The 72089-nt window shown below is 39.5% G+C and overlaps 2 protein-coding genes across 3 annotated transcripts; both read left to right on the plus strand.

Moving 5' to 3' along the window:
* Positions 1-31154: 31154 nt before the first annotated feature.
* Positions 31155-43517, plus strand: LOC107798286 (ubiquitin carboxyl-terminal hydrolase 14). 2 transcript variants are annotated; one of them, XM_016621257.2, is made up of 20 exons: positions 31155-31564; positions 32264-32438; positions 32663-32775; positions 32872-33208; positions 34106-34200; positions 36710-36843; positions 36949-37005; positions 37138-37215; positions 37948-38002; positions 38079-38111; positions 38629-38709; positions 39119-39317; positions 39448-39505; positions 39576-39698; positions 39998-40086; positions 40181-40270; positions 41645-41815; positions 41905-42023; positions 42105-42231; positions 43062-43517. In XM_016621257.2, exons 1-20 carry the CDS (start codon positions 31469-31471, stop codon positions 43238-43240), a joined length of 2409 nt encoding a protein of 802 aa, XP_016476743.1. In that variant the 5' UTR covers positions 31155-31468; the 3' UTR covers positions 43241-43517. The 2 variants fall into 2 exon arrangements, with proteins under 2 accessions (XP_016476743.1, XP_016476744.1); XM_016621258.2 differs by lacking the exon at positions 38079-38111 and having other exon boundaries at positions 31183-31564.
* Positions 43518-70560: 27043 nt separating this feature from the next.
* Positions 70561-71319, plus strand: LOC142167019 (secreted RxLR effector protein 161-like). Its single transcript, XM_075227170.1, has one exon. It carries the CDS (start codon positions 70561-70563, stop codon positions 71317-71319), a length of 759 nt encoding a protein of 252 aa, XP_075083271.1.
* The last annotated feature ends 770 nt before the right edge of the window (positions 71320-72089 follow it).

Consider the following 72089-nt stretch of genomic DNA (forward strand, 5'->3'; position numbering starts at 1 on the left):
GATTTTTGTAAATTTGGGATTTAGACTGCAAATTGAGGTCGAATTTCAAAACTAATTACATAACCGGGCTCGGTGGTGAATGGGTGATTGGGTTTTGGTCCAAATCTCGGATTTTGACCAAACGGTGCCAGGGTTGACTTTTGTTGACTTTTTTCGAAAATATTAAAGATTGAATCTTTTTCACTCATGGGTAGTTTCTAAAGCTTATTTTGAATTGTTTGAATGATATTTGGTTAGATTCGATTGGTTTGGAGGCGAATTTTAGAAGAAAGGCCCCGGTTGAGCTTTGATTTGATTGCGGAGCGAGGTAAGAGTTGGTTAATCTAGACTTGAGGGATTAGGACTTGTTTGCCTATTTTCTACGTGATTAACGTGTGGGTACAACGTATATGTGAGGTGGCGAGTATTTATGTGTTGTCATTGGGATAAAACATGCGGGTGGAACTTGTTGATTGTGATTTGTTGCCTTTTTAATTATGATATCCATGCTTATATTAGATTATTACCTATTTGATTATTTCTTCCATAATTATTGCTTAATTGATAATGATTGAGTATTTTGGAAGTCGAGGTTTGGTATCTTGGCATTATATTTGACGTAAAGCACAATCTCAATGCTATTTATCTCCCGGATTTATATTATCTTTACTACATGGTAAGGGAGAGTGGTAAAATACGAAGGGTAATGTTGTGCCATTGCATTATCTCATTTATTGATTAATAAAGCACGAAGGGTGATGCCGTGCCATCTATATCATTTATTCATTGTTACATGGTGAGATTGAGAGTAATATCACGAAGGGTGATGTCGTGCCATCTATATCAATTATTCATTATTACACGGGCAAATCAAGAGTAAAAGAAAAAAGGGTGATGTCGTGCCATTTCACTTTACTTATGTCATTATTTCATGGAAAGGATGCGAGTAAAAGAACGAAGCGTGATGCCATGCCATCTTTGTACCGTATGATTATCTGTTTTCATTGGTTGGTGAGTTATTTGGCTATCTTGTGATTTCATACATGTCATAGTTATCGTATCCCCCCCCTCCTTCGCATGTCCCCTCACAATTGTTCATTGTTAAATCTCTTTTTTGTTGATGTTGTACATATATACATGTTTGTACATGTTTAATTACATGGGTGTCCTATCATAGCCTCGTCACTACCTCGTCGAGGTTAGGCTCGACACTTACGGAGTGAATTGGGTCGGTCGTACTCATACTACACTTCTGCACTTCTTGTACAGATTTTGGTATTGGTCCCAGCAGTGCATGAGGTGTGTCAGCTCGGATTATTGCATACGGAGACTTGAGGTAGATCTGCTGGTGTCCGCAGACCTTGGAGTCCCTTTTCTCTTCCCTCTTTTACTGTTCAATTCATTCGAGACAGTTGTATTAATTTCATGCTCTGTTTGTAGAATTTCTAGTAGCTCGTGTACTCGTGACTCCGGATCTTTAGGAGTAGATACTATTACATGACTTATGCTAGTATTGTATTAGATTGAGTTCTTATCTCTCATTATTTATCATCACCTTATTTAAACTGTTAAAATTTGGCTATTTAACTATCTCACGTCAGTTTGCCTAGCAAGTGGATGTTAGGCGCCATCACGACCTCGAGGTTGGGGTTCTGGGTTGTGACAAGTTAGTATCAGAGCACTAGGTTGCCTATGTCTCACGACTCACGAGCAAGCTTAGTAGAGTCTGGAGGATCGATACAGAGACGTTTGTACTTATCTTCCAGAGGCTATGGAGTTTAGGAAAAGTATCACTTCTTTCTTACTCTATCGTGCAATTTTTATTCTATCATTGATGATTGAACCATTCTATTCTTGTCCTCTCGCAGATGGCGAGAACACGCATTGTATCTATAGCCGGACAGGAGCTGGAGCCCCCTGTGGCAGCTACTACCATAGGCAGAGGTCAAGGCCGGGGTCGTAACAGAGGCCGAGGCAGAGCTTAGCCAAGAGCTCGAGCAGCAGCACCTACATTGGAGCCTCAGGTAGATTTTGAGGAGGAGGTTCCAGCTCAGACTGTACTCGTCGGACCAGCTCAGGTTCCGGAGGGGTTCATAGCCACTCCACTGCTTCAGGACGTTGTAGTCCGTTTGGTGGACCTTATGGAGAGTGTGGCCCAAACTGGTACATTCCCTGTGGAACCAACCGTCTCTCGGGCTGGGGGAGGAGTACAAACTCCCGCTACTCACACCCCGGGGTAGGTGGCTCCCAGTATCAGACTCAAGCAACCTCGCCAGTTGGGTAAGTACAGTCAGTTTTTTGCAGCACAGGCTGGTGATAGGCCCGCTTTGTCCTTTGAGGCAATGTTGCGGTTGGATAATTTTACCAAGCTCTTCCCTGTTCATTTCAGTGGTGCATCTTCTGAGGACCCACAATATTTTCTAGATCGTTGCCACGAGGTGTTGCGTAACATGGGTATAGTTGAGACCAATCGGGTCGATTTTGCAGCATTTCAGATGACTAGTTCTGCCCGGAGATGGTGGAGAGATTATATGTTGACTAGACCAGCTGGGTCGACTGCACTTACCTAGGATCAGTTCTCGTAGCTATTTCTAGAGAAGTTCATTCCTGTCACTTTGAGAGAGGAGTACCGCAGGTAGTTCGAGCGTTTTCAGCAGGGTGGTATGACTGTCACCCAGTACGAGACTCGATTTGTGGACCTAGCTCGCCATGCCACTATCTTGCTTCCTACTGAAAGGGAGACAGTGAGGAGATTTATTGATGGGCTCACTTTCACTCTCAGGCTGTAGATGGCCAAGGAGACCGGGAGTGATATTTCTTTCTAGACGGCCGTAGATATTGCTAGACGGATCGAGTTGGTTCGTGCTCAGGAGAGGGAGCCGGTGTCAGATAAGAGGCCTCGTCATTTCGGTAGTTTCAGTGGTGCCTCATCTGGAGGCAGGGGTACCTTGAGTAGAGGCCATCCTCCCAGGCCATTTCTGTCACGACCCAATTTCACCTATAGGTCGTTATGGCCCCCAACATCACCGCTAGGCAATCCAACTAGTGAATTAAACATATATTTCCTATTTTAATAAATTTATGAGTAATTAAACTTTTCTTACTTAGAAAAATTTAAGAAAAGTAGAAGGTCTAAATAAATAAGAACTAAAATAATAACTTCAAGACCCCAGTTCTACTAGTGTAAGTGTCAAGACATAGTGTCACAAGTGTATGAGCATCTAGTAGATTATACCAAATTCCAAGTAATGTCTGAACATAATAGACAGAATACAAATACAAAGAGAGTCACTAGGTGTTGCGGAACGGCTCAGGAAAAAAAAAGTAGCTCACCACTAGACCTCGGATAAAGAGGATGCGCAGCGGTAGGACCGCCTGATGCGACTGTCTTAGATCCTGCACAAAAAGTGCAGAAAGCATAGCATGAGTATGTAAACAACATGTACCCAGTAAATATCAAGTCTAATCTTGAAGAAGTAGTGACGAGAGGCCGACTTCGACACTCACTATGGGTCAATAATATTAAGATAAAGATTTTTAAATAATCATAGTTTATGTGAATAACAATAATTTCTTTAACGAGCATAAATAAATAATTTTCTCATAATTTAATACTTTCCAATAAATCATTTATCTTCACAAACTGCAATAAAATGTCAAAGCATCATGTAATTGTTATTATTAAGCACGATTTATGCTGAGGTCATACGGCCCGATCCAGAGTGTCATGTACACTGTCGAAGGACGTGAGGCATGATCCATAGATGCATCTATCTACTGTCGAGGCGTTCGGCCAGCTCCACATGAAGAGAAGCATAGTTTTTAAGCATTTGACTTAAACATTATTAATGATTTATATCCAAGGTAATACAAATTTCATTAACTACCTTTCAAAATTTCTCTAACAAGAGCTAATATAATTTAGGCATTTTAATTTAACAAGTATAGTGCAAAATTCCAAGTATTTCATGAATTGGGTCCTAAAACTACCCGAACAATAGCATAATAGTAGCTACGCACGGACAATAGTCACCTCGTACGTATGTAGCCCCCACAATTAGGAACAAATATTTATTTACAACACATATGGGGTAAATTATCTCTTACAAGGTTAGACAATAGACTTACCTCGTCTCAAAGCTCACTTCCCGATCACAATTTCGTGTTAAAGCCTCAATTTGGTCCCGAAAAATCCAAAACTAGCCAAATATTATATAATTTAATCAATACAAGCTCAATAATTCGAAATTAAATCATTAGATTAATTAACCAACCCAAATATTCAGAGGAAATCGTCACCCATAACCTTAAGAACTCAAATACACAATTTGCATCCCATTCCATAACCATTTTCGTGGTTAAAATCTCATTTTTATCAAAACCTAGATTTATCATCTAAACCCTTGATTTCCACAATTTACATGTTATAATCTACCCATAATCTATGTATTAAACTCACAATAGGTAGAATTAACTTACCTCCAAGTTGCTTGGTGAATACCCCTCTCAAGAAGCTCCACAATCGCCTAAGAATGAAGAAAATGGGCTCAAAAATGGCTGAGCCCCGACTTAAATGAAGGTTCTGCCTTCTGCGATTTTTTGCATTTGCGGGTAGAGGGCCGCATCTGCGGTTTCACTTCTGTGGGTGGAGGGCCGCATCTGCAATGATACACAGAGCCAGCACTGGCCGCATCTGCGGACGTTTTTTCGCTTTTGCGGCTCTTCATCGTAGAAGCGCGGTCGTTTATGCGCACCCATGCCGCTTCTGCGGTCCACTGGACAAGGCTCCAAGCCGCTTCTGTGGCCAAAAATGGTGCATCTGCGGGCTCGCACTTGCGGCTGTCCAACCGCATGTGCGATTATTCCAGAAGCTGGAAGTTTCAGATATTCCTCCCAAGTCCAAACTTGGTCTGACCCTCGTCCGGTTAACACCGAGGCCCCGGGGGGCCCGCCCGAACAAACCAACAAGTTTGAAATCATACGACGGATTTGCTTGAACCCTTGGAATGCATTAAGCAACATTAAAACTAAGAATTATACCCCAAACCAAATCGATTGGACTTAGAAATTTCAAATTCTTCAAATTTACTCCGAACGCGCTGAAACATGCTTAAACTACTCGGAATGACACCAAATTTTATGTGCAAATCTTAAATCAACATACGGAACTATTCCAAGGCCCAGAATTCTGAACGGACCTCAATTACTCCAAAATATACTCCAAACCAAATTTAAATAACTTTAAAACCTTCAAATAGTCAGCTTTCATTGTTAAGCGCCAAAATGCTCTCGGGTTGTCCAAAATCTGATTCGAATATATGCACAAGTCCAAAGTAATCATATGAACCTATTAGAACCGTCAAATCCTAATTCTGGGGTCGTTTTCTCAAAATATTGACCAAAGTCAAACTTAGCATTTTAAAGCTAAACTAAGGAACCAATTGTTACGACTTCAACCCGAACCCTTCAAATTTCTGAACTAGCCATCCCCGCAAGTCGTAAAATAGTAAAAGCATATACGGGGAGTCTTATTTAGGGGAACGGGGTTCTACAAGGTAAAAAGACCGGTTGGGTCGTTACAATTTCATTCAGCGCTTCAGGCAGCTCATAGTGCTTCAAGGAGTCGTGGTCCTTATGTGTCTCATCCTGAGCAGCTAGCCTACAGTGCACCACCAACTCCTATTAGTGCATATCCAATCCAGAGTTATCAAAGTGGTTACCTAGGTCGACAGTGCCAGTTCCAGGGTCAGCAATCACAGCAGCCGAGGGCCTGTTATACTTGTGGTGATCCGAGACACATTGCTAGATTTTGCCCCCGGTCACAGGGTAGCGTGTAGCAGCAGGGTTCTCATGCCATGATTCTGGAATCAGTTACTCCACTGCATGCTCAGCTAGCTAGAGACAGGGGTCAGGCAGTCAGAGGTGAGGGTCAGGCCGTTAGAGGTGGAGGCCAGTCCATTAGAGGTGGAGGTCAGCCAGCTAGAGGCTATCCCAAAGACGTGGTTCAGAGTGGTGGGGACGAACCCCGATGTTATGCTTTACCATCTAGACCTGAGGCCGAGTAATCTGAAGCGCCCATGCTAAGGTTGTGTGGCCGCACAATTATGTGTGCGATCCGCACTTTGAGATTGACTGGTCAGGTTGGCTTTCTGCAGTCACATAAAAGTGAGATGCGAGCGCACTTCCTCTAATTGTGTAGACCGCACATTTCTGAGTGTGGCCGCACTCTTGCTCTTGGACTGGATCTGGGATTCATTCTGCGGACCGCACATTTATGAGTGCGGCCCCATTTTGGCATCCTGCGGCCGCACAATAATAGTGCGGCCCGCAGATCTTTAAGCTCCCAAACTACAAGTATCTGAATCTAGTCTTCGGCATCCGCACAATAATTCTGCGGTCTGCACTCTGCGGAAAAATTTTATCAGTGCATTTTCAGAGTTTGTGGTCTGCACTGTAGCCTTTTGCCTTGTTTTGGTTCTTGTCTAATTTTACTCCTTTTTGAGTTTATTTTCACTTCTTTGGCTCGTTTCCCAATATTCGTGCAAAGAAAGCACAATTCATTAGTTCTCGAGAATACCTTTAAGCATTTTTTAGCTAAAACGTAAGTAAAAGAGAGCAAATAAGCGGTCAAAATTCCTACTTATCACGTCGTTATCACAGGTATTGTTCCAATTTGCCATAGAGATGCTTTAGTTCTATTTGATTCGGGATCTACTTATTCCTACGTGTCATCCTATTTTGCTTCATATCTGGTTGTGCCTCATGATTCTTTGAGTGCTTTTGTGTATGTGTCCACGTCTGTGGGGGATTATATTGTTGTAGATCATGTCTATCACTCATGTGTGATTGTTATTGGGAGTCTTGAGACTAGCATAGATCTTCTACTTCTTGATATGGTAGATTTCGATGTTATCTTGGGTATGATTTGGTTGTTACCTTATCATGGTATATTGGACTATCACGCCAAGACGGTGACCTTAGCCATGTCGGGGTTGCCTCAATTAGAGTGGAAAGGGACTCCTGGCCACTCTACCAATAGAGTTATTTCTTATTTGAAGGCTCGTCGTATGGTCGAGAAGGGATGTCTAGCTTATTTAGCCTATGTCTGCGATTTTAGTGCGGAGGTTCCTTCCATGGATTCAGTACCAATTGTTTGTGAGTTTCCAGAGGTGTTTTGTGCAGTTTGTCGGGGATGCCACCCGATATGGCTCTGGGCACTCAGCCTATTTCTATTCTACCATACCGTATGGCCCCGCCGGAGTTGAAGGAGCAGTTGTAAGATTTGCTTGATAAGGGCTTTATTAGACCTAGTGTCTCTCCCTGGGGTGCGCCCGTATTGTTCGTGAAGAAGAAAGATGGGTCAATGAGGATGTGTATAGACTATCGACAGTTAAACAAGGTCACTATCAAGAACAAGTATCCGTTGTCGAGGATTGATGACTTATTTAATCAGATTTAAGGTCTGGCTACCATCAGTTGAAGATTAGGGTATCTGACGTCCCTAAGATGGCTTTTCGGATTCAGTATGGGCATTATGACTTCCTAGTGATGTCATTCGGGTTGACAAATGCCCCATCAGCATTTATGGATTTGATGAATTGGGTGTTCAATCCTTCAGTATGGGCATTATGAGTTCCTAGTGATGTCATTCGGGTTGACAAATGCCCCATCAGCATTTATGGATTTGATGAATTGGGTGTTCAATCCTTACTTATATTCTTTTGTGATTGTATTCATTAATGATATCTTGATCTACTCCCGCAGTCGAAAGGATCATGAGCAGTATCTTCGGATTGTACTTCAGACTCTGAGAGAATAGCCAGTTATATGCCAAGTTCTCAAAGTGTGAGTTTTGGTTAGACTCGATCACCTTTTTGGGGCATTTGTATCGGCAGGGGGCATAAAGGTGGACCCTAAGAAGATTGAGGCAGTTCAGAAATGGCCTAGACCTACTTCAGCTATAGAGATTCGGAGTTTCCTGGGTTTGGCAAGTTATTATCGCCGGTTCGTAGATGGGTTTTCATCCATAAGAGCCTCATTGACTAGATTGACCCATAAGGGTGCCTCGTTCAGATGGTCGGATGAGTGTGAGTTGAGATTTTAGAAGCTCAAGATTGCTTTAACTATGGCGCCAGTGTTGGTGTTGTCCACAGATTCAGGATACTACACGGTGTATTGTGATGCATCTCGTATTGGGCTCGGTACAGTATTGATGCAGGATGGTAGGGTGATTGCATACGCGTCGCGGTAGTTGAAGGTTTACGAGAAGAATTACCATGTTCATGACTTAGAGTTGGCAGCCATTGTTCATGCGCTGAAGACTTGGAGGCACTATCTTTACGGCGTATCGTGTGAGGTATTCACGGATCACCGGAGTCTACAGTATTTGTTCAAGAAAAAGGATCTCAACTTGAGGCAGAGAAGGTGGTTGGAGTTGTTGAAAGACTATGATATCACCATTTTGTATCATCCCGGGAAGGCCAACATAGTGGCCGATGCCTTGAGTAGAAAAGAAGTGAGTATGGGTAGCCTTGCGTATATCCCATTGGTGAGAGACTACTTACAGCTGATATTCAGGCTTTGGCCAATCAATTTGTGAGGTTAGATGTTTCAGAGCCCAGTCGGGTTCTAGCTTGCACAGTTGCTCGGTCTTCCTTGTATGAGCGCATCAGAGAGCGTCAGTATGATGACCCCCATTTGCTTGTCCTTAAGGACACAGTGCGACACAGTGGTGCCAAGCAGGTTACTGTTGGAGATGATGGGGTTTGCAGATGTAGGGCAGTATTTGTGTGCCCAATGTGGATGGGCTTCGTGAGTTGATTGTTGAGGAGGCCACAGTTCCCGATATTTTATTCATCCGGGTGCCGCCAAGATGTATCAGGATTTGTGGCAGCATTATTGGTGGAGGAGGATGAAGAAGGATATAGTTGCATATGTAGTTCGGTGTCTAAATTGTCAGCAAGTAAAGTACGATCATCAGAGGCCTGGTGGTTTGCTACAGAAGTTAGAGATTCCCGAGTGGAAGTGGGAGCCTATCACTATGGATTTTGTTGTTGGACTCCCCCAGACTCAGAAGAAATTCGACACGGTATGGGTCATTGTGTATAGGTTGACCAAGTCGGCACATTTCATTTTAGTAGCAGTTACCTATTCTTTAGAGCAGTTAGCTGAGATATACATCCGCGAGATCGTCCATCTTCACGGAGTGCCCATGTCTATCATTTATGATCGAGGTACGCAGTTCACCTCCTACTTCTGGAGGGCCGTGCAACATGAGTTAGGCACGTAGGTTGAGTTGAGCACATCATTTCATCCCCAGACGGACGGACAGTTCGAGCGCACTATTTAGATATTGGAGGATATGCTTCGCGCTTGTGTTATAGATTTCGGGGGTTCTTGGGATCAGTTCTAGCCGCTTGCGGAGTTTGCCTAAAACAACATCTACTAGTCGAGCATTCAGATGGCTCCCTATAAGGCATTACACGGGAGGCGGTGTCGCTCGCCAGTTGGATGGTTCGAGTCGGGGAAGGCTCGGTTGTTGGGTACAAATTTGGTACAGGATACCTTGGATAAGGTCAAGATTATTCAGGATCAACTTCGCACCGCTCAGTCTAGGCAGAAGAGTTATGCCGGCCGTAGAGTTCATGATGTTGCATTCATGGTTGGAGAGAGGGTATTGCTCCGGGTTTCACCCATAAAGGGTGTGATGAGGTTCGGAAAGAAGGGCAAGTTGAGCCTTAGATATATCAAACCCTTTGAGATTCTTGAGAGAGTAGGTGAGGTGGCCTACAAGCTTATATTGCCACCTAGTTTATCAGCAGTCCATCCGGTGTTCCATGTGTCCATGTTTTGGAAGTATCACGGTGATCCTCCCCATGTGTTAGATTTCAGCTCAGTCCAATTGGACAAGGATTTGACTTATGAGGAGGAGGTGGTGGCCATTCTAGCCCGTCAGGTCCGGCAGTTGAGGTCTAAGAGTTATCCTTCAGTTCGAGTGCAGTGAAGAGGTCAGCCGATCAAGGCAGCCACGTGGGAGTCTGAGTTGGGCATGCAGAGTAGATATCCACATATTTTCACCAGTTCATGTACTTTTCTATATCCGTTCGAGGACGAATGTTTGTTTTAGAGCTGGAGAATGTGATGGCCCGATAGGTCATCTATAGTTCTACATTTTATTTCTGTGCTCCGAGATCTCCAATAGCTCTGATGAGCCTTTCTCGATTTGTGAGCGCAGTCCGTGTCTTTTTCCGGAAGGTTTTTATGTAAACAATTAATGAAAATATGAAATCGTGCTTTAAAACTCATTTGAGTTGACTTCGGTCAACATTTGAGCAAACGGACCCGAATTAGTATTTTGACAGTCCTGGTGGGTCCGTATCGTGATTTGAGAGTTAGGCGTGTGCCCGAAATCGAATTCGGAAGTCCTTAGCTTGATTTAACGTAATTAGTTGAAAACTAGAAGTGTAAAGGTTTATAGAATTCCTAAGTTTGACCGTAGGTTGACTTTATTGCTACCGGGTTCGTATTTCTATTACGGAACTTGGTATATGTTCATTTCAGTATTTATGACTTGTCTGCAAAATTTGGTACAAAACGGAGTTGATTTGACGTGATTCGGACGTCCGGTTGGAAAATAAAAAGTTCTTAAGTTTTTTGAAAATCTCATTCGTTTTGGTGTCCGATTTGTAGTTCTAGGTGTTATTTTGGTATTTTGATCATGCGAGCGAGTTCGTATGATATTTACACTTGTGTGCATGTTTGGTTTGGAGCCCCGAGGGCTCGGGAGAGTTTCAGACGCGTGTTGGAGTGTTGAAAGAGTTAGAACTTTGTTGGTTCTGCTGCACAGGCCTATTGCGAGGTCTGGTTCGCATTTGGGATAATACAAGGCCTCTGTGAGGTTTGCATTTGCGAACAACTTCTTCACAATTGCGAAGAGGGGATGGGATAACAGAGATCGCAAATGCGATCAATTGGTCACTTTTGCAATGCTCCAGTGTTCGCATTTGCGAATAAACCATCGCAATTGCGATGGTAGCAGAGATGTGGGCTTCTTCACAATTACGAAGCATTTCTCGCATTTGCGGGGTTCGCGTTTGTGAACTCCAGATCGCAATTGCGACATCTGCGCCTGGACAAAAGAGGGAGAAAATGGGATTTAGCTCATTTCTTTCAAACTCTCAACCCTAAACACCCTAGAGGCGATTTTTTCAAGAGATTTTCTTACTAAATTCATTGATAAGTAGGGGTGCGCGTCGGTCGGTTCGATTTCGATTTCATGAAGTTTGGTTTGGTTTGTTCGGTTTTCGAATTTCTATTTGATGCACCAATAACCGAACCAAAATTAATTTGGTTTCTTCGGTTTTTGCTAATTCGGTTCAGACGATTTTCGGTTCAATTCGGTTGATTTGGTCTTGTCATATTGAGCTTTTAAATCGGACTTTTTCTACTAAAAAATATGACTAATTTCATGTTTTAGTGCAACTAAAACTCGAAAACGCGATACTTATAAAGATGTTTACATTGTTGGTCATTAATAAAAAGTTATTTTAATAAAGAGCGGCACCTTTTATTTATTTCAAGAATGATAGATTTATTAACATTTATAGCATCTTCAAGATTGTTTATGTGCAAACATGTTTTAAAGTTAAATAATGATCTCAAATTAAGTCATCGGTTATTCTTATCAATATATTCCCAATTCTCTCTCATAATTTAATTATCACTCATTCTATTTCATCATAACAGTATCCTTACCATTGTTCGTTTTATTACTCAAAAATTCGGTAGGATTGAAAGAAGTGTATTTATAGGATTATAACATTCAAATTTATTTATTTTTTAAAACAAGATATATACTCACAAATAAACGTGTAAGGTATCAAATTATACATTTAATATTATATACCAGCAATTTTTGTAAATAAACTGTATAAATAAACATAGATGTGTATACATTATACCACTATTATTATATTTATATAACCAAATATGCTAATTAATTATGCAATATTCTAGAATTATTCCAAAATATACCAGCAATATTTATTTGTGGGACTTTATTTGTGTTTGGGTTTCAAATTTTATAATGTAAATATGTGAAAAAGTTGGGTTAGACAACTTAAGAGGAGCCCAGAGGCTAGGACCCATATTAGAAAACTTCGGTTTTTCGGTTTAACCGAAAACTAAATTTTCAAAATCGAGCACCGAACCGAACATCAAAATTGTAGAAAACATAAACTGCAAACCGACCGAATAAGCTGAAAAACCGAAACCGAATGAGCCGAAGTTTACGGTTTGGTCGGTTTGGTCGGTTCGATCGGTATTATGCCCACCCTTATTGATAAGTGACTTTAATTTATTTCTTTTCAATTACCCATTACATTTCATAAGTTTTCAACATCAAATCTAGGATTTTCATGGTAGAAATTATGGATTTGGGTAGAATTAAGGATTTTTGTAAATTTGGGATTTAGACTTTGAATTGAGGTTGGATTTCAAAACTAATTACATAACCAGGCTCGGGGGTGAATTGGTGATTGGGTTTTGGTCTGAATCTCAGGTTTTGACTAAGCGCGCCCTGGGTTGACTTTTGTTGACTTTTTTTCGAAAACATTAAAGATTAAATTTTTTTCACTCATGGGTAGTTTCTAAAGCTTATTTTGAATTGTTTGAACGATATTTAGTTAGATTCGATTGGTTTGGAGGCGAATTTTAGATGAAAGGCCCCAGTTGAGCTTTGATTTGATTGCGGAGCGAGGTAAGTATCGTGATTAATCTAGACTTGACGGATTAGGCTTGTTTGCCTATTTGCTACGTGATTAACATGTGGGTACAACATATATGTGAGGTGACGAGCATTTATGCATTGTTGTTGAGATAAAGCATGCGGGTGAAACTTGTTGTCTTTTTAATTTTGATATCAATGCTTAGAATATATTATTACCTATTTGATCATTTTTTCCGTAATTATTGCTTAATTGGTAATGATTGTGTATTTTGGAAGTTGAGGTTTGGTATCTTGTCACTATATTTTACGTAAAGCACAATCTCCGCGCTATTTATCTCCCAAATTTATATTATCTTTATTACATGGTAAGGGAGAATGTTAAAGCACAAAGGGTGATGTCATGCCATTGCATTATCTCATTTATTGATTAGTACATAGTGAGGAAGAGAATTAAAGCATAAAGGGTGATGTCGTGCCATCTATATCATTTATTCATTGTTACATGGTGAGATCGAGAGTAAAAGCACGAAGGGTGATGCCGTGCCATCTATATCGATTATTCATTGTTACACTGAAAAATCGAGAGTAAAAGCACGAAGGGTGATGTCGTGCCATTTCATTTTACTTATGTCATCATTTCATGGTAAGGATAAGAGTAAAAGCACAAAGTGTGATGCCATGCCATCTTTGTACCGTATGTTTATCTGTCTTCATTGGTTGATGAGTTATTTGGCTATCTTATGAAGTAATACCTGTCGTAGTTACCGTATCTTTTCCCCACTTTGCATGTCCCCTCCCAATTGTTCATTGTTAAATATATATTTTGTTGATGTTGTACATATATACATGTTTGTACATGTTTAATTACATGGGTGTCCTGTCATAGCCTCGTCACTACCTCGTCGAGATTAGGCTCGACACTAACGGAGTACATTGGGTCAGTTGTACTCATACTATATTTCAGATTTTGGTATTGGTCCCATCGGTGTGTGAGGTGCATCAGCTCGGATTATTGTATACGGAGACTTGAGGTAGATCTACTGCCGTCCGCAGACCTTGGAGTCCCCTTCCTCTTCCCTCTTTTACTGTTCATTTCATTCGAAACAGTTGAATTTATTTCAGACTCTGTATGTGGAATTTCTAGTAGCTCTTGTACTCGTGACTCCAGATCTTTGGGAGTAGATACTATTACATGACTGTCACGACCCGAAATTCCCACCTTCGGGACCGTGATGGCGCCTAATATTTCACTTGCTAGGCAAGCCAACATTAGAATAATCTTAACCATTTTTTTAAAATCAAATCAAATTAAACGGAAGTCAATTACTGAAATAGAGTGCCGAAGACCATAACAACCGAATCATCCAAATACGTCCCCGAATCTGGTGTCACAAGTGTACGAGCTACTAGAATAATACAAATAAAGATCTGAATAAAATTCAAGTTGCTTGAAAGATAATACACAACCAAGATAAAGTAGAAGGGGAATTCAGAACTACGGACGATGTGCAGTTATACCTCAAGTCTACTCTGGGTAGCTGAATTCGAGCAAGTCTATGGTATGCTGCTGGGACCAACTCCAAAATCTACACAAGAAGTGCAGAGTGTAGTATGAGTATAACCGACCCCATGTACTCCGTAAGTGTCGAGCCTAACCTCGACGAATTAGTGACGAGGCTATGAAAGGACACATACGTAAATAACTTGTGCAAGTATGTACATATACAAAGCATTATTGAACATCGTAGTTAACAAATTTTACAAATTTGGGAGGGAACATGTGAAGGGAAATGGTATAAAAATTTCAGCCAGGGGAGTGTCACGTAGCAGCCAGATAATTCACCAACAACAAAATAGGTAGCTGAAATATAAAAATGGCACGGTACCACTCTTCGTGCTTTTACTCTCATTCTTCCCATTAAAATGATAAATAAATAATATGAATGGCACGACATCACCCTTCATGCTTTAACTCTCTTTTTGCCACAGTTTGATGAATAGATAATTTAAATAGCGCGGCATCACCCTTCGTGCTTTGACTCTCTTCCTCACTTTATAAATCAATAAATAATAATGTGAAAATGGCACAACATCACCCTTCGTGCTTTTACACTCTTTCTCACCATGACAATAATAATATAAATAGTATAAATGGCACGGCATCACCCTTTGTGCTTTACACTCTTCCTTATCGTGAATATGATAATATAAATTCGGAAGAGTATTTAAATGCATGGATCTATACTTATCAATCAATTCAATACCAAAATGCTGACCTCGCCTTCCAAAATATTCAACAATAATTAAATTAGCAATAATTTCATGAAAAATGATCAAATAAACAATAAAAAACTTAAGCAGGAATATCTTAATTAAATAGGCAATTATTCACAATGAACAAATTTCACCCGCATGCTTTGACTCAACCACAACGCATAAGTACTCGCCACACTACATATACGTTGTACCCGCACATTAAATCACGTAGCAAATAGACAAACAAGTCCTACTCCCTCAAGTCAAGGTTAACCACGACACTTACCTTGCTTCGCAATTCAAGTGATCACTCGATCACGGCTTTTCCTTTCGAATTAGTCTCCAAACCAATCAAACCTAGCAATTTATTTACCAACAATTCAATTTGAGCTTTAAAAATTATTCACAATTCGAAAGAGACTTAATTTAAGTCACTTTTGGAAAAGCCAACCAAAAATTTATGGAATCCGAACACCCATTTCATTACGAGTTCAACCATACAAAAATTATCGAATTCCAACATCTGATAGCCTTTCAAATCTTCATTTTACGGTTTTTGGAAGATTTTACAAAATCTGATTTTTATTCAATTAAATTCACGGATTCATGATGTAAATGAGTATGTAATCACAAAATATAATCAACATAGGATAAGGAACACTTACCTAGTTCGAACTTGTGAAAACCCCATTTGAAATCACCGAAATTCGTGACTTAAAACTCAAAAATGAGTAAAAACGGCAACTTTCGAATTTATGGATTCTGTCCAGTCTTTTCGCATTTGCGGACACAAGTTCTGCATCTGTGGATTCGCATATGTGAGACAAGGCTAGCATTTGCAATGCCAGGCTACCAGGCAAAATGCCGCATCTGCAGACATTCCAGTTGCATTTGCGACTGCGTAGAAGCGTCGATGGAGCCGCAGAAGCGTGAAGTTCCGCATTTGTGGTCCTCCATTCGCAGAAGCGGTCGTGCATCTGCGCGAAACATCTCCATAGAAGCGAAGCAAAAGCCCAAGGCCTAAGTCGCAAAAGTGACACTGCCTCTGCAGGAGCGACCACGCACATGCGGCCAAAATTGCGTAGGTGCGATGCACCAGAACCAGACTTGTGTTCTTGAACAAAAATGGTCTGAACCTCGTCCGAAACTCACCCGAGCCCCTCGGGACCTCTTCTGAATATTCCAACAAGACCCGTAACATAATACAGACCTACTCGGGGTCTCAAATCATGCTGAACAACATCAAAACTATAATTCGCTCCTCGATTCAAACTTAATGAATTTATGAAAATTTCAATTTTAAAACTCGCGCCGAAACGCGTCAAAATAGTCCAGAATGACCTAAATATTTTTCATGTATGTCCCAAACAACATAACGGATCTATTCCAACTTTCAGAATCGCAATCCAAGCCCGATATCAATAAAAGTTAATTTGTGGTCAAACTTTGAAATCTTTAAGTTTTCAAACTTCTAATTTTCAATAAATGGCGATAACTCAAGTTAGGGACCTCCAAATTAAATTTCAGGCATATGCCCAAGTCCCAAATTACTATACGGATCCACCAGGACCGTCAAAATACTGCTCCTGGTCTGTTTACACAAAATGTTGACCGAAGTCAACTTAAGTGAGTTTTAAAGTACTATTTTCTCATTTTTATAAATTTTTCGCATAAAAGCTTTCCGGAAAAATATACGGATTGCGCACGCAAGTTGAGGAATGCTAAATGGTGCTATTCGAGGTCTCAGAATACAGAATTGAATGTTAAATTTAAAGATGACAAATGTTAAATTTAAAGATGACCTATCGGCTCATCACTTTCTCCACCTCTAAAATAAACGTTCGTCCTCGAATGGAATTAGAAAAAGTACCTGAGCTGGTGAAAAGGTATGGATATCTACTCTGCATGTCCGACTTGGACTCCCAGGTAGATGCTTCAACAAGCTGACCTGTCCATTGTACTCGAACTGATGGATAACTCTTAGACCACAATTATCGAACCTGCCGGGCTAGAATAGCTATCGGCTCCTCCTCATAAGTCAAATCCTTGTCCAATTGGACTGAGCTGAAATCTGACACATGGGACGGATCACCATGATATTTCCGGAGCATAGACACATGGAACACCAGATGAACTGCTGATAAACTAAATGGTAGTGCAACTATGTATGCTACTTCACCCCACCCTTTCAAGAATTTCAAAGGGTACGATATACCTAGGGCTCAACTTGCCCTTCTTTCCGAACCTCATTACACCCTTCATAGGTGAAACCCGGAGCAATACTCTTTCTCCAACCATGAATGCAACATCATGAACTTTACGGTTGGCATAACATTTTTGCCTAGATTGAGTTGTGCGAAGTCGATCCTGAATAATCTTGACCTTATCCAAGGCATCCTGTACCAAATCGGTACCCAACAAGGCAACAACTGAGCCTCTCCCGGTTCAAACCAGCCAACTGGCGAACGACATTGCCTCACGTATAATGCTTCATATGGAGCCATCTGAATGCTTGGCTGGTAGCTGTTATTATAGGCAAACTCTACAAGTGGCAAGAATCGATCCCAAGAACATCTGAAATCCATAATACAAGCGCGAAGCATATCTTCCAATATTTGAATAGTGCGCTCGGATTGTCCGTCCGTCTGAGGATGAAATGTTGTACTCAACTCAACCCACATTCCTAACTCACATTGTACAACCCTCCAGAAGTGCGAGGTGAACTGCGTACCTCGATCAGAAATGATAGACACGAGCACACCGTGAAGGCGGACAATCTCACGGATGTAAATCTCCGCTAACTGCTCTGAAGAATAGGTAACTGCCACTGGAATGAAATGTGCTGACTTAGTCAACCTGTCCACAATGACCTATACTGCATCGAACTTTCTTTGAGCCCGTAGGAGCCCAACAACAAAATTCATAGTGATATGCTCCCACTTCCACTCAGGAATTTCTAATTTCTGAAGCAAACCACCAGGTCTATGATACTCGTACTTGACTTGCTGACAATTTAGACACCGAGCTACATATGCAACTATATCCTTCTTCATTCTCCTCCACCAATAATGTTGCCGTAAATCTTAATACATTTTGGCGGCACCCGGATGAATAGAATACCGAGAACTGTGGGCCTCCTCAAGAATTAATTCACGAAGCCCATTCATATTAGGCACACAAATACGACCCTACATCCGCAGAATTCCATCTTCCCCCACAGCAACCTGTTTGGCACCATTGTGCCGCACCGTGTCCTTAAGGATAAGAAAATTAGGATCATCATATTGTCGCTCTCTGATGCGCTCATACAAGGAAGACCGAGTGACTGTGCAAGCTAGAACCAGACTGGACTCCAAAACATCTAACCTCACGAACTGATTAGCCAAGGTCTGAATATCTACGACCAATGGCCTTTCACCAACCGGAATAAATGCAAGGCTGCCCATACTCACTCCCTTTCTATTCAAAGCATCGGCCGCCACTTTGGCCTTTTCGGGGTGATACAAAATGGTGATATCATAGTCTTTCAACAACTCCAACCATCTTCTCTACCTCAAATTGAGATATTTTTGTTTGAACAGATATTGTAGGCTACGATGATCAGTGAATACCTCACACAAGACATCGTAAAGGTAATGCTTACAAATCTTCAGCGCATGAACAATGGTTGCCAATTCTAAGTCATGAACAGGGAAATTCTTCTCATGAACTTTCAACTGTCGCGACACATATGCAATCACTCTACCATCTTGCATTAAAACTGTACCAAGCCCAATGCGAGATGCATCACAATACACTGTATAAGATCTTGAACCAGTGGGCAATACCAACATTGGTGCCGTAGTCAAAACAGTCTTGAGCTTCTGAAAGCTTAACTCACACTCGCCTGACCATCTGAAATGGGGCACCCTTCTGGGTCAATTTGGTCAATGGGGATGCTATGGATGAAAACCCCTCCACAACCGGCGATAATAACCTGCCAAACCCAGGAAACTCCGGATCTCTACAGCTGAAGTAGGTCTAGGCCAATTATGAACTGCCTCAATCTTCTTAGGATCCACTTTTATGCCTTCTGCCGATACAACATGCCCCAAAAAGGCAATTGAGTCTAACCAAAATTTGCATTTTAAAAATTTGGCAGATAACTGATTATTCGTCAAAGTCTAAAGCACAATCCGAAGATGTTGCTCATGCTCCTCTCGACTGCTGGATTAAATCAAGATATTATCAATGAATACAACTACAAAAGAATCTAAATAGGGCTTGAATACACGCTTCATCAAATCCATAAATGTTGTTGGGGCATCTGTCAGCTCAAATAACATCACTAGGAATTCGTAATGCCAATACCGAGTCTGAAAAGTTGTCTTAGGAACATTGGATGCCCTAATATTCAACTTCTGGTAACCAGACCTCAAATCAATCTTTGAAAATACCTTGGCACCCTGAAGCTGATCGAATAGGTCATCAATTCTTGGCAACAGATACTTGTTCTTGATAGTATCCTTGTTCAACTGCCGATAATCTATACACATCCGCATTGAACCATCTTTCTTCTTTACAAATAACACTGGCGCACCCTAGGACGAGACGCTAGGTCTAATAAATCTATGATCAAGCAAGTCTTATAACTGCTCCTTCAATTCCTTTAGCTTCGGCGGGGGCCATACGGTATGGTAAAATAGAAATGGGCTGTGTGCCCGGATCCAAATCAATATAGAAGTCAATATCTCTGTCGGGTGGCATCCCCGGCAAATCTGTAGGAAATACATCTGTAAACTCACGGACATCTAGGACTGAATCCATAGAAGGAACATCCGCACTAGAATTGCGAATATGAGCCAAATAAGCTAGACAGCCCTTCTCGACCATACGTCGAGCCTTCACATAAGAGATAACCATGTTGGTAGATTGGCTAGTAATCCATTTTCACTCTAATTGAGGCAACCCCAGCATGGATAAGGTCACCATTTTGGCGTGACAATCCAATATAGCATGATAAGTTGACAACCAATCCATACCCAAGATGACATCAAAATCTACCATATCAAGAAGTAGAAGATCCATGCTAGTCTCAAGACTCCCAATAGTAACCACACACGAACGATAGACATGATCTACCACAACAGAATCTCCCATCGGTGTGGACACACATACAGAAGCACTCAGAGAATCACGAGGCACAACCAGATATGAAGCAAAATAGGAGGACACATAGGAATAGGTAGATCCCGGATCAAATAGAACTGAAGCATCTCTATGGCAAACTGGAACAATACTTGTGATCACGACATCAGATGACTCGGCCTCAGGCCTAGCTGGAAAAGCATAAAATCGGGGTTGGGCATCACTACTCGGAGATACATCTCTGGGACGGCCTCTAACTGGATGCCTCCACCTCTAACGACCTGACCTCCACCTCTAGTTGTCTAACCCCTGTCCCTAGCTGGCTGGACGGGTGGCGGAACAGCTGGTGCTGGAATCATAGCATGAGAACCCTAATATTGCATGCTGCCCTGAGACCTGGGGCAAAATCTAGCAATATGCCTAAGTGACACGAACCAATTCTCCCTCTGTAAGATGTAGTGACGGCACCTAGTCTCTATGACTAGGTAAGCCTAACAAAGATGCGGAAATAACAAAAATGGAAACAAAACTTAACAACTAGCTGTAACAGATAACTAAATAACTAATAACAATGCCGCTCGGCATTTACAATAACCAACACTTTAGTAATACACAGTATTCCCAAAACTCGAAACATCATAAGTCACAAGCTACAGAAGGAAACTAGTATCTTTATACACCAAAGTCTAATAAAAGAAGTAAGGAAGGTAAACGACATAGGAGGGAATAGAGGGGGACTCAGAGGTCTACGAACGCAGCAGATATACCTTGAAGTCTCTGTAAAACAGCAAGCACTTTCAGCTAGTAGCGGGGCTGATAAGAAGTACTTAGATCTGCACACCGAACATGTGCAGAAGAGTAGCATGAGTACACCACAACGGTACCCAGTAAGTACCAAGCTTAACCTCGGTAGAGTAGTGACGAGGTCAGGTCCGGGCCCTACTGGTATATAATAATAAGACAGATGCTATAATAAACATGAAGTAAAACGGAGAAGACAACAACAAGTATTCACAAAGCAATAACAACACCGCACAATGATATAACAACAAGGGCACTCCCGAGATATTGTCTCGTAGTCCCAAAAGCAAATATACAGGGAGAACTCCCGATGTACCGCCTCGTAGTATTAAAAGTAAATGTGCAGGGAGAACTCCCGAAGAGCCGCCTCGTAGTCTCAAAAGTAAATGTGCAGGGAGAACTCCCGAGGAACCGCCTCATAGTCTCAAAAGTAAATATGCGTGAAGAACTCCCGAGAAACCGCCTCGTAGTCTTAAAGTAAATGTGCAGGGAGAACTCCCGAGGAACCGCCTCGTAGTCTCAAAAGTAAATGTGCATGGAGAACTCCCGAGGAACCACCTCGTAGTCTCAAAAGTAAATATGCAGGGAGAACTCCTGAGGAACCGCCTCATAGTCTCAAAAGTAAATATGCAGGGAGAACTCCCGAGGAACCGCCTCGTAGTCTCAAAAGTAAATATGCAGCTCAAACTGATAAATACCATAGTTAACAGCAAGATTTCTACAGTTATACTGATAAAGAACAAGGAAAAATAGAAAATCAACTAGCCATGCTTCGCGAAGTTCAACTAAGCAATTAAAGCACGTAGACATGCGATATTAGACTAAACAGGATAGCTACACATGTTGGAATAGCTCAATTAAGAATGAAAACAGACTAATACTCATCTAAACGGTATAACTCAAATTAAAGGAAAAAAACAAATTACTACTCAGTAAAATAAATCGGGTTTTACAACAAATAGCCAGTGTACGTACTCGTCACCTCACATATACGACGCTCACATATCACAACAGTACCAAATCCTAAGAGAATTTCCCCCACACAAGGTTAGGCAAGCCACTTATCTCAAACCAAGCTAAATCAATCCGTAAGAATGCCCTTTCCTCGATTATCCGACTCTGAATGGCCCAAATCTAGCCAAACACAATTGCATATCATAAATACAACTATAATAGGCTCATTAATTAATGAAATCAATACTTTAACAAAAATTTCGAAATTCGCCCTAAAAGGTCGACCCGAGCCCACGTCTCGGAATCGGGTAAAAGTCATAAAATACGAACACTTATTCACTCACGAGTCTAATCATATCAAATTTACTAAAATCCGACATCAAATGGTCCTTGAAATCCTCAAATCAAACTCTCCAAATCCCTAGTCTCAACTCCCAAATTCTACCTTAAATACACACTAACTAGGTGGAAAAATAAATGGGGAAGCAAGATTATTGATCAAAAATAAGCACAAGGGACTTACCTCAAGAAATCCTTCAAAAATGCTCTCAAGAAATCGCCAAACCCGAGCTCAAAATGTTAAAAATGAGCAAAAATTGCGAACCCTTGCATTTAAGTGTTCTGTCCAGAAATCTCGCACTTGCGGCCCATAGTTGCACATGCGACGCCCGCTCCTGCAGAATTCTTCCGCTTCTGCGATCCCTCATGCCCTAGCCCCTTCTACTTCTGCGCTTCATCTTCCTCATCTGTGGATGCGCAGATGCGGTTATACCTCCGCACTTGCGACCTCTGGCCTCTTCTTTCCAAACCGCATATGCGTCCATTGGCTCGCTTCTGCGGGCTTGCACATGCGGTCAATGTTGCACAGGTGCGATTACACCAGGTGCAACAGCTTAAGTTATTCTTCCATAATCAAATTTGATCTGTTAACCATCCGAAATCAACCCGAGCCCCGGACCTCAACCAAACATACCCACTAGTCCTAAATCACCATACGGACTTAGTCGATCCCTCAAATCACATCAAACAACGCTTAAAACACGAATCATCCTCCAATTCAAACTTAATGAACTTTAAAGTTTCAAACTTCCACAACCGATACCTAAACCTATTAAACCACGTCCGATTGACCTCAAATTTTGGACACAAGTCATATTCGACATTACGAACCTACTCCAACTTTCGGAATTAGAATCCGACCCTGATATCAAAAGTCCACTACCTATCAAAATCTCCAAAAATTTGACTTTTGCCAATTCAAGCCTAAATCAGCTATATACCTTAAATTCACAATCCAAACACGCTCCTAAGTCAAAAATCACCCAACAGAGCTAACGAAATAGACGAAACTCCATTCTGGAGTCGTCTTCACATAGTTCCAACTACGGTCAAAATCCTAAGACTTAAACTTCTGTTTTTAGAGACTAAGTGTCCGAAGATACTCCAAAACCAAAAAAAGACCTCCCGGCAAGTCACATAAGCAGAAAAAGGTACGGGGAAAACAGTAAATAGGGGATCAGATCTATTACTCGCAAAATCTAATAATATGCCTCAGATCACCACAAGTATAACAGGATCTCGGCTGTTGTGACTGTTGGCCTTGGAACTGGCCATGTCGACCTGGATAATCACTCTAATGACTCTGGATCGGAGGTGCACTAATAGGAGCTGGTGATGCACTATAAGCTAGCTGGTCAGGATGAGACACAATAGGACCACGGCTCCCTGAAGCACCATGAGATTCCTGGAGTGCTGACTGAAACGACCTGGGAGGATGGCCCCTACCAAAATTACCCCTGCCTCCAGACGAGGCACCATTGAACCCAACAAACTGACGAGGTCTCTTATCAGACACCTGTCCCCTTTCCTGAGCAAGAACCATCTATATCCGTCTAGCAACATTTGCAGCCGCATGAAAGGAAATATCACTTTCGGTCTTCTTGGCCATCTGAAGTGGGAGTCTACGCTCCTCCCCCAGCCAATGAGATGGCTGGTGCCACTGGAAATGTACCGTTCTGAGCCGCACCCTCCATAAGTCTTACCAAACGGACTAGAGCATCCTGAAGCACTGGAGTAGCTATGAATCCTTCCGGGACCTGGACTGGTCCAACATGTACAGTCTGAGCTGGAATCTCCGCTTCCAAATCCACCTGAGGTTCTACAACAGTTGATGCTGCTCGAGCTCTAGACTGAGCTCTACCTCTGCATCTACCTTGGCCTATACCTAGGCATTCTGGCGCGACCTCGGGCTCTGCCTCTACCCCTGGTCATAGTTGCCACCGGGGGCTCTGGCTCCTGTCCGACGGTAGATATAGCATGTGTTCTTACCATCTGCGAGAGAACAAGAATAGAATGGTTCAATCATCGATGATAGAATAAAATCGCATGATAGAATAAGAAAGAAGTGATAGTTCCTAAACTTCATAACCTCTGGAAGATAAGTACTAGTTCTCTGATACCAACTTGTCACAACCCAAAAATTCCACCTTCGGGGCCGTGATGACACCTAACATTTCACTTGCTAGGCAAGCCAACGTTAGAATAATCTTAACCATTTTTTTAAAACAAATCAAATTAAACGGAAGTCAATTACTGAAATAGAGTGCGAAGACCATAACAACTAAATCATCCAAATACATCATCGAATCTGGTGTCACAAGTGCACGAGCTACTAGAATAATACAAATAAGGATCTGAATAAAATTCAAGTTGCTTGAAAGATAATACACAACCAAGATAAAGTAGAAGGGGACTTCAAAACTGCGGCCGTTGCGCAGTTATACCTCAAATCTCCTCTAGATAGCTGAATCCGAGCAAGTCTATGGAATGCCGCTGGGACTAACTCCAAAATCTGCACAAGAAGTGCAGAGTGTAGTATGAGTATAACTAACTCCATGTACTCCGTAAGTGTCAAGCCTAACCTCGACGAAGTAGTGACGAGGCTATGACAAGACACATACGTAAACAAGTTGTGCAAGTATATACATATACGAAGCATTATAGAACATCGTAGTTAACAAATTTTACAAATTTGGGAGGGAACATGTGAAGGGAAATGGTATAAAAATTTCAGCCAGGGGAGTGTCACGTAGCAGCCAAAGAATTCACCAACAACAAAATAGGTAGCTGAAATATAAAAATAGCACGACACCACCCTTCGTAATTTTACTCTCTCTTTTCCCATTAAAATGATAAATAAATAATATGAATGGTACGACATCACCCTTCGTGCTTTAACTCTCTTTTTGCCACAGTTTGATGAATAGATAATTTAAATGGCGCGGCATCATCCTTCGTGCTTTGACTCTCTTCCTCACTTTATAAATCAATAAATAATAATGTGAAAATGGCACAACATCACCCTTTGTGCTTTTACACTCTTTCTCACCATGACAATAATAATATAAATAGTATAAATGGCACGGCATCACCCTTTGTGCTTTACACTCTTCCTTACCATGAATATGATAATATAAATTCGGAAGAGTATTTAAATGCATGGATATATACTTATTAATCAATTCAATACCAAAATACTGACCTCACCTTCCAAAATATTCAACAATAATTAAATTAGCAATAATTTCATAAAAAATGATCAAATAAATAATAAAAAACTTAAGCATGAATATCTTAATTAAATAGGCAATTATTCACAATGAACAAATTTCACCCGCATGCTTTGACTCAACCACAACGCATAAGTACTCGCCACACTATATATACGTTGTACCCGCACATTAAATCACGTAGCAAATAGACAAACAAGTCCTACTCTCTCAAGTCAAGGTTAACCACGACACTTACTTGCTTCGCAATTCAAGTGATCACTCGATCACGACTTTTCCTTTCGAATTAGTCTCCAAACCAATCAAACCTAGCAATTTAATTACCAATTCGAAAGAGACTTAATTTAAGTCATTTTCGGAAAAGTCAACCAAAAGTCAATGTGGGGCCCACTTTTTGAAACCCGATGAAAATTTATGGAATCCGAACACTCATTCTGTTACGAATTCAACCATAGAAAAATTATCGAATTCTAACATCGGATAGCCTTTCAAATCTTCATTTTACAGTTTTTGGAAGATTTTACAAAATCTGATTTTTCTTCAATGAAATTCACGGATTCATGATGTAAATGAGTATGGAATCATAAAATATAATCAATATAGGATGAGGAACACTTACCCAGTTCGAACTTGTGAAAACCCCATTTGAAATCACCTAAATCCGAGACTTAAAACTCAAAAATGAGTAAAAATGGCAATTTCGGAATTTATGGACTCTCTCCAGTCTTTTCACATCTGCGGACACAAGTTCCGCATCTGCAGAATCGCATATGCAAGACAAGGCTCGCATTTACGATGTCAGACTGCCTGGCAAAATTCCGCATCTACGGACATTACAGATGCATTTGTGACTGCATAGAAGCGCTGATGGAGCGGCAGAAGCGGTCGCGCACCTGCGCGAGACATATCCGCAGAAGCGAAGCAATAGTCCAAGGCCTAAGTCGCAAAAGTGACACTACCTCCGCAGAAGCGACCACACACTTGCGGCCAAAATTGCGCAGGTGAGACGCACCAGAACCATACCTATATTCTTGAACAAAAATGGTCTGAAACTCGTCCGAAACTCACTCGAGCCCCTCGGGACCTCGTCCGAATATTCCAACAAGTCCTGTAACATAATACGGACCTACTCGGGGTCTCAAATCACGTCGAACAACGTCAAAACTACAATTCGCTCCTCGATTCTAACTTAATGAATTTATGAAAAATTCAATTCTAAAACTCGCGCCGAAACGCGTCAAAACAGTCCGGAATGACCTAAATTTTTGCATGTAAGTCCCAAACGACATATCAGAGCTATTCCAACTTTTGGAATCGCAATCTGACCCCGATATCAATAAAAGTTAATTTGTGGTCAAACTTTAAAATCTTTAAGCTTTCAAACTTCTAATTTTCAATAAATGGCGATAACTCAAGCTAGAGAGCTCCAAATTAAACTCCGGGCATACGCCCAAGTCCTAAATTATGATACGGACCCACCGAAACCGTCAAAATACTGATTTGGATATGTTTGCTCAAAATATTGATCGAAGTCAACTTAAGTGAGTTTTAAAGCACTATTTTCTCATTTTTATCAATTTTTCACATTAAAGCTTTTTGAAAAAAATATACGAACTGCGCACGCAAGTCAATGAATGCTAAATGGTGCTATTCAAGGTCTCGAAGCACAAAATTGAATGTTAAATTGAAAGATGACCTATCGGGTCATCACAATGACTTATGCTAGTGTTGTATTAGATTGAATTCCTATCTCTCATTATTTATCAAACCTTGTTTAAAATGCTAAAATTTGGCTATTTAACTATCTCACATCGGCTTGCCTAGCAAGTGGATGTTAGGCTCCATCACGACCTCGAGGTTGGGATTCCGGGTCGTGATAATAGAAAAGTCAGTTTTATTATTTTCCCCATTTATTTCAACTGGCAAAACATGTTGCACTTGTCACAATATCTATTGTTGTGCTCAATTTGTCTATCATAGGTTTCATTTTTCATAAAGGATGTGTTTGGAACGAAGAAAAATATTTCCTGGAAAATAAGTAATTTTATCACTTATTTTTCTATGTTTGGTTGGTGAGTAAATTTATTTTTTTGAAAAATATTTTTTAGTATTTGGCTAGTGAGTAGAGAATATTTTTTTTTTAAATATATAATTTAGGCAAACATTATGAGAGACGAAATAGGGGAGATAGATGAGGGATGGTAGTAGGAGGTGGGGTGGCGATTATGGTGGGAGGTAAGCGTGAGGTGTGTTTGGTGGGTGGGTTGGTGAAGGTGAGAAGGTTGAAAAAGAGTTTTAGAAAATATTTTCCTTCTTCTTGATTGGAAACCATTTTCCAATAATTGAATGAAAATGAGTTTATTATAAAAAATTAAAATATTTAAGCAAATCAAACATGAAAAAATTTAAAAAATATTTTTCAGAAAGTATTTTGCTTCATACCAAACACATCCAAAGTCTCTCAGACTCTAGCCTCTTCATTTTATTTTTGTGTGTACGTGGGTGGTAAATGTAGTGTCTTCATCTCGAACATGTAGAAAGCATATATCCTAGAGGGCCAAGGCAAGGCTACTCTAATTGTCCAACCAAAAGGAAGCATGTCCATTGTAACGACCCGACCAGTCGTTTTGAGCTCTAGCGCGTCATTCGGCAGTTTGAGGCCTTGAGTAGCTTCACTTCATGGTTTATGACTTGTACGTGTGGTCGGAATTGAATTTTGGGAAGTTCAGAGTTAATTCGGATGAAAAATTCTAATTCCGGAAGCTTTAAGTTGGAAGAATTAAATAAAGTTTGACTTTCGAGAAAATGACCTCAAAATCGGGATTTGAAGGTTCCAATAGGTTCGTATGATGATTTCGGACTTGGGCATATGTTTGGGTTAGTATCGGGTGGTCTGGGAGTATTTCAGCACTTATTATGGAAGGTTAGCATTTGGAAGGTTTAAAAATTTCCTAAGTTTGGTTTGAGGTGGACTTTGGTGTTATCGATGTCCGTTTGGGGTTCCGAGCCTTGGAATATGTTCGTATCGTGATTTGTGACTTGTGCGTAAAGTTTGGCATCATTTCGGGATGTTTAAATACAAATCGGACGCATTCGGCGAAGTTTGAATGTTTGAAAGTTTTAAAAGGTTTCGATCATCAATTCGTAATTTTGATATTGTTTGACGTGGTTCGAGGCTTCGATTAAGTCCGTGTCATGTTTTGAGGTGTGTTGGTGTGTTTGGACGGGGCCCTGGGGGGCCTCGAGTGCGGATCGGATTGGAACGGATCGAGTTTGGACTTGGAAAACTGCTGAGGTTCACCAGGTCTGGTGCGACCGCACCTGCGAAGGATTTGGTCGCAGGTGCGAGACCGCAAAAGTGGCCAAGGGGTCGTAGAAACGGTCTTGGGAGAGCTAGGCACTAGTAGCATATGCAAGAAGGATTCCCACATCTGCGAGCCCGCAGATGCGGTTGGTCGGGGCCTAAGTGACTTCCGCATGAGCGGAGCCGCAGGTGCGGTTGGGGTGCCCGCAGGTGCGAACACGCCTAGGCAGAATATATGTTACTCAATCAGGAGTTTTGCTCATTTCACTCATTTCTCTCTTGGTTTGGGCGATTTTTGGAGAGCTTCAAGGGGAGACTTTCATCATCTATGGCAAGGTAAGTTATTCCCACCTATTGTAAGTTAATACATGGATTCTATAAGGATTTAAACATGAAAATTAGTAAAAATTATAGGGTTTTGGTAGAAAATCTAGAAATTGGTATTTTTGAATTTTTACCACGAAAACAATCATGAAATTGGAAAGAAATCATATATTTGGGTTCGTAATGTATTGGGTAAAGTTTATCTTTGAGAAATTTCGAAATCCGGGCACGTGGGCCCGAGGGTCGACTTTATTGACTTTTAGAGCGGAGTTGGGGATTGTTATGAATTGATTAATTATGGGTAATAAAGTATATATTTATGAATTTGCACATTTGTTTGACTAGTTTTGGAGAGACATGCATCATTTTGAGGTGTTGGAGCCGGTTATGGAACTTTGGAGCGATGTAAGTCCCCTATCTAACCTTGTGAGGGGAAAACTACCCCTTAGGTGATAATTATTGTTATGTGCAACTAATTGTGGGTGCTACGTATGCACGAGGTGATGGGAGTCCGTACGTAGCTAAAGCATGCTTATGTTCGGGTAGACTTAGGACTTTATCATGTAATATTTGAATTGTTTGGACTCATTTTTGTTGGCCTAATTAATTGAATTTACAATTGAAATTGATTTAGAAATAAATATATGTATACTAGGCCGAGCCTTATCACCTTGAGTTGTTGGCTAGTAAATTGAGAAACGATAAAGATTATATTCCCTTTGTGCTCATGTACTGTATTGTAAGCACGTGTCTCGTAATTTGGTAACTTCTTTCCTTTCTTGTGGAGCGGGCCGAACGCCTCGGCAATATAATAGATGCATCAATGGTTCGTGCCGCTCGACCTTCGACAATGTACACATTATTCTGGATCGGGCCGAACGACCTCGGCAAAATCGTGCGCTATATCACTAGTAGTCCGAATATTCACGAGATAATCTTTTCATTGATGCCTGATATTTTATATGGTATTCCTTATTTATTTGATATTGACACTTGATATTTTCGAAGCTGTTAAAGTAGAATACAAGATTGAGAAATTGATACCTTAAAAGAAATATTTGAAAGATTATGTAATTTATAGATTTACCCCATTATTGCTGTGTGCTTTATATCTGCTTATGATTTATCATATTGCTTCTTTGGACCTCTCGTAAGTGTCGATGTCGACCATTCGTCACTACTTCTTCTAGGTTAGGCTAGATACTTACTGGGTACGCGTTGATTTATGTACTCATGCTGCACTTCTGCACTAAATATGCAGGATCTGACACGTTCATTTGGTGATCATCTTGGCCCGTAGGCGCATCTGTTGAGGAGACTTTATGTGAGCTGCATTCCAGGCTACGCATCGCAGTTTACCGAGTCTCCATCGTACTATTTATTTTATCCTGTCTTATTTATATTCTGGACATATATTGTATTATTATTGTACTCCTTAGAAAAATGCTCATGCACTTGTGATACTGTGTTTTGGGGTTATGCTAGATGATGTTTAGAGTTTTGTATATTATTATCGCCTTTTATTTCTTTTATAAATTACAAATGTTGTACGTTCCCGTGATTTAGAAGTTTAAATCTCCCTTTTCTTATTAAAATTTGTGATTTCGAAAGTAATAAAATGGGTAATCAAATTAGTAAATCACCGTTGGCTTGCATGACGGCGACATTAGGCGTCATCACGACCTATAATAGATTTTGGATCGTGACATCCGTCTCCTATTTTTTTCAAATAATCATTTCCTACAAATTGGCTCTAATCTCCATTAATTTTGGCCATAACATTATAGTGTCCCGGCCTCGACCGAGCTACAACAAATGTATTATCTACTAGCATATTTAGCCTTGATGAAATTGTTCCATAATGAGTCCTTCATGAGCCACCATCACCAAGAATTATAATGAAATGGTAAAGATTCCTTTACCCTTAAATACATATCTTGAATTCGAATAATTAAGTCTCCTTTGATAGGATGCCCTAATTACATACATACTTTTATTAATTAGATGATAATAAATTCTATCAAGCAAATAATTTGTAAGTTACATAAAAATATCAAAATTTTATGTTGTTAAATTATTTAAATATAGCTAAGGAAAAAAAAAAAAGAATTTTAGGAAAGAAAGGAGAAAAATGAACTGATGTTCGAGGCCCGCGGGATATTAACCCTTCTCTAATTCTGGCGTGAAAACGGGGACAAAAGCTTAGTAGGTCTTTGGAGACACCTAACCAGTGCATAACAATAAAGCCCAAAAACTCCATAGTCCCTAGCCTGGTTTCTTCATCTGGGAGAAAGGCGGTTGCTGAACATTTGAGCAAAGAATCCATATAAGACACATTCTTCGTTTTTCTTGTTGTTGTAATATTCATTCATCTCTTCTTACCCTTGCCCTCGCTGATTGTAACAGAAGAATCTAAAAAAGAACCCTATGGAGGTTCTTCGATCGAACCTTGGCCGGGTTCGGATTCCAGAGCCAACAACTCGTATCTACAAGCACGAGTGCTGCATTTCTTTCGATACTCCGGTAATATCCTTAATTCCAATCTTCAAGTACCATCTCGCTCTATTTTTACTTCATATCGTTTGCTTAATTGCTGGAAGTTGTTACGATTGTAATTATTGGCCTTGTGCCATTTTTAATAAGGTCAGTGCATGTTAGTCCCGTAGGGTTAACGAGTTTCTTCTAGGGTTTATGGTTCACTCCGATTTGGTTAGAAGCCTGCAGTTGTGATTAGTACTTCGAGTCAGTGGCAGAGCCAGGAATTTAATGCAAGGGGATTCCAAATTAAAGTTTGAACTTGTGAACTAAAGCAATTTTTGAACTCCTTTGCAACTACACTTAGTTTATATGTAAACAAAAGAAATTCATTTTTGCCTATTTATGCAGTATAATTTTCTGACGAGGGGATTCAGCTGAAGCCCCTGGCTCTACATAGCTCTGCTACTGCCGGGAGTAATTTGATTTCCTAAAGCGGCTATGAAGTTGTAGAACAGGGTCAAAATAGAGCGGAATAGATATAGCCATTCCCAGCTAGTTTAGGATTGGCGCATAGTAGTAGTTGTTTGTAGCCTCTATGAAATGCCATATTGGTGCTTACTTTTATTAGTTTGATCTTTTACATCCGTATTCGATAATGCTCAGTTAGGAAATATATCTTCACTTATGAAGCAGTTTCTATTTATTTAGTTACAGTAGTAATGTTTCATTGCTGTTTTTTTCCAGAAATCCGAGGGTGGGCTGTTTGTTGATATGAATGCTTTTCTTGCATTTGGAAAGGATTATGTTGGTTGGAACTATGAGAAGACTGGGAACCCAGTTTATTTGCATATAAAGCAGACAAAGAAGACAGAAGATGCCGAAGATAGACCTTCCAAAAAACCCACTCTCTTGGCTATAGGTATTTAAACTGTTAAACATTTCACATGTAGTATAGCTTGAATGCACTTTAGCGTACAACTATCCAAGTCTTCAAATCTAGGGCAAAATAGAAAAAGAAGAATAAAGAACTGTATAAGTTCCCATTTTCTGATTTTTATCAGAGAGTTTAGCCTACCACAACTAATTTAGGATTGAAGCATAGTTGATTGATTGATTGACTTGGCTTATGCATTTTCCTTCTAGGTATCGACGGAGGGTTTGATAATAGTGAACCCCAGTACGAAGAAGCGTATGAAATAGTTATATTGCCTGATTATGTTACTCTTCCTTTCCCATCAGTGGAATTGCCTGAAAAGGTACATATTTCTTTTTATATCTTTCCACAGTTTTCCTTTTGTTTGCAGTAAAATGAACACATCTATATATTGCTTACATTCATCCCAAACTTGCAGGTAAGATTGGCAGTTGATGCTGTTTTACTTGCTGAAGGTGCTGAGAGAAAAGAGCAACTGGCGTCCTGGACTGCTGATAAGAAGCTTGTCAGTAAATATGCCACGGATCTGCTACAGCTTGACAATGGAGTTGTTGTTCCACCAGTGGGCTGGAAATGTGCCAAGTGTGATAAAACTGAAAATCTTTGGCTGAATCTAACTGATGGAACTATCCTATGTGGTAGAAAAAATTGGGATGGAACTGGTGGTAATGACCATGCTGTTAACCATTACAGAGAAACTGGTTACCCACTTGCTGTAAAGCTTGGGACAATAACTGCTGATTTGGAGGGGGCAGGTAATGCCATCTTATAAGTTGTGTATCCTCATGATCAGAGCTGTTTATGGAATTGCTGCGTGGCTCTTTTTTCAGTTTTGGTTGACTGGACCTGCTGCTTAGCTCTTCTTTTTGTTTTGGCTGACTTGATTTGTTGCTTAACTCTTCTTTTTGTTTTGGTTGACTGGAGTTTCTGGGTAGCTGTTCTTTTTGTTTTGGTTGATCTTGAGAACGACATCAATTCTATCTGGCTTCTTTTTGTACTTGGGTGTTCCCAGTTCAACTATAAGCACCACAATTATTTTAACTGCAGATCTGCTTGGTTTATGATTTGTGGAATGTAACTTATGGTTGTTTGGGCAACAAAGCTAGTCTTTTTTTTTTTCTTTCTTTCTTGAAGTCGTGATTCAAAGAGAACTTTCCAAGACTTAAATTGCTCTCCCAGTATGACAATGCCTGTGTATAGTCATATCTTTCTAGTAAGCCTATAGTCAAATGAAAGCATTAGTTATTGGGTTTGAACTGAACAGCTTGCTGAACTGTTTAAATTTCATCATTCTGGATGTTATTTGGTTTTGATTTTATTTTAGTGACTTCAGTTTTGGTGTAAGGTGGAGGTTCGCAGAATATGTGCAATTACTAACCACCCCCGCCCCTCAAAAACAAAACAGAAAAAGGAAAGAAAGAAAGAGCTAATGAACAAGCTACTTTCTTATGGTGGAATTGGTATTAAGTGTTCTGTACATGGTCTTTAGACGTGCTATGCAGGAGTTAAGATCTGGTAATGGAATATGGCCCTGTAACTAGACTTTACTAGACTGGTTGCTACATTGATGCTATTGCCTTGTCTGTAACATGCTGAAGTGCCTTTTTGTCTTTCATTGATTACTAATTGGTTGCAAACTTTTGGCAGCTCAGATGTTTTCTCCTATCCAGAGGATGAAAGCGTTGTTGATCCACTTTTAGCTCAACATCTGGCACATTTTGGTATTGACTTCTCATCCTTGCAAAAGGTTAGCAGCTGTATAGATGAACATTGTGTATTTTTACTCTTGCAAGAAGTATGAATGATGTGCATGGCTAAAATCTAACAAAATGTTACGTGTTCGGTTATTGATTCAGCTATATTTCTTATGCAAAATGATGGCTAGGCATAAGGGAGGAAGGACATGTGACTGAACAAAGTAATTGTCTTTTGAAAGAGTAGAACTTGAAGCTTTTAAAGATCTTAATGGCATGTGGGGTGTTTGATCATTACTCAATTTTAATATTGTACAGAAATATAATCTATTCGAAATCAGTTCCTGAAAACAAAAAAACTTAGGGTCTCAATGAGTTTGATATCCAGAAATTGTCAGGTCACAGTTGGAGAGGAAAAATTTTCAAGGTAACAACAACAACATACCCAGTATAATCCCACATAGTGGGTCTGGGGAGGGTAGTGTGTACGCAGACCTTACCCCTACCTTGTGGAGATAGAGAGGCGGTTTCCAATAGACCCCCGGCTCAGGAAAGCATAAGCACCGCATTAATGAAAAGAAAAATAGGAAGGAACAACACCGAGAAGCCATGTAAAAGCAACATAAATAACAAGAAGATAGTAAGATGACCGAAATGCAAGAAACGACAGGTAGTCATAGAAACCTACTACCAACAGAAAGCGAGAGTACGTACTAATACTACCGATATTAACAATCTAGCCTACCTAACCTACTACTCTAATTCTCAACCTCCACACCTTCCTATTAAGGATCATGCCCTCGGTCAGCTATAGCTGCGCCATGTCTTACCTAATCACCTCTCCTCAATTCTTCTTCGGCCTACCTCTACCTCTCCTTAGGCCCTCCAATGTCAACCCTTCACACCTTTTTACCGATGCGTTTGTACTTCTCCTCACATGTCCAAACCATCTAAGCCTCGCTTGCCGCATCTTGTCCTCAATAGGGTCACACCCACCTTGTCTTGAATAACTTCATTTCTAATCCTATCTAACTTGGTGTGCCCGCACATTCATCTCAACATTCTCATCTTTGCTACCTTCATCTTCTGGACATGGGAGCTCTTGATTGCCCAACACTTAGTCCCATACAATGTAGTTGGTCTGACCACCGCTCTATAAAACATACCTTTAAGTTTTGGTGGCACCTTCAAGGTAGGGGACATTTTTAATATTGGGTCATATTCTTTTACAGGGAAGGGATATGTTAGGGATATCTAAGAAAAATGTTAAGAATGTGTTGTCACATGCAATAGATATGCATGGGTTAACTAATGCTCGAGGGACGCAGAAGAGTACAAGAAGCCTTTGCATAGGTGAAAATGGGGGAGTGGAGGGCTCTTTTTGGTAGGCGAGGGAACTTAAAAGGAGGTTCTCTATGTATATGTTGAAAGGTATGGTTTTAAAATGACGTTAGTGTGAGATTTGAGGGTTAACATAAAAGGTTTCTGGAAGAAGCTGAGTCATGTCTGAAATTGAATCTTTGTTTTCAAGTAGTTCTACCACAGTGACACTATTATATCCTGAGTATATGTCAGTTTCAGGTCTTTGTGGCTAAGAAAGGGAGACAAGGAGTTTAAATCCTTTTGACAAATTTGTATCCAATTGAGAAATTATGCTTTCTAATTTTGAGGACTATGAGATTGGAACTTAGAATGAGGAAAAATAGACTCATGTGCAACAAGTGTGATACTCCCCCCGTCCCAATTTATGTGACGATGTTAGGATTTCGTGAGTCTAAAGAATTATACTTTGACCGTAATTCTTTTATATACCTTTTAAATATTTTGAATTATTAATTGTTGTGACTTGTAATACTTTTTACGTAGTTTCCGAATATGTGAATTTTATTTCGAAAAAACTTGAAGATTTTATGTCCAAATGCACGGTCAAAATTAAGAAGTTTGAATCTTGAAAAGCGGAAAGTGTCACATAAATTGGGACAGACGGAGTGTTTCTGTGGGTGTTTATCAACCTGTAGATATGTGACAATACATTTGACATATTCAAAAAAGCTGTATGACAATACGTTTGGTGTCCACACTTCGTGGATGGATAGTTTTTAGTGATTAATAAATGGAATCATCCAGCATTATAGTATGTTAGAGAAGTGAGAAAAGATGTATACGGATATGACAGGTCAATAGACTAAAGATTGGGAAATGTTCCATAATAATGGGCCTTAGAGTTAGCTCAATTCTATTATTCTTTCAGCTGGAGTTGCTCATTTGCAGCCCTATTTTGAGCACGATGCCAACTAAGAAAATGATATTCTTGCCTATATGATTACTTCTCTAACCTATGACATCTTACTTTGATTTCTTTCCATTATTTGGAGTCATATTCTGTAAGTACAACTAGAAATTATCCATTAACTGGTTACATACTTTGTGATCATTTTCATTTGAGGCGATTGAGCAATCACTTGTTAATTATTACCTGCATAAAGCTGATACTAATAAGTTACTAATCCTGTCATTACATCTCTTCCTATTATTACGACTAATTCTTTTTGTTTTTCCCAGACTGAAATGACGACTGCCGAGAGAGAGCTAGACCAAAATATTAATTTTGATTGGAACCGGATTCAAGAAACGGGTGAGGATGTTGAACCACTTTTTGGACCTGGTTACACTGGATTAGTCAATCTTGGTAACAGGTGCGGCTAGCCTTAGTAGTGCTGCTTGGCCAACGTTGCATGTCTTATATTCATTTTAAGAAAGAAATGTATGAAACTGTCTGGTCTCATATATCTTTCTTGCAGTTGCTACTTGGCTGCTACAATGCAGGTTGTGTTCTCGATGCGTTCCTTTTGTTTAAAGTAAGATAAATGTTACTCGTGGCAAATGTCTTTGATGTTCATTTATTGAAGGAAAATGTCATTTATGTTAAAGTGGTTTTGGGATTTCCTTCTTTCCTACATCTTCCCATCTGATGCCATATCTTCTATCAGATACTATTCAGATCAAAGTCTGAAAGCAGCTTTCAGTATGGCTCCTGCTGATCCAACTGTAGATCTTAACATGCAGCTGTGAGTAGCTTGGATCTATTCGTTTTTCCAGTTTACCATTACCATTACGTTTCAACTAGCTATTGCATTTGTTGTGCACTCTACTGCTCTACAAAAATCTGCACAGCAAAGCATGTCTTGTTTGATACTGAGTTCTACTTATGTTTCTCATTGTTACAGGATGGTAGTCACTGCACACACTTTATGCATTTTCAAACTGAATTGCTCTTTTGGCACTCCTAATTAAGAATTTTGAGAAGATATTCATATTCTGCAAAGCATATTTGCTTGAATTGTTGATACCAATGAGACATTGTTACGGGCAAGTCTAATGAACAAGGAGTAATATGAAAAATGAATTTATGTAAAGATTAGCACCAACATTGCATTCCTTCATGTGTGACGGAGGGAGTTTTTCTTTCTTTTCGGGGTCTTTTCGTGGGGAGAGGGGTATCCAGCAGGGTTTGTTCAGACCCTGTAACTGCAAATTAGGCTGTACTATGACGATGACTAGAGTTCTGCAGTTAGCTGAATTTTCTGGTCGCATAAACACTGATTCCTAATTGAGGATTCATATTGCTTACCCAATAAATTCGGAATTGAGGTGTAGTAGTAGTATAAATACTGATCCCTGTAACAGAGCCTTTTCCATGCTTCGATTTGCATATTTGGTAAGATTTTTTTCGTGAAAGCTGTTGTTATGAATTTGTTGTGTGCTCTTAACTTGTTGATAGCTGACCTGTATTCTGGCAGAACGAAACTGGCTCATGGCTTGCTTTCTGGTAAATATTCGGCTCCTGTTCTGGAGGTATGTGTGTGAGCATTTTATTCCTTTTTGTATTGTCTTTTTCTTAGTAGCTAATAGTTAATCCATGGTGATTCAGAAGGATGATACCACAAGTGCTGATAGCTCACCGGTAAAATCTCATATGAACTTGTTATATTTTATGATTGCATTTACATGGTTGACTCTTAGAGTAGTCCATAGTATTTATTTTGCTAATATTATGATAGAAATTTGCTGCCGATGCAGCAATAAGATGTATTTTTTCTTGAAGATTGATGACAATGCCTTAAAATGAATGTTGGCTGCAAACCTTTGTCCAGAACTTGTGATATCTGGTTCATTGACCAACTTTTTTTAGTAAATTTCCCAAAATAGTTTTTAAAGCTTCCAATTTTTCATTTGTTATGCATTAACAAATCATGCTCATTACTTAGGGGTAGTGCACTTGAATTGTCACATTTGTATCTTTGTTGTTATAAGTATGGGATTTCAGGTGTGAGGCATTTTTTAGATACCTCTTATATATTGTTCATAACATTAACTCATGAGTTTTTTCTTTCATCTTTTCTCTTTTCACCATATCATTTCACCCGTATCTATATCTTCCCTCTCTTATTAATCATTTGTTTGCTCTCTTCACTTATTAGAAACAGGAGGGTATCCGTCCCAGAATGTTCAAGTCAGTAATAGCTGCTAGTCACCCTGAATTTTCAACTATGAGACAACAGGTACGCCGGCATTCTTGGGAACTTCTACAACCAGAAGATTGTTTTTGATTATTAGGTTAAAGCATGATAATACCTCAGCACTAAAAGAAGTCCAGCAATCTCTCGGTATTGCGTCACGCTGAAAAATTCCATTTGAGCTCTTTCCAGCCAGCTGATAAAATATGTGGCTTGTTTGATGCTTTCATCGGCCCTTGTGGTTTTCTTACCATTTTGTCTTGCAACCAAGGTGGTCAGAACTGTTGTGTATGCTCATATTTGGCTTCATGGTTCCTTCCCTTCATTTCCGTTGAGACCTAGTCGGTTTTGTCTTTTTGTTTTGCAATTCTATTCATTCTGGTTTGTTGCCATTACCATCGCTATCAGTGCCTATCACTATTCTTATGGTTTACTAATAGCAACTTATATCTAGGATGCCTTAGAGTTCTTCCTGCATTTTATTGATCAAGTTGAACGGATGAACTCTGGGAAACCTGATTTTGATCCGTCAAGGAGCTTCAAGTTTGGTATTGAAGAACGCCTCCAATGCCCCTCAGGCAAAGTTGCTTACAACAGGAGGAATGACTATATTCTCTCTCTTAATATCCCTTTGGAAAAGGCCATCAATAAAAGTGAGTTTTCTATCTTGTTTATTGCTCTCTCTTCCTGTTCATAGTTTACATTTGTTTGTTAGAAATTCCTGAAGAGCTTGATATCCATTACTGGCTCTATGCTTATATTTCATTTGGTGTGAAATTCCAGAAGAGCTAGCAGAATTCCAAAATTTGAAGAGTAAGAAAGCTGCAGAAGGAAAAGAACTGTGAGTCTTGACTAGTTGATCCATGCTTGCCTTTCATATAATACTTCTGCTAAATGTGTGGTTTCTGCAGGTCTGCTGACGAAATTGTCCGCCCGAGGGTGTCATTGAAGGATTGCTTAGATTGTTTTTCAGCTCCTGAGGAGGTCCATGAGTTTTACAGCACAGCTTTAAAGGCTAGGACAACAGCTATAAAGTACACTTGCTATTATCCCCTTAAAAGTTGTTTCTCCAATTTTCCTCTCCCTCTGCTTGCGGCTGCTCAGATGTAGTTTAGCTTGACTTCTTTTGTTGTTTTAGTAGCACTTGGTTAATATGTTGTGAGTGCCTAGTATCTTTTTTTATTTTCTTCGTCACAACATGCACAGTTTCCTCTAGAAATTATAGGTGCCTTGTAAGAAATTAATGCCCAGTGACTGGCACCTTTATCTATTTATTTGAGCATCCTACCTGATGATTCTACTTTTTATCCTTTTTAACTTTTTTTATAAATAGAACTGCAGGTTTGACTTCTTTTCCAGATTATCTGGTTTTGCATATGCGAAAATTTGTTATGGAGGAAGGCTGGGTGCCAAAGAAGCTTGGTATGTCATTGTTTCTTTAGTAGAATAATTCTAACGAGCCCATTGTTTGATCTTGTTAAATTGCTAATGTTTTTTTTGGTGATGGACTTTTTAGATGTCTACATAGATGTCCCTGAAACCATTGACGTAAGTGGCATGCGAAGTAATGGTATTCAACCAGGAGAAGAGCTATTACCTGACAGTGGTTTGTATCTCCTTGTTTTTTACTAATCTCTTAGTGATCTTGGAAAAATGTCTTTCATTTATGCCCAATAATCCTTTGTGACTTGGAATAATATGAGCATGTCTATCTTGTTGTCTCATAGGACTTTTTTTTCTGCCTTGCCTCCCTTTTGTAGCTTGGCAAGTTCTTTCAAGAATTTTTTGCACTTCAATCCTCTCATTTATTAAAGAGATAAATCTTCAAAAGTGTGGAATCTGCAGTGCATCGCTCGTATACTTTATGATGAGGTCTTTGCTTTCTGTGAGAGGAAGTGTGACAAAGACCTTTGGAAGTAAAAGTAATTGCATTACCGATCAAAAAACAAAGTAATTGCTTGCGATCTTTCTCGTCAAAAATATTGGTAGTCTTTAGGGCGTGGAACGATGCAAAACTTTTGGGTGGCATACAACACCCCCCCCCCCCCCCTTTTTTTTTTTTTTTAATAAGACAAGGGTGGTGTCTGGGATCAGTCTCATTCATTTTGAGTGTTTTATTCTCTAAGTTTTTAATTCTATTCTTTTATCTGCATTCAGCCATCATTTCTATTTGCACATTGCTAAGTCATCCTTGACCTAGTAAGGAAGCATAATTTTCTTGCTCCTTTAGCTTGCAATGTTTTCTCTGGATCAATTGGTGGATTGCTTGTTCAGTTGATGTGTCTGTTGAGATACCAAAGAACATTGCTTAGCTCTATTTAGTTCGTTCCATGGTCCCTGTAGGCTGTAACATGATTTGGGTATCTCTATTGATTGAGCATGCTGAAATGATGAATCTGATGTCCATGTATTTTAAATGTGTTTTATTATGTCTTATTTCAATTTTTTTCCATAAAGTTTTTGCTGAACTGTTTTTTAAGCAGTAAACCTCAGTTGCTCAATTATTGGTAGTGTTATGTTCTAGTGGTCTGATAGTGTTATTTTATTGCGTGCTAGTTATTTTATACGGGTGGGAGTAGCAACAGAAGATAGCTACCTATGTATAGAGAGAAGCTAATATTGAACTGACAGTACATACCTCAGATATCTATATTTCATGAAATAGAATTCGGGTCACCATTTACTCTAATTCCTGCTCTAGATAATTAGTTGCTTCTAGTAGGCCATTGATTTTTGGTGTTTCTCATTTTTCCAGCTTGTGATTGTTTCAATTCCTGGGAGATTTTCAAGATGGGGGATGCCGGGATGGTTATGTTAACAGCTTTTTAGTGCATCTCTTTTGTATATGATCATCACATAATTGTCTTTAGAAGTTTTTGGCTGTGATAACTGCTTGCATGTCAATTCTATGGCTGGCTTCTCTCATGTGTTTATAAGTTCTAAATTGCTCATTATTTTTCATTACTGGTCCATAAACCAGATGCTGGGGATGGTGAGCAATCAACAAAGCTTCTGGCTAACGAGGATATTGTTGCACAACTTGTTTCAATGGGATTTAATCTTCTCCATTGTCAGAAGGCTGCAATTAATACCTCCAATAGTGGAGTAGAGGCAGCAATGAATTGGTTACTTGAGCACATGAATGATTCAGGTGTCTTTTGATATTTCCTTTGAGCAGAAGTTCATCAAGTCTTTGCAATTATTAGAAGCATGATATGTTGATGTGTAATTTCTTCCCAGATATTGATGCTCCTATATCGCAAAACGTGCAAAATCCTGATATCGATCAATCAAAAATTGATACGCTGCTTTCCTTGGGTTTTGAGGAGAAACTTGCTTGTAGGGCTCTGAAGGCATCGGTAAATTTCTCATTTCCACGGGTTTTTTGAGCTTTCTCCTTGTTATTCACTGCCTATGACATGGTTCATGTTTGTTCATAGGGTGGTGATGTTGAAAGAGCTACTGAATGGATTTTTAGCAATCCTAGTGCTTCTGCTGCATCAGACATGGATGCTGCAACTAGTGGTGGAGCTGCAGTTGATCCCTTGCTGCCTGATGGAGGAGGAAGTTAGTTCCCTATCTCGGTTCTACTTGTTGATTTACAGCTTTCTTGCTTTTACTTGGATCTGATATATTCTTAACAAATGCACGAGACACGGAACATTAGCCCGTTTATTAAGTGGTGTAGTAGGTGAAGAGCCTCTTAGTTTATTGAACAAGACAATTTTTAGCTATAAAATTCCTGCTTAATCTGGTCTTGGATTTTCTATAAGGGAATATGCTAGTTCTACTGCTTAAAACTTTTCCACTTAGCTTCCAATTACTGAATTACCTGGGTTTAATCATCTTGGTCATGGTTTCTTTTTCTTCATTTGGTAGCTCTCCCCTTCCTCCCCCTTCACAGGGGCAACAATGATTTCTCACTTTTCACCCCTTCGTGTCACGAACCCTCAGCTACTGGGTGGAGGGAATGTTGCTCTTCTGCTAAAGCTCCACCCCTTGGTTTCTCACTTTGTGGTGGTCTGAGAATTGTCAGAATAGCTGCTATATGCTTTTCTTGATCTAAACATTTATTTTCTTATTTGGAGACACGGGTTTCTTTCACTAAATTATATTGCTATCAAGGGCTGCAAATTAGATTTCACAACACAGTCAATTTATTTATGTGCCCTGTTTCTTTGGTTTTGCAATGTCGATAAATGACTACTTTCAAATTCTCTTTAGGATGATAGAAGTACCTAATCTCTTTCAAAAGGTTCTTACGCATAAATCCCATAGCATTGCATTCTGTATTTCGTCCAATACAAAATCACTATCCTTGATGGTGACATTTAGGTTTACTTTTAGATTATTTTATGCCGCTTGGCCTGACCAAGTTTATTTTGGATAATAAACAGGATACAGGCTCCTTGGATTCGTGAGCCACATTGGCACATCTACACAGTGTGGTCATTATGTTGCTCATATTCACAAAGATGGCAGGTGGGTGATTTTCAATGATGAAAAAGTTGGGGTCTCGAAAAATCCCCCGCTGGACATGGGATACCTCTACTTTTTTGAAAGACTTGAGAGTTGAACAATGGACACCCGAGAGCTATATAAAATGCCGGGATACGCATGCAGGACCAAGCAACTTCTGGAATCATAGCTTGCTATTGTCATATGTTATGCAGGTTGAATACATACGACAAGTGTCTCATAACATACTTCACATGCCTAAATCTTAGGCAAATTCAAATCTCAAGTAGAAGAGTGTAAACTTCTTCAGGAGCTGGATTTGCATGGATACATCTTCCATATATGTAGGGGTCGTTTTGTTCTACTGGTTCTTATAGATTCATCTTTTTGCTTCCTCCGTTACTTTTCTGTTTTCTCTCTCTGATGCTTTTTCTGTTGTTTTGTTTTGGTTTGGTTTTATTTTTAAATGGTGGTAGTTGATTGTTCAGCAGGCACATTTTGGGGATACGTGAGGTGTCTAATAGATAACATAAAGTCAGAAACCAGCCTTATGAGGTGTTTAATAGATAACAGAAACAGCTTCAGCTTTAGTTTAGGTGTCCAAATGAAAAAATATGGCTAACTTTAGGGGCTGTCTATGTATATGGTTTATATTATTCAATTTACCGACCACTTTTCCTTCAATTTATTTTTCTTTTGGTCAAGTTGTAAGGTAACAGAGTATTTGTAATGTTTGCAAAAATCAATTGGTAGAAACTGGGACATTCCAACATATACTAGTAGAGAGCAAGTACCACCATATTTTTGACTGACATCTCCACCTTAACATCTAGACCATGTTTAGGAACCAATAGCCCTTCAAATGCAAATGCAGAATTACAAACTGCCATTTTGTATTTTTAGTTTGTCAACTATAAGACGTGAAATGGCTTTTCCAGCTAAAAGCAATGCAGTTCTCAGAACTCAAAAGATACTTACAAATAGAAGCAGGGAGTGGGTATAGAAAGAAGTGCCGGTGAATTTTGGTTGGTTATTCGCCTTATTGGTAATTGGTAAGTAATCATACAAAACCAACCGCAAAACTTCTCTTGCTTCTTTGTAAAAAGAACAGCTTGGAAGTTACCATTTGAGGAGACAAACAAGAGATTTAGTAAAACAAAACTCAGAAATATTTACTGTCTAAATATGCTGTAAAAAGAGACATTTTTGTGAAATTGTAGAATAATGCTCGTATTGGATTTTTGAAGTACGGATCTACTAACTGTATAATCTCTGTGTTTTAGGTTCTGCAACACTTGATACTTATTTTTCGTTTGGGATTGAATCTAGCTTTAAAAACAGTTTTTTAATGGCTTGTGCAGTTGTTATGATTGAATAAGGAAACTTAAAAAAAAAGGAGTGGGTTTCCATTTAGCAGCAGTACAGAGCGTCTAGTACAATTGAAGGATAGTTGCAAATGGATTGTAGAGTCAAGTACAATCTTAGTATAGTTAAAATTGGAAAGTACAATAGATTCAAATCCAAATGTACTACTCCGAACGAAAATTCCCAACTCGTAAGTCGTAACGTACTTCAACTACTAAATTAATAGGCCGGACTAAGATAAAAAGGAAGTGAAAGGGCTGGACACAAGATAATGTTAAATAAGAGTTTTCCCAGGGAAAAAAGAAAAGAAAAATGAGAAAGCAATAGGAGTGGCAAATGCAGAGGGCTTAGAAACATCATTGAGTGCAGCGTTGATGTCAATTTCTGTGAAGTCTTTAATTTGGCATTTGGTCTTTTTGCCACTTTTTCCAATTCGTTGTCATCTGCGCTGCACTCAATCATGTTTTTAGTTCTCTGAAGGAACAATTTTACACATAGTTAAAATTTTTATTGAAAATCGTACAGGTTTGTTGTCTCCTCTCTACTCCTTAAATTTTTGGAAAACTATGCTATATATTTTATACTAGGTTGCACGTCCCAACTGTCGGTAAGGTGAAGGTGGATGCAGTAAATAGTCTTATTTTCTTAAATTCTTGATTTGCTTCTGCCAATATATATCTCGATCAATTCCAAGGCAATCTAAAACGAGGGTTTTTTTCATGTGTTGCAAACAACTTGTTAGACTACTCCATTCCCATTTAGAGATGTACGCAATGACTGAAAAAACTGAATAAAATGGCTTACCTGAGACTTGATGACTCTAAGTTAATTTGCTTAACAAATCTAAATGGGAATGAATGACCAAACCACTAATTATAATAGGCCAGTGGGCACCAAACTGCTGCGAATACTGTAAACATAAATTTTTTCTATATGTAAATTGTTCAATCTCTTTGATATAAGGAAAATTTTTAGTACAACGATATAGGTGGTTTTAAATTGTTTTAGGTGGGGCAAATAAACTTCTTTGATTATGTTTGTTTAGTCTATTATTTTAAATTGGTAGGTATTTCATTCTGCGGAGTGTGGACAAATTCAATTTTGTTCACATTAGAAAAATTAATAGGTAAAACCTATATTAAGAGATACATTGATGCAATATACCGAGGGAATGACCGAAAGCAAAGAATGTCCAGACAGGAAGCATCTTGGCATATATAAGAAAGTTTCCAGACAAAAATTTCTCTGTTTTCCTGAATACGCTTTGCGTTAAATTTAACTGCAATATCATTTCATACAAATAGTTGATTTTAAAATCAATTTTTTTAATTCAAATGCCTAGAATTTGTTATATTATGATATACTCTGCTCAACAAAGAAAAGAGAATATAAGTAATTAGTACTACAGATATGAAAATATCAATTTTCTTCAAGTATTTGAGAGTCAAAACTATATCAATTTAATCATTATAAGAAAGGATTCTGTAATATGGAATTGCTAATACCACGAATTGTTTATTGTTGTATAACCCTTGATGTAATATTTAATGATTCGTAATTTGAAGTATTATTAGATCGGTGTACTATCAATAAAGTACACCAAATACCTGACTATTCAATCCAACTGCTAACTCTGTGTACTATCTTTATTTCAAACCACAACTCCCCGTTTTGTTACTCCGATCAGTAGTTTAGGGATTATAACTCTAATACTATTTCTCATTTTATATTTATATCATATCAAAATTTTAATTTTAAAAACAAGAAATTAATATAATTGTATGGGCCAAAAATTACCATACTTATATACGAGCCTAATCGATATTAAGAAAGCCTTCAGAGGCTGCTACCTGTTATCAATTTGGTTTCAACAAAGGACGAAGGCGAGGTCGAGGAGTCAACTGAGATCGAGGTCGAGGACGAGTACTCTCCTTAACAAAGCAGTAACGGCTAGTTTTATATATAAGACTTTAAAGAGAATATTCCTAGATTTGTACTATTAGGGTTTTGTGGCTCATGCTCCATTATAAATAGAAAGATATGTAGTTCTAGAGGGGGATTGGACACTAATTGTAAGAAACAAGATATTGACATTCTCTAAAGATTCTTACTTTATTACATACATACAAAATATACCTTTCCTTCAAATCTGTGTCTAACTTTTCTCCCACAATCCAAGGAGAATCCGAATATTCAAAGGCTCATCAATCATTTATCATTGTCAGGAGGAATATCACAGAATCTCACCCTTTTTTTGGTTACCCCATTTGAATTTATTTACATAAATGCCATTATATATCATTTAATACTATTTAATGCCATTCTCTTTGTTCTTGGGCCATTGAATACTATTTATTGTTACACATTTACTGCCATTCAAACGAAACTTGTGATATTCTGCCACAAAATCAGTTAAAAAATCTTTTAAATATTAATATTGGCTAAGATTAACTTTATTTCATTAGAAAATCTAATTGTTTAAACCTAGATCTAAATTTTGGATCAAAGAGTTTAGCGCCTTTTGTGGGGATTTTCTCAGCCAATCTTTTAGTTTTCATTAGATCTATAACTCACGCGACTTGCTAATCTAACAAACCACAAGGTTTATCTCTCCTCTCTGTGCGTACAAAATTTCCATGGTAGGTAACCAAGGAAACAGAACGAAGGAAACGGAACGAAGCCAACAGATAATGTTCCCCTCAACCTCATGAATGCTATCAACGAAGGCTATGTCACCCATGATGAGGGGATAACGCCCACGACCTCTCCTAGACGAGAAAGATCACCCTCACCTTTTGCAGCACAACAATACCAAATGGGAAAGGACCCTCCACGTCCGCGGGAGAGGGTACACCACCCGCTATGAAAAGCTCCTCGAAGCATGGCTAACTGATACCCTAGTTAGTGTCCTCAGCAAACAACCTCCATGCACGACTACAGAAATCACGAGAATCCATGCAGCACATCGAGGGGACAAACAAGAAGACCAACTAGACCCTCCGACTTCAGGTAAAACTCACAATATTACTGACAATGCAGGTCGCAACATCCTCGTCGTCGTGCTGAAAAGAATGGGCTAAATGAAAAACAAAAACAAGGCAATGAGAGACCAAATGAAAGAGCACAAGGAACGAGTAGACAAGATACTTGGCGCCTGATGCCCAAAAAGGACGTCGGTAGATTCATAGAACAACCATATAGAGAGGAAGCGGCTCCACATGCCATACCAAAGACCTTCAAGATTCCCCCATATTTCAGAATATACGATGGGACGACCGACCCCGACGACCACGTGACTCACTATGTCACCGCAGTGAAAGGCAACAATCTCACCAAAGAGCAAGTGTCCTCCATTTTGCTGAAATAATTTGGCGAAACCCTCACTGAAGGGGCATTGACATGGTATTCACAATTACCAGTCCATTCCATAGAAACATTCGAAGAGATAGCCGATAAGTTCGTGACGGCACATACCGGGGGCAAGAAAACCTAAACAAGGGTGAACGACATCCTTGCCATCAAACAATCCCCAGGACAGGGACTGAGGGACTTCCTCGTCCGGTTCAACAAGGTAAGGATGACCTTACCAAATATTTTCGAAGGGATGGCCGTCACAGCCTTTCAGAATGGGTTGAGTATAGAGGATACGAGAGCGACCAGAAAGCTGCTGAGCCAGTTAATGAAGTATCCACCAACCACTTGGGATGAAATTCATAATGCCTACTGTGCCGAGGTTAGAGCAGATGATGACGACCTCAACGGACCACCACGACGACTCACCTCGGTAAAAACCGAGCCCCAAAAAGAACGCAGAGATAATATTAGGAGAGATTATCCAGTATCGCGACTAGGCAGGGAACGTAACCAACCCTATGCCAGGACGCCTCCTCCTCTCCCCTTTCGTTATGAAGACGACCCGTCTAGGCCGAGATCGGGAACTCACAGGAACAATAGAGGTATTACCCCTTGTTATCTACTCACAATTTTTGTGTTTCACCTAAAGAGGTGGTCTACGCCCTTGAGATGCTCGGAACAAAGGTAAAATGGCCGCCAAAGATAAGGTCCGATCCGAGCACCAAAAAATTCGACTCCCTTTGAGAATTCCACCAAGAACATGGACACAAACAGAAGATTGCATCACTTTAAGGCTAGAGGTAGCGAACCTGCTACAGCAAGGGCACCTCAAAGAACTGCTCAGTGACAAAGGCATGAACACCTTAGCAAGGGGTCGAGAATATCCAGGCCCGCCAAATCCCCCTTCACCATCTCGTACCATCAATATAATTATTTATGGCAACAACGATGCCTTTATCAACGACATTAAGTTCACCACCACCCACAAGCTCAAAAGCTCGATCACCCACGAACGGTATGACGGACTCAAAGAAAGTATCATCTTTGATGAGTGAGATGCTGACAGTTTGACTTTCCCTCACAATGATGCACTTGTCATTACTTTACGAATTTTAGATACTAATGTTAAAAGAATCACGGTAGATGACGGAAGTGGAGCGTGCATCATCCACCCCCGAGTCCTTGCACAAATGAGACTCGAGGATAAGATAGTGCCACATTGCATCACACTAACTAGTTTTGACAATGCAGTTGAATGGACTTCGGGAGAAATTACACTCCTTGTTCTCGCCGGTGGGGTAACTCTAGAGACAACGTTTCATATCATGGACTAGGCCACCACGTACAACGCCATCGTGAGACGACCATGGATACACCCTATGAGAGCCATCCCCTCCAGCTTATACCAAGTGATCAAATTCCCAACACATTGGGGAATATTCAGCATACGAGGGGAACAACGCACATCCTGGGAGTGCTAGCGAATCACCATGGACAACACGACAACCCAAAAAAAGAAAGATAAGGAAAAAGAAGCATAGCAATCAGCAGGGTCGATGTCACCACATGATGAAGCCAAGGAAGTAATTATGGACCCCGAAATGGTCGAAGACGCAGATCAACCATAGAAAACCTCGACCCCATCCAATTAGATCATAGAGACCTCAGTAAAAAAGCCCACATCAGCTGCAAACTTTGAGAACCGGGTAAATTTAGCCAATTCTTAATAACTAACGCAAATTTGTTTGCCTTTAGCCATGTAGATATGCTAGGCATCCCCAAAGATATCTCCACACACAAACTGAACGTTGACCCCTTTTATCCGCCGGTAAGGTAGGTCCGACGAAAGTTCAACTCCACCATCAATGATGTCGTCCTCAAGAAAGTAGAGAATGTATTGGCGAATGGATCCATCAGGGAATCGAGGTACCCCAAATGGATTGCCAATGTAGTGATGGCAAAAAAGAAAAATGGGAAATTGAGGATGTGTGTGGACTTCACAGACCTAAACAAAGCATGCCCAAAAGTTTCATTCTCATTGCCACATATCGACTAAGTCATCAACGCAATAGTGGGGCACGAGCTGTTAAGTTTTCTGGATGTATACTCGAGTTACAACCAGATACTCATGAAGGAAGAGGACCAAGAGAAAACTACGTTGATCACCCACAAGGGAACATATTGTTATAAGGTCATGTCGTTTGGGTTGAAGAACGCATGGGCGACCTATCAAAGGTTGGTCACAAAAATGTTCAAAGAGCTACTGGCTAAAACCATGGAGGTATATATCGACAACATGTTGGTCAAATCTGTGAAGGCAGAGGATCATATCGATCACCTGAAGGAATCCTTCGATATACTAAAATAGTACGGAATGAAACTAAACCCCGAGAAATACACGTTTGGTGTAGCCTCGGGAAAAGTTTTGGGCTTCTTAGTACTGCAGCAAGGAATTGAGGTCAACCCACACCAAATCAAGGCTATCGACGGGATACGTGAGCAATTGACTACTAAGAAGCAAGTCTAAATATTGACTGGTTGAATTGCCGCCTTATCTAGATATATCTTGCAGTCGTTCGATAGATGTCACGGGTTTTTTGGCATACTCAATAAGGATAACGACCTCGAGTGGACGTCCGAGGGTGTACAAGCACTACGAGAACTGAAGACGTATTTGTCATCACCACCTTTACTCTCGAAGCGCGAGTCCGGGGAGCACCTCATCATCTCCAAAGTAGCAGTAAGTGTGGTCCTGGTTCTAGAAAACAAAGGTACACAATCCCCTATTTATTATATCAGTAAAACACTTGTCGATGCCGAGACGAGGTACCCACATCTCGAGAAATTAGCCCTGGCCCTGGTCGTAGCTTCACAAAAGCTTAGACCTTATTTCCAGTGCCACCCTATCTCGGTAGTCACCACTTTTCCTTAAAGAAGCATTTTTCATACACACAAGCTGTCGGGGAGGCTGAACAAATGGGCCATCGAGTTAAGTTAGCACGGCATCACATATCAGCCTCGAACGACAATAAAGTCTCAAGTGCTTCTCTACTTCATCGCAGACTTTAGCACAAAAATAATGCATGAGGCCGAGAAGGAAGTCGCTTAAGTTTCTCTTCAAACAAAAGACCTCTGGGTCATATACACCGACGGTGCGCCCAATGCTTTCGGGTTCTGACTGGGACTCGTACTCGAGGTCCCTTCCGACGAAGTAATTCGCCAATCCATAAGGTACCCGGATATGACTAACAACGAGGCCGAATCTGAGTCCGTAATTGCAGGGGTAAGACTAACGCTCAAATATGGGGCAAAGCGGTTGAAACTCTGTTGTGATTCTCAGCTCGTAGTCAACCAAGTTACAAGGACTTTCCAAATTAAAGAACAAAGGTTGCAAAGATATCAAGCCGAGATCTGCACATTGTTGCCCAATTTCGAAGAATGCTAGCTTGACCATATCCCACGAACTCAAAACATCGAAGCATACGGCCTCGCAAAATTGGCTGCCGCTACCAAAAGCATGACGACCGGAGGCAAAAGCGTAGTCCATATCCTTAACTCGTCACTAGACCAAATCGAGGTAAAATTTGTAAATTTAACTTAGGACTGGCGCCATTATATTATTACGTATTTACAGGATGACATCCTCCGAAACGACAAAAATGAAGCTAAAAAACTAAGAATGCAAGCGGCTAGATACAACCTTTTTTATAATGGCTTATATAAAAAACGTATGGCGATACTTTGGCAAAATGCTTAGGCCCAAACCAAACCCAACGCATTCTCGAAGAAGTCCACGAAGGCCATTGCGGCACTTATTCCGGCAATCGAGCACTCGTCAGGTGCCTCATACAAGCCAGGTATTATTGGCCTACCATGAAGAGAGACACCTCAGAGTTCGTGAAGAAATGCGAGCAGTGTCAGAAGTACGCCCCAATAATCCACCAAGCAGTCGAACACCTTCATTTGGTCACCTCTCCATGGCCATTTATTAAGTGGGGAATGGACATCGTGGGTGCACTCATGCCAGGACGAGGTAATGTAAGATTTATTTTAGTTTTAGCTGAATATTTCTCTAAATGGGTGGAAGTAGGGGCATTTTCCCAAATTCGCGAGCAGGAGTTAATCTCTTTCATATGGAAAAATATCATATGTCGATTCGGCCTACCTAAAGAGATACAACGAACCCAGTTCACGTGAAGAATAACCACTGAGTTTTTCAAAAAATGGCATATCAAAAGAATACTTTCAACTGCTTGCCACCCAGCTGGCAACAGGCAAGCGGAATCCTCCAATAAGACAATACTAAAATCATGAAGAAGAAACTTGAAGAGGCAAAAAGACTGTGGTCAGAAATACTCCCAGAAGTATTATGGGTGCATAGAACTACCCCAAAGACGAGCACATGAGAGACACCTTACTTCATCGTCTACATAATAGAAGCAACCATACCAGTTGGAGAACCCAGCCTGAGGTACTCCCATGAAAGTGGCACCGGCAACAACAAGAATATGAGACAAGATCTCGACGAGGTCGAGGAGCGACGAGACATGGTGTACATAAGGATGGTCGCTCAGAAACAACAACCAGACGCTACTACAACAAAAAGGTAAAGGTTCGATTACTCAAGGTCGGAAACTACGTACTCAAAGTCAAAATGCAAGCTAACAGAGATCCACGATAAGGCAAATTGGGAACGAACTGGGACAGACAGTACAAATTTATAAGCAAAGCAGACAAAGGCTCATTCTAATTGGAAACTATGGAAAGGAAGCTCCTACCAAATAATTAGAATATCAGACATCTCAAGTACTTCAACTTCTAAGAAACAAAAAGTGCCCTGTAAGTCGTACTCTTTTTTTCCTCACTTGATTTTTGTCTCAATAGGGTTATCTCAAGGAGGTTTTTAACGAGGCGACGAACGGAACATCTCGAGTTGGAATGCAAGAGAGCATACAGATTTTTCATTGCCCGAATCCTCAAAATTCTCCAAGTCGAACAACGAAGGGACTAGATATACTAGGACTGGGACTGGAACGCCAGCCAACGCCCAAAACTTATAACTTTCTCCAAAATTTGCCCAAGGGAAAAATAATGTAATCGAAGCAACAATGTCAAAATAATAGAAGTACACGTTTATCAAAACTGCTCTAATAAAAGGTTAAGTTTGACCAAGCTCGAACAACACATGTCGACCCTCGACCACGATTTAATGAAAGGTTATGTTCGACCAAGCTCGAACAACACCTGTCGTCCCTCGGCCACGATTTAATAAAAGGTTAAGTTCGACTAAGCTCGAACAACACCTATCGGCCACAACCTAACTTAAAGGTATGTTCGATCAGCTCGAACAATACCTATCGGCCCCCGACCACATCTTAATTAAGAGGCATACTCGACTTGTTTAAACAAAGGGCCAATACAGCCCACGACTATTCAACCTAAGTGCTACGACCACCTAGAGGATAACACTGAAAAGAATAAAGAGGCAAAATATGCAAGTATAGAAGCAAAATATACAAGTACAGAAACGAAACGCAGAAATGAAAAAGGTACATGTAAAACAAAAATCAACCTTAATATTCATATTCATATTCAGATGAAGAGTTCTTTACAAAAGAGCTCGAAGACGCCAACAAAAAAGATAATACAAGAAGTTAGAACAAAAACTAATAGCCATCACCATCCCGGCCTCCGGCATCCTCTCTATCCTTACCCTGACCGAAAGCAGAGTTATACCTAGCACCATCTGCGAGCTGGTCTATGCCCTCTTCCTCATCCTCCTCGGAACCAGGTTGGGGCATGACAATATCATAATCACAAGTGAGTCGAGACTCACGATCTTTGACTTGAGCATCCTCGAGAGCCGTCTCAGAAATGAAGCCCGCTGTATGCAAGTCACAGAGAACATTCAACCGGGCTTCAACATGGATTCACTCCTCGTACAACTCCTAAGGAATGTTAGGATACTCATAAGTATTAGACAAAGTGGGACGCGCAAGCAATTGTGCCTTCTCGTCTTCAAGAGAAATAACTCGATCATGCAACTCGGAGTTTTCCTTGTTCAGCTCCCCAATTCATTCCTCAAGCCGGTCCTCCTTAGCCTTAGCCGTTGATATATCATTTTCCTGCTCAGAATGAAGCATCCTATTTGACAGCTCAAGAATGTCAATCTTTCTCCGAGCATCCAGTCGGGAAGACTCCGTCTGCTCGAGCATCTGTTGCTTCTCAACGACCTCTCCCCTGAGAGTGTCATTTCGAGCTGGCATCCGTCCAACTAGCTTCGCAGTTGAACCAATTGAGTCTGAAGGTCGCTGCATTAGGACTCCACGCCCTTACTTAGCTCGAGCTCATCTTCTTTTCTCTTTAACGCTCCCTCAAGGACGTTGAATCTCTCCAAAGTTTCCATTAGCTCCTCGTCCTTCCTCTTCAGCTCTTCTTCACCCCCCGTGAAACCGCCTCCGAAGGTCCCAATACTTTCCACGGTTCTCTTCGTACTTACCCTTCAACTTCACACAAATATATTTTCATCTCTTCTCCCTCCGAGCGCTCTCAATCTCCAGAATGACCTTCTACAAATCAAAGAAAAGGCAAGAGTTAAAACCCAAAAATAGGTTAAGACAAAGGGAAATGAATGAACAACAACTATACTTACCCTAAGATCAAGACCAATAATATTCTTTGAAGGGTACTATTATTTATCTATTTGAGGGTCACACCCTCAGCGTCGGAGCAGAAAGGACTGAGAGAGGGGACCACCTCCTCAGTATTTCTCAACAAGTCACGATCCATTGGGATCATGATGATACTCGAGCCTCCTTCCATCCTTACCTCGATCTGGGTGACTCCCTCATCGATCATCCTAAGGTCATCAGGGTCCATGTCGGAACCTGACTCATCGTCCTCATCAATGGCGTCTTTTCTTTTGCCCTGTCATCTAGTGAAACATCCACTGCCGGCCTAGAAGACGTACCCTCTTTTTTCCCCACGGGCACGGAGTCGTCGCCAAGTTTCCTCTCCATGATCATCTCCCCCTCATGACACAACAGCACGCTCGTGTTCGCCTCATCTAGTTGTGCGGCCTCGGAGGTCACCCCAACATCGTCTCCGATGTGTATCATCGCCATTTCCTGCAGCGTGAAGTCGCCCTCCACCGAGTCAACTGCCAAGGAAACTCCCCCCCATATCCACAACCTTCCACTTGCGGGGCCTTAGGTCCCCATCACAGAGGGGACCTCATCATCCTCATCAATAAGTGAAAATGACTGAGGAGTGGGTGCAACAACTGGACAGGGGCGGAAGAAGAAGGCATAGTAGCCGCGACGGGAGCGGAGACGGAAGGCATGGCGGCCCTTCTCCTCCTAAATGTGGGCACGGGCACCCTATTCCTTCTTGAAGTCCCCTAACTGAACTTGAAAAAGACAAAACATAGGGGTTTATAACGACATAAGCCAATACAAAATACGATCATGGCCTGAAGAGAAAAATTACATGTCGAGGGGAGGGCCAGTTTGAACTTCTAAAAGAAGCTTGGCCAGTCGTGAATCCCACGGTGTGAGGGAGAACCTGCTTAACCCAGTCAGCGATACATATCGCCAAGAGAGGACGACAACTATTGGCTGCAGGGAGAGAAGAATCATTCAACCAATTTAAAACGAACAAAATGCTTCAAAAAGTAAAAAGAAAAGAAAAACCTGAACACTTATGGTTGCAAGCTTCAGGGAAACCGTCAACATTAGCCACAACAACCTCCGTCTTGATATAGAAGTAGTCGAGCCAGAATTACCGACTACCCTTGTCGTCCATCTTCACCACCAAATATTTGCCCCCATGATGTCGTAGGTTCAACATCGTCCCTCTGTAAAAGCTAGGTAAAAATCACCAAATGTCGCACGGTGACCTCGACTTTAACAAGCTCAACAAATGTTGATAGCATTTTGATGACCTTATAAACATAAGGGGCGAGCTGAGTGGGGAAAAAGCCAAAATGGCGGCAAAACTCCTCCACCAGTGGGAGAAGGGGGAACGAGTAACCAATGGTAAACGAGTAGGCATAAAGAGCACAATACCCGGGACAATGAGCATGCACTTCATCCTCACCAGCGGGAATCAATTTAACGTGGTTGGGAAGGCCGAATTTGGCTCTGAATTCAGGCAAGTGCTTAGACACCATCGTCAATAGAAATTTTCCGGGCGCCTTGTCCGGTGACCATTGAAAATCGGACCTGGCCTTAGGGTTATGGGGGATGATCTCCTCCGCTGATGGAAGAGTTTCATCCTCTACGGTGGCAATGACAATTTCCCCATGAGCGGGGAACACAACAGGCAAAAGGACAATATGACTCTCTCCACCAACATCAGAGGGAAGGTTTGACATAGTTATGGAGACTAAGAGAAATATAGAGAAAGAAGTTGGAAATGCAGAAGAGTTCTTACGAAGCAGAAGAAGGAAATCCAAGGGAGAAATTTGGAGAGTGTAAAGTTTGAATTTTGATAAAGCTATCCCCGTTTATAGAGATGAAGGCACGAGATCAAAAATGGCTCATCATGATTGAACAGGAATTGAAATGACAGAGCCAATCAAAAGCCACAAGTAAATCGATGCGAAACTTCGGGGACAAGCGTCACCATGACGACTGACGTCATGACGTCATTTCGTGGACCAGGCGGTTCCAGCAAATCATCCGGCAAAAATTAAGGGTTTGAAATATATGACCCACGGAGGGCCACATCGCTCGCTTGTCACAACGACCATGACCATTGTTATCCGCTCATTGAACTCGCCCAAGAAGACGACCTCAACAAGCGGAGGGACTAACTGTATGGGCCAAAAATTGCCATACTTATATGTGAGCCTAATAGATATTAATAAAGCCTTCGGAGGCCGCCACGTATTATCAATTTAGTTTCAACGAAGGACGAATGCGAGGTTAAGGAGTCAACGGAGATCGAGGCCGAGGACGAGTACTCTCCTTAACGGAACAGTAACAGCTAGTTTTAGAGATAAGACTTTAAAGAGAATATTCCAGTGAATATTCCTAGAATCTGTACTATTAGGGTTTTGTGGCCCATGCTCCCTTATAAATAAAAAGATATGTAGTTCTAGAGGAGGATTAGACACTCATTATAAGAAACAAGATATTGACATTCTCTGAAGATTCTTGCTTTATTACATACATATAAAATACACCTTTCCTTCAAATCTGTGTCTAACTTTTCTCCCACGATCCAAGGAGAATCCGAATATTCAAAGGCTCGTCAATCATTTATCATTGTTAGGAGTAATATCACAGAATCTCACCCTTTTTCGGTTACCTTATTTGCATTTATTTCCATAAACGCCATTATATATCATTTACTATTATTTAATGCTATTCTCTTTATTCTTGGGCCATTGAATACTATTTATTGTTATTGTTACACATTTACTCCATTCAAAAGGAACTTGTGATATTTTACTACGAAATCAGTTAAACAATCTTTTAGATAATAATATTGGCTAAGATTAACTCTATTCTATTAGAAAATCTAAGTATTTAAATCTAGATCTAGATTTGAGTTCAAACAATAATAATATTTAATTTAATTATGGTGAAATATGTAAAAGATGGGAGCATAAAAAAATACATATTTCCATAAATTAATTTGATGTAAACATAAAATGTTAATAAAGTTTTACTCTAATTCTACTTGCTATGTTCATTGCATCCTCAGTTTATACTTTATAATCAGACAACCCATATTATATATTGTCCAAAATCCGTGGGCCAACATAACCAGGAAACTTACTTGGCAAAAGGATTCCGTCCGTCGTTTTTAAACCCTTTTTTAACGACTATTTTTTGTTAATTACTTAAATTCTGTTTTGCCTCTGCCAATATATATTTCGATCGATTACAAGGCAATCTAAGATGAGGTTTTTTTCATGTGTTGCAAACAACTTGTTCCGCTACATTCCCATTTAGAGACGTACGCAATGACTGAAAAAACTAAACAAAATGGCTTACCCGAGACTTGATAATTCTAAGTTTGTTTGACAAATCTAAATGGGAATGACCAAACCACTAATTATAATAATAGGCCAGTGGGCACCTAACTGCTGTGAATACTGTAAAAATAATTTTTCTATATGTAAATTGTTCAATCTCTTTGATATAATTAAGGAAAACTTTTAGTATAATGATATAGGTGGTTAAAAATTGTTTTAGGTGGGGCAACTAAACTTCTTTGATCATGTTTGTTTTTAGTCTATTATTTTAAATTGGTAGGTATTTCATTCTGTGGAGTGTGGACAAATTTAATTTTGATTATATTAGCAAAATTAATAGGTAAAACCTACAATTAAGAGAAACATTGATGAAATATACCGATGGAATGTCCGATAGCAAAAAATGTCTAGACAGGGAGCATCTTGGCATATGCAAGAAAGTTTCCACACAAAAAAAGTCTCCCTTTGCGTTAAATTTAACGGCAATATCATTCCATACAAATAGTTGATTTTAAAATCAAATTTTTTAACTCAAATGCCTAGAATCTGTTAAAATATGATAAACCCTGCTCAACAAAGAAAATAGAATGTAGTAATTATTTACAGAAATGAAAATATCACTTTTCTTCAATTATTTAAGAGTCAATACTATATCAATTTAATCGTTATAAAAAAGGATTCTGTAATACTAATACCACGAATTGTTGTATAACCCTTGATATAATATTTAATGATTCGTAATTTGAACTATAATTATAAGATCGGTGTACTATCAATAAAGTACACCAAATAGCTGCTATTCAATCCTCCTGCTAACTGTGTGTACTATCCTCGCTTCAAACCACAACTTCCCGTTTTGTTCCTCCTATTAGTGGTTTAGGGAGTATAACTCTAATAAATATTTATTCTCATTCGATATTTATATTATATTAAAATTTGAATTTAAAAGTTAAAAATTAATATAATAATATTATATTCAATTATGGTGAAATAATAGATGGGAGTATAAAAAAATAAATGTTCTCCATAAATTGATTTTGATGTGAACACAAAATACTACAATAATTTTTTACTCTAATTCCACTTGTTATTTTCATTGCATCGTCAGTTTATAATTCCTTATTTAATGGGTTTCTTTTTCTGTCAACATTTTCTTCCACGGTTTTCCGTTACGGTCGTACACATACAACGGAGATATCTACCTAATAACCCATATTTTATATAGTCCAAAATTCGTGGGCCAACCTAACCAGCTAACTTACTTGGCCAAAAATCACTTTTAGTATGGATTAAAATTATTTATATTTAATAGCTAAATTTTTTTATAAAATTTATATATTTTTTATATATAAATACAAAGATATATAAATAGACAATAAAATAATAAAAAAATATATTTTAAATTTTAATAGCGAATATACAGTAATCCTATTATTTTTCCAAAGCAAAAGAATTCTGCCAGCATAGCTGCCGTCCCTTTTTTAACGAGTACTTTGTATTAATTACTTTAAGCAAGTGAATCCAAAACAGTGGGTGTTTCCTAAACTATAGGCAAATCCGCCTCTAGTTTTATACCTTCATTTTCTTTACCTCTCCTCTACATATTCACAACCCAAGATCTTGAATCCTCAAATCCACTAACCAAATTAAAAGAGTTACATAATTTTCCTCCTGAGCAATATTTGAAATTAAGAAGAAGATGAGTGCAGCAGCAAAGGGATCGGCATGGATTGTAGCAGCAAGTATTGGAGCAGTAGAGGCATTAAAAGATCAAGGTTTTGCAAGATGGAACTACGCTTTAAGGTCACTGCACCACTATGCTAAGACTAATTTACCTGCTTCAAATACATCGGCTCGCAGATTCTCGACAGCTCCGGCGGCCTCTGCGGCGGCCATCTCCGGCGAGAAGTTTAGGAAAACTGAAGAGTCATTGAACAAAGTCATGGGTTTGAGCTGGGGTCCCAGTACTGTCAGATTTTAGTGAATTTATCTACTTAATATAAAATGAATAGAAAAAATATGTTTTCTCTAAAATCACTACCGCTCCCCTTAATTTGTTATGTTTGTGTCTTGTTCGACGTTGTAGCATTGATCTATAAGTGAAGAGAACATAATCTTATGCCAGTTAACCAAATTGGAATAACGAGTCGATTCAATGTTTGATTATTACTTATAACACCAATGCGCTATGCCTTTTTTCTTTAATAAATAAACGGAGTGTATAAAGGACAAATCTTAAGAGTGTATACAGCCCATAAGTGACCTTTTTTCACCTAATAAATATTGAGTTTTGCTAACCTACATGGTTGTAGTTAGGGGTTTTCATAAAAAAAAATCGAACCAAACCTAAAACCGAACGACTAAAAAAATTGATACTTTTTAGGTTTGGTTTGGTTTTGGTTTTAAATTTTAAAAATCGTGTTTTTGGTTTTAATAAAAAAATAATCGAAAAAATCAAATCAAACCGACTATAAAAGTAGCTATATAAATTTATTTTATATATATATATATATATATATATATATATATATATATATATATATAGTTTCTGAAATTACATATTAGTCATTTGTATTTTTAGTCTAGTTCTTTGCTATTATAATAATCTAATTCTATGCCTTCTAGTTTGATTGATAGTTTTCTTTTGCTAAGTACAAGAATTTATTTCATGTTAAAAATAATCGATTTTTAATTGAGTACTTAAATTATTCATCACTATTTGAGTCAATTATCATCAATATATCTTGGTAAATGATAGATTTCTCAAAGAGCAATTAGTTTGATAGTGTTACGTTGAAAATGTAGTCGTCGGAATATGCGTTTAGTAGTGTATGTCTCATATTTAAGAAAAAATCGATAAATAACCGAAAAAACCGAAAAAACCAAAAAACCGACAAAAACCTTATCGATAAAAAGCTGACTTAATTGGTTTGGTTTGGTTCAAATATTTAAAAAACCGACTTACTTGATTTGGTTTTTTTATAGGGAAAAACCGACCCAAACCGAACCATGATCACCCCTAGTTGTAGTAAGGCACATTTTAAATGCCCCTGACAATACATTTAAATAAGCATAAGAATAAGGGCTTTTTTGCCTTTTATATCAAATCTTAAACCTAGATCTCTTCTCCCCTCTTGTTCTTTTTACATCTAGCCATCGTTCATGGAGAAAGCAGAAAAGAGAAAACATTGTTGTGGGCTTGTGGCTACTCAAAGAAATAAACCAAACAGCTCTTCTAAATCATTGAACAAGGAAGAGACCCGTCTCCAATTTCAATCTCATATCAGTTCGACAGTTCCACTCCACAAGCTTTGCTCCTCCTCTACTTCTTCAAAATGTCAAAAATATTGTTCGAAACCCCCCAGTATTAGCTTTGAAATCTGATTTGAATACCTCAAAACCCAATAACAATTCCTCCAACAACAATTTCACGGAGGTCGGCAGTAAAACTAGTGTTGCATCTTCTAATTTCAGATCTGCGCACACAGTAAATGAACCTAGGAAAAGAGCAGGAAAGAACAATAAAAAGATATTCCCGTCAGCCAAATGGTTCTAAAATGAAAAAGTATTGTTTGTCTTTAATTAATTTTCCAATTCCATGTTTGTTGTCTGTGGGTAGTCACCATTGACGAGGCGGACATAGAAAAGAGAAAGATGAACAGGACAACCATGTGATAATTTTGACAAAGACACTAAAGCCTCTCTTATTAATCTGTTGTTAGTGTGCTAATAAGGGCATTTAAGGCAAATCAAATATGTGTATATTGCTAACCTACTACAATTATGTAGTAAGTTAGCAAAACCCATAAATATTTTGGGAAGGGAAGCCTCCAAGTATTAGTAGAGTTGTTTAGGTGACTGGTTTTCCATATGAGATACTTGGGATCGATTCTCGTTGTCAATATCCTTCTCAGTCAAAGTTTGTTGTATCGGGTTTGCTTAGTGCGATTTACATTTTCAGTATAGTTTGTGACTTATTGTAAGTAAGCAGGTTATGCAGTGCACACTCGAAGTGTAGTGATTGCGGATTTCCTTGGGAATTTTCTGAAAAAATAAAAAAATTGGGAAGGGAGAAAGAGGTACCACCTGCCATGACAACAATTTGGTGATGGTGGTATTTTTTACTTTTTACTTTTTTGTGAAACAAATTTGTTCCTACATTAGGTCAAATAGTTCAAATATGTCATCCGATAGTAGTTTTGGTAAAGGTTTATCTCTAGTCATTATCAGATTGGGGGAAATTTGCCAGAAGATTATAACTTTCCCTTATTATATGCTAGTATTAGTACCCACACGATGCGCGGACATAAATAGCATAAAATTATGATTTGAATTATTTGAATTATGTGCAAATAACCTTAAAAGTATATATTCTATATAGAAATTATAAATAATTATTAAATATTATTAAAAGTCACGTGTCCAGTTAGGATAATTGGTTAAGTGCACATGTGAGTTGAGTGTATATATGTACTGTTATATCACTGAATGAATATACAGAATTTCATTTCCCATCATCTCTTCTTCCTTCACTCTTTCTCTTCTTTCTGCTATCTTCTAGAATGTACGATGACTTCCAATGGAGGTTTCTCATTGTGACATGGTATCAGAGCAGCGATTAGGGGAGTTGATACTAAATTGATAATGCTCCTTCTTCACTTAGGTGATTCACAGTTATAAGTTCTAGGAATATACGGCATGGGAGATACCTCGACACCTCAAATCGACTATCGTCATCCTCTCTACCTTTAGCCGTCTGATATACCTGGAGCAACTTTGATAGATATCAAGCTCACAGGTCCAGAAAATTACGGATTGTGGAGTAGGTCGATGCATTTGGCTTTATTGGGAAAAAATAAGTTAGGTTTCGTAAAAGGAACGTGTGTGAACAGCTTGTACAAAGGTGAATTAGCAGATCTATGGGAGCAATGTAATGTTGTGGTAATTTCGTGGATTGGAAGGAGTATTTTGCAGGAATTGCTTCCGAGCATAGTCTATGCATCAGATGCTTCAAAGGTATGGGTTGAGTTCAAGGAAAGGTTTGGCAAATCAAATTTAACCAGATTCTATCATCTTTGGACTCAGATTGGAACCCTAACTCAAGGTACAGATTCTGTTACTACTTATTTCACTAAAATGAAGGATCTTTGGGATGAACAGGACACCTTGATACCAGGTCGTGGTTGTAATTGCAAAGAATCATAACCATTTTTTGAAATATTCTATCAGCAACATCTAGTGCAGTTTCTAGTTGGATTAAATAAGACTTATGCTCATGTTCGTAGTCAAATTCTATTGAAAACTCCTGTACTAACAGTAAACCAAGCATATGCCCTAGTAATACAAGAAGAGAGTCAACGAGCTCTTGGTGTAATAGACTTGAACAAGAAACCATTAACCATGTTAGCTGGAAGAGGACAAATGATAAAAGGAAAGAAACCTGTTTTGATTTGTGAACATTGTGGGTATAAGGGACATTAAAAGGAAAACGGTTACAAAATTGTGGGGTATCCACCTGATTTCAAAAGTAAAAAGAAGATAATGCACGGTACTGGTTTAAAAACCTATGTGAACAACACAACAATTGAGGGAACTAACTCTGTTGAAGGTCAGTCATAAGGCCATTTCTTTACAGAAGATGAGTATAAGCAGCTGGTGAATTTGTTAAATAAATCAGCATCGTCTGGTGACTGCAAAGCCAATATGGCAGGTATTGTTTCCCTGCTATCCAAAACTTATGGTACTGAATGGATTATAGATTCAGGGGCATCTCATCATATTACTTCCTGTAAAGCAGAACTAATTGACCTTAGGAAATTAGGGAATCAGTAAGGTAGAAAAGTGCAGGTACCAAATGGTAACAAGTCACAAATAACTGATATAGGAAATGCAATAATTCTAGGAGGTCAGAGGATCAGATATGTCTTACATGTACCAGATTTCAAGTTTAATCTGCTTTCAGTAGCCAAGCTGACCAAGGACCTTGTTTGTACTGTAAAATTCTTTCCTGATTTCTGTCTTCTTCAGGGTCTTTACAGTGGCAAGGTGATGGGGATTGGTAGAGAATCTGATGGCCTCTGATAAGTGAAGATTTTGACTACTTATTAGCGCTTTTTAACTTTTGTTTTAGTCCAAAAGTGCTTAATTGTGTTCCCGAAAATTGATAAAATATGCTTAATTGCAGGAATATTGGAAGATGAGCTCCCAAGATGAAATCCAACTCAAGAATGAGTAATTTGAACTCAAGGACAAAAACAGGCACAAAAGCTCAGAAGTGCGGACCGCAGAATATCATCTGCGACCGCAGGTTGTGAAGAAGTTCCCATCAGAGAAATGTGCAAAGTGTGGTCCACACATAAATTGTACGGCCGCAGAAGCTGGGTTATAGCAAAAGTTCAGAGAACCTGCATCTCAAAGTGTGGGCCGCACAATTATTGTGCGGCCACAAAAAAAGAGCCATGCGGCCGCACTCACATTTGTGCGGACCGCATAAGAGCAAGGTGCGACCACACTCAAAATTGTGCGGACCGTAGAAAGAAAGCAGTGCGGCCGCAGATCAGAATTATGCGGCCGCGGATTTCCACTCCTGTCAAGCTGATAAAAAGGTGGACCGCATATGGAATTGTGCGACTGCAAAACTTCCGAAAAGGTATTTTTGTCCGAAAATTTTAGCTCTGTATAAATAGAAGAGTTTCACTTTTTTAGGTCAACTTTTGACATCAGCTGCTACAGTAGACGGTTTCTTTTACTCTTTTTAGTAGTTTTTGCTATTTTAAGCTTTTTGAATATTGATTTCATCATTTTAATTATCAATATGGGTTTAATTATTATTTCTTCTCCTCTTTCTTCCAATTTAAGCATGAGTAGCTAGATTTTTACTAGGATTGTGACCCAACCCTAGTGTGTAAACTTAATGGGTGTTTGATTTATTGCTTGTTTATGTTTGGGTGTTTATTTTCTAGCATTGTTCTTGCTTTTATTTGATGAATTAATGGTTGTAAATATTAATTCTTACCTATTTGACTTGGTCTCTACTTGAGAAAGAGAGACTCAGTCTAGAAAAACTTGGCTAGCAAGAAATTGGGTCAATCGAGAGATTGATAAGCCTAATTAAAGGGTTGAACCTAGAGATAGTAAAACCCTACTTGAGCTTCTTATCAACTATTTTTTCCAATACCCATTTGGACTTGAGAAAGCCAAATTGGGCAAAATCACTCTCTAACCGAGAGGTATTGAGTGGGTACTTGAGTGTTGATAGCTATAATACACCCCGACCAATAAAACAAACTTTAAAGTTTACAACCCATTAGGCAAACACCTAGGTGAAGGTCATAGCCCTAGGACTTTTATATCATTTGAAAAACAACAAAAATAATTTCCTAGTTTCCTTCTTTGAATCGCAATCGTAGTTTAATTTAGATTTTCAAACAAAACCAATTATTGCGGAAGTGCAAATTTAGATATGCATACTCAGGCGCTATGATATATACTACTAACACCCATTCATATAGCTCCCTGCAGAATTCGACCCCGACTCTTGTTGGGTATTACTATTGCATCGACTGTTTTCATAACCTCAAATAGAGAAGTGAAATTAGACGAGATCACCTCTACATTATCCAAGAACATACAAAACCAGTAGTAGGAGCAGCAGTAATAAAAGGGAAACATGACACAAAATTGTGGCACTCAAGACTAGTACATCCTTCCATGAAGGCAATGCAGCACATACCTGCCTTGAGAAATCTAGCAGATGAGTGTGTGCATGTAACGACCCGATTCCCTATTTACTGCATTTTCCGTATATGTTTCTGCTTATGTGACTTGCCGGGAGGTCTTGTTTTGGTTTCGGAGTGTTTTGGGATACTTAGTCCCTAAAACGGAAGCTTAAGTCTTAGGATTTTGACCGTAGTCAGAATAGTATGAAGACGACTTCGGAATGGAGTTTCGTCAGTTCCGTTAACTCCGTTGGGTGATATTGGACTTCGGAGCGTGTCCGTACTGTAAATTTGAGGTATGTAACTGATTTAGGCTTGAAATGGGAAAAGTCGAATTTTTGGAAGTTTGACCGGGGGGTTGACTTTTTGATATCGGGGTCGGATTCTGATTCAGGAAGTTGGATTAGGTCTATAATGTTGAATATGACTTGTGTGCAAAATTTGAGGTCAGTCAGGCGTCGTTTGGTATGATTCAACATTGTTTGTAGAATTCGGAAGTTTAGAAGTTCTTTAGGCTTGAATCCGGGTGTAATCGGTGTTTTGGTGTTGTTTTGAGTGATTCAAAGGTTCGACTAAGTTCGTATTGGGTTATATGACTTGTTGGCATATTTGGTTAAGGTCCCGGGGGCCTCGGGTAGATTTCGGGTGGTTAACGGACTTGATTTTTGAGTTGATAAAGCAACTGAAGAGATGCTGCTACTGGTGTAACAGCACCTGTGGAGTGGGCACCGCAGGTGCAAGCACGTAGAAGCGTGGCATGAATCGCAGATGCAAGCAAGGCCATGAAGGACGGGGGTCGCAGGTGCGAAGAATTTCCCACACCTGCGGTAGCGCAGATGCGGACAAGTGGACGCAGGTGCGGGGGTGGCTAGGAGAGAGTGACTCCGCAGAAGCGAGGCCAGGGCCGCAGATGCGCGTTCGCAGGTGCGGAACTTGGAGTGCAGGTACAGGCCCTGGAGGTGCAAGTAACTTCTGCAGAAGCGGTATTTTCACCGCATATGCGGCATCACTGGTGCGATAATAGGTCCGCAGATGCGAAAAGTCTGGACAGAAGGTTTAAAAGCAAGGGTTCGCGATTTTAGTCTTATTTCAACATTTTGGACTCGGACTTAGGCGATTTTGGAGAAGATTTTCGAGGTAATTATTGAGGTAAGATTCTTGTACTCACTTTGGATCATAAAAACTTGTTTCCCTACTGATTTCCCCACCCAATTAGTGAGATTTTGAAGTATAATTTGGGGGTTTAGGGCTTGAGAATTGGATAGTGGATTTTGGAGATTTGGACGACCAAATGGTGTCGAATTTTGATAAATTTGGTGTGGTTAGACTCGTGAGTGAATGTGCTTTCGGGTGTTGTGACTTTTGTCGGATTTCGAGACATGGGCCCGGAGGCCGGTTTGAGCCGATTTCGGATTTTTGGTTATGATTTAGTACTTTTCTTGTGAAATTGATCCCTTGAGAGGCAAAGGCATTTCGACGTAAGAATTTTCTCGGTTTGAGGTAAGTAACACTTTCAAACTGGGTTCTAAGGGTTCGAAACCCCGAACTATGTGCTATACGATTGGTATTGAGGTGACGCATATGCCAAGTGATGGGCGTGCGAGCGTGCACCGTGAGAATTGTGGTCTGATTGATTCCATGGCACTGTATAGTGACTCTATCTGGTTGATATCCGTATTTTCATCATGTGATAAAGTAATTGAGCTGTCAATCATGCTAGATATCATGTTTAGGCTTTATGCTGGTACTGTTGGGACCCCTAGTGGTCGTTTCTTGTTGTCATCTCACTGATTTCATTGATATTACGCATTCAGTCATGTTCATGCATTTCATATCATATCTCAGTCTCAGTTGTTATTTATTGATACATCATATCATTGTTTCGGGCTAGTTTTCATGATATTGTGAGCCTGTGAGTGAGACTGGAGAGATTAATGATTGAGTGAGGCTGAGAGCCTGATTATGAGTGACAGTTATGAGATCGGAATGCACGCCGCAATGGTTATACTGATTTTATGATAGTGCTTGGACTATAGGAGCCTCTCCGAAGTTTGTAACACACCCCCAATGAGCGCGATTGATATTATTGAGGGATGAATCTTCCCTAGACATGGATCTTGTCTGAAGTACTTGATACCTGGAGATGGATCTTCTACACAAGGCTGGATTGGCCTTCCTCGGTACTGGGTGACTTATAGTCAGTGATGTATAAGTTCCAGGATGGATCTTCCCTGGGCCGTATGAGCCATATACAGTACCGAGTGGTTGAGCATTCGAGAGTGTGAGCACATGAGGCTGATAGCATGGTGCATCACATACAGCATGTGCATTGGCATGTAGATATAACATAGTTATATTCTTTACACTGTTCGGATCTGCTTCACTTTACTGTTTTGAGTTGCCTATTTAATTTGAAAGCATGCCTACATTTATGTTCAGTTGTTTCTATTTTATCTGTACCAGTTGAGTTCGTCACTACCTTTCAGTCCAAAGTTTGGACTTGTTACTTACTAAGTTGGATGTACTCTCATTACTCCCTACATCTCGTGTGCAGATCCAAGCATTTTTGGTCACGACGGCGGTTACTGATTGCAGCTTCAGAGTTCGGAGACTACCAAGATAGCTGCACGGCGTTCGCACGTATCGACTCTCCTTCTTTATCACTAGTTATATTTTTAATTTATTTCTCTAGACACTGTAGTAGACTGTATTCTGATTTAGACGCTCATGTACTCTGTGACACCCCGATTTTGGGATGGATTGTATCGTATTTTGGATATTTCCGTTTTTAAAAAGGCTTTCCTAAATTATTAAATTACTTCCGTCTTTATGTTCAAAGATTTTTTTGTGTTGAGATGTTTAGTTGTGACTTGCTTAGTTCCACGATAGGCGACATCATGACGGTTAGATTTTAGGTCGTGACAGTGCAACAAGAGTGTCAAGTATGTTCAATGGCAAAACAACATAGATCAACCTTTCCTGTTAGTAGCAGTAAATCAGACTGTTTTTTCAGCTTATACATGTAGATGTTTGGGGTCCCAATAAGAGACCTACACATGATAAGAAGCATTACTTTGTCACAATTGTTGATGACTTTAGTAGGTACACTTGGATTTTCCTAATACAGTCTAAGTGTGAGGTATTGTTTGTATTGACAAATGTTTTTCAATGATAAAAAATCAGTTTGGTATGACAGTTAAGGTGTTGAGATGAGACAACGGCACCGAGTTTTTTAATTCTAAATGTAATGACTTACTTTTTGGTCTTGGAGTGATTCATCAAAGTAGTTGTCCATATACACCACAACAAAACAGAACTGTAGAGAGAAAGCATAGGCATATTCTGGAAGTTGCAAGGGCTCTAAAACTTCAAAGTGCTATCCCAATTAGATTATGAGGTGAATGCATTAGAACTGCAGTCTATTTGATTAACAAACTTCCTAGTGCAGTACTAAATGGAAAATCACCATATGAAATGCTACATGGAAAGGTGCCCAAAATAGAGCACCTAAGAGTGTTTGGATGTTTGTGTTATGCTAGTGTCTTACCAAGGGAAAATAAGTTTGCTGCAAAAGCAAAGAAGACAATATTCATGGGCTACTCAGAAGCACAAAAAGGGTATAGGTTGTATGATTTGGTCATAGATCTTTTTTGTAAGCAGAGATGTGTCTTTTAAAGAGGATATATTTTCTTTCAAAGAAAAAGGACATGATGATATTTGGGAAGATGACCTATTCCTGGCAGATCCTATAGCACATAAGGATATGCAATTAGCCAATTCAGAAGAGATTTTTCAGCATAGACCATCTACTGAGCAGGAGGTAACTGTTGATCAGGAGACAACCATTGATACTAACTCAGAAGCAACACATTTAGAGGAAGATGATATCAAATCATAGCCAGAGCCTGAAAGGCCAAGTGAACAGAGTTCCAACACAAGTGGTGTCAACTCAGAGCCTGAATTCTCAGATGAATAGACTCAACATGAAACCTTTACAGATGTCCAAACTGTAAGGGAACAACCTGATGGTTCAAAGATAGATAGAACCAAACCTAGTAGAGTGACAAAGCCTCCTACATGGCTAAAAGATTATGTCACTGGGAAGAAATCTTCAGCATTTTGCAAATATCCTATCACCAACTATGTGTCCTATAATCACCTTTTTGCAATATGCCAGACATATGTTGGACTTGTTACAACCTCTACTAAACCAAGAAGCTTTAAAGAAATAGCTCAAGATAAGAAGTGGGTAGAAGCCATGAAGTAGAAAATCAATGCATTGTAAGACAATTATACTTGGGAGGTTGTTGATCTACCAGTGGGCAAAAAAATAGTAGGCTCTAAGTGGGTGTACAAAATTAAGTACAAAGCCAATGGAGAGGTAGATAAATACAAAGCCAGGTTGGTGGCAAAGGGATACACACAACAAAAGGACTTGGACTATCATGAAACATTCTCCCCAATTGCCAAAATGATAACTGTGAGGACAGTAATAACACTTGCAGCCTCAAAAGATTGGGAATCATCATAAATGGATGTTAATAATGCCTTTCTGCAAGGAGATTTATTTGAAGAGGTATACATGGATCTACCACAAGGTTTTCACAGAAAGGGGGAGTACAAGGTGTGTAAACTTCTCAAATCACTATATGGCTTGAAGCAGGCTTCACGACAATGGAATATCAAACTTACTGATGCCTTGATAGATGTAGGCTACAATTAGAGTTTCTATGATTACTCTTTGTTCGCAAAAAGGGCCGGTAATGATATAGTTATTGTCTTAGTATATGTTGATGACATCCTCATCACATGTAGCAATAAGGAATTAATTGAGGAAGCTAAAGCCACACTTCATAACAAGTTCAAGGTAAAGTATTTGGGACAATTGAGATATTTCTTAGGGATTGAGGTGTTAAGATCACAATCTGGGATCTTACTCAACCAAAGGAAATATGCTTTAGAGTTACTAGCTGACATGGCCTTAGTGGATCTAAACCTGCTACTACACCTTTAGAGATGAATATCAAACTCACCACTGTTGAGTATGATACTCATGTGGGGAGATCTGATGATGAACGATTGAAAGATTTTATTAGTTATCAGAAGCTAGTGGAAAAATTGCTCTATTTGACTATTACCAGACTAGACAATAGTTTTGCAGTGCAAGTACTGAGCCAGTTTATGCAGCAGCCAAAACTATCTCATTGGAATGCAGCCTTGAGGTTGATTGGGTATATAAAAGGGTCACCTAGACAGGGTATATTCTTGAAAAGAGGTTCAGACATAGGACAATTGGAAGCCTTTTATGATTCGGATTGGACTGCATGTCCAAATACAAGGAGGTCAATCACAAGATATGCAATGAAGCTAGGAGACTCTTCAATATCTTGGAAATCCAAGAAGCAACAAACTATAAGCAGAAGCTCAGCTGAAACTGAGTATAGAAGTATGGCAACAACATTAACTGAAGTAGTCTGGCTGGAAGGACTACTACATGAGTTGAGTGTGGAAGTATCAAAGCCAATAAAATTGTTCAGCGATAGCAAGGCGACAATGGAAATTGCAGCAAACCCAATCTACCACGAGAGAATAAAACACATCGAAATTGATTGTCATTTCATTAGGGAGAAGATCAAGAATAGACTGATACAACCAGAGTACTTGGGGAGCAAACAACAACTGGCAGATTTATTCACCAAAGGATTAGGGGAAGCACAACATCATTATCTGTTATCCAAGTTTGGAGTGTTAGATGTATACCACCCTCCAGCTTGAGGGGGAGTATTAAGAGTCACGTGTCCAGTTACGATAATTGGTTAAGTGCACGTGTGAGTTGAGTGTATATATGTACTGTTACATCACTGAATGAATATACATAATTTCATTTCCCATCATCTCTTCTTCCTTCTCTCTTCTCTCTTCTTTCTGCTATCTTCTAGAATGTGTGATGACCTCCAATAGAGGTTTCTCATTGTGACATAATTAAGAAGCAGGAAATGAAATTATTTTTCAGATTTCATAGTGGATAACATGTTATCTTTTTCTATACCATAATAATCCAATCCCTTGATTTTGGCACTTTATATTTTATTTTACGGACAATATTAAAGAATACTAAATATATAACGTTGTGATCTGTCTTGTTTGAGCATAATTAGAGGTGGCAAATGGGCATATTGGGCTAAATTTTGGCAGGTCAAGATGGGTTAGGTCAATAAATGGGTCATTGCCCAACCCAGCCCAAAATGTACTTGGGCTAAGATAGGCTAAATAATGGATCATAGCCCAATCCGCCCAACTTGACCCATATTTTAGAACCATGTTCATCTTGCATAAACAAAACCTTTAACCTTTTATACACCTATGTATAAAAGGTAAATAAATACTATTAGTATTTTGAGCATCAAAATATATTTTCTTAAATAATAAATTAGTATTTAAAATGTGTAAGTTGAAAAATATTTTGCGAGTGAGGTGAGGGGGTTGGGGTGGGTGGGTAGTGCAGAAAAATAAAAAAAACAGAAAATTAAAAATATCAAAAAAGT

This window comes from Nicotiana tabacum, chromosome 2 (genome assembly GCF_000715075.1).
Source record: "Nicotiana tabacum cultivar K326 chromosome 2, ASM71507v2, whole genome shotgun sequence".
Lineage (NCBI taxonomy): Eukaryota > Viridiplantae > Streptophyta > Magnoliopsida > Solanales > Solanaceae > Nicotiana > Nicotiana tabacum.

Coding starts and splice junctions, on each gene's coding strand:
- LOC107798286 (XM_016621257.2), top strand. CDS start 31,469: ATGGAGGTTCTTCGATCGAACCTTGGCCGGGTTCGGATTCCAGAGCCA. Junction 33,209..34,105: donor TGCTGATTTGGAGGGGGCAG/GTAATGCCATCT, acceptor TTGGCAGCTCAG/ATGTTTTCTCCTATCCAGAG. Junction 37,006..37,137: donor ATGCGTTCCTTTTGTTTAAA/GTAAGATAAATG, acceptor ATCTTCTATCAG/ATACTATTCAGATCAAAGTC.
- LOC142167019 (XM_075227170.1), top strand. CDS start 70,561: ATGAATATCAAACTCACCACTGTTGAGTATGATACTCATGTGGGGAGA.